Consider the following 72,089-nt stretch of genomic DNA (forward strand, 5'->3'; position numbering starts at 1 on the left):
CTCTCTACCTTTGTTGATGAAGATCTGCCTTCAGCTTCAAAATATATCTTCATTGGATTATGAATCATGTCCATCTTCAAAACATCATCGTATCTCGTTAGGTCCAAGGGTTAGTTCATTCTGATGTTTGGGAACCATGTCCTGTTGTTTCTAAAATTGGGCATCAGTATTTTATCACTTTTGTAGATGATTTTTCTCGAATGACTTGGATTTACATTATGAAGAGTCGCTCTGAAGTGTTTACCAGTGTTGTAAAAAGCGTGCGCTTCTCGCTTAAAGCGTTGAAGCGACGCGAGGCGAGGTTAGCTCGCTTTTCTGCCATAAAAGCGACTCACATGAAAAAAGTGCACGTTTTACCCTGTTAAGCGAGAAGCGCAGCGATCCAAAAAGTGCAAAAAAGCGCGCTTAAGCGAGGTTAAGCATCTGTTAGGGTTTTTTAAAAAGAAAACTTGGCAAAAACTTAACGCAAACAAATACTTCTTCTCCAAGCGACTGCTGCTCCAACGGCCGCTGCTTCAACGACTGCTTTAGTGCTTCTTCTCTGTATGTTTCTTCTTCTCTCTTCTTCTTCTCTCCTTCTCTCCTTCTTCTTCTTCTTCTTCTTCTTCTTCTTCTTCTTCTTCTTCTTCTTCTTCTTCTTCTTCTTCTTCTTCTCTTCCTCTGATTTTCTTCAGTTCCTGTTTGACTCCTTTTCTCCTCTTTTTTCTATTTTTTTCACTTTTTATTGCTCTGTTCTTGTGCGGTTGTGCCCTAATTTCTGCTTTGTTCTTTCTATGCTCTATTTTTTCTCTTCTTCTTTCTATTTTTTTCACTTTTTGTTTCTGTTTTTGTGCCCTAATCTATGCTCTATTTTTTTGGTTTGTATTTCTCTGTTTTTCTGTTCAGACTCTTCTGGTTCGAAAAAAAAGTTAACTGTTCTATTTTTTTTTTTTTTGAGGTTGTTAATTGTAGTAAATTCAATCTTATTCACTATCTAGTTTTAGTATCTATTATTTTCTTCTTGATTCAAGAATTGAAACATTTGCTTAATATGTTATTTTTAATGAGTTCTTAGCCATTTAACGAGGCCTCGTCGCTTTTTTGCGCTTAACGCTTTCCAAAACACTGGTGTTTACTCACTTTTTTGCCTTCTATGCTGAAGTCAAAATTCAATGCAATACTTCGGTGCGTATTCTAAGGAATGATAATGCTAAAGAATACATGTTAGAGTTATTTCAGTCCTACATGAGATAACATGATATACTACATTAGTCTTCATGTGTTGATACACCCTCTCAAAATGGAGTTGTTGAGAGAAAAAATATGCACGTACTTGAGACAGCTCGGACACTTTTGTTCCAAATGAAAGGTTCCTAAGCAGTTCTAGGCTGATGCGGTCTCTACGGCTTTATTTTTGATTAATCGCATGCTACCTATTGTGTTTGATGGTAATATTCCTTATAATGTTCTTTTTCCAAACAAGTCATTATTTTTCGTGGAAACTAAGGTGCTTGGCATTGAAGTGTGCTTTTCTAGGTTATTCTTTCCTACAAAAAGGTATCGGTGTTATTCTACTTAACATGGAAAACTCCTTGTGTCAACTGATGTAGTATTTTCAAAGACTATATCATTCTTCTATGCACATCCCATTTCTACAAGACATAGGGAGGAAGATGAGTATCTAGTGTATCAAGTTACCCATACTTTGACAGAACAACCAGATGATATTCCTCCACTTCATAGTTCTTCTATCGAGCACCAATCACCTATTGTACCTTTAGCACCTGCTCCAACTGTGTTAGCAAGACCACCAAATGTTCATGTTTACTCGCGGAGGCGAGAGACAAATGATACTTGTCCTGCACCAGTTCTTTCATCATCAGATCATGTTTCTCCAGATCTGTCACGACCCAAAATCCACTAAAGGTCATGATGGCGCCAGACACCATTGTCAAGCAAGCCAACAACAAATAACTAGTAACTTCTCGTATTAAATATTTCTGAAATCACTTCTTTTATACATTAAACAATACATAATAAATTCCACTGAATATATAATGAAACATTTAACAATTTTAAATTTCTGAATAAACCCATATAATCCCATAACCCAGTATCACAAGTGCATGAGCATTTACTAGGGAATGAAATAAAATACAGTAACTGTCCATTATACAAAGTGGACAGAAATGAAAATACAGTACAATACTCTGAAGGAGACTCTGCTGGCTGCGAGTCATCTCGATAAGTGCAGCTCACCTAAGTCTCCGTATCAACCATGCCGCTATGCCACTAAGCCACTAGTCACACATAAACCTGTGCAACAAAATGCACAGCAAGTGTAGTATGAGTACGAAAATAACGTGTACTCAGTAAGTATCCCGTCTAATCTCAAAGAATTAGAGACGAGAGGTCGACTTCGACACTTACTAGTGGTCCAATAATGTTATATCAATAATATATTAAATCGTAGATTTTTATAAACATGATTGTAATTCAATAGAATGAAGCAAGTAAACAATTCTTTCTTTTATAGGAAATTTCCAAATTCCTTTTCGTCCTTTATACATTTATTCTCAAGCCGGGAAGGAACAACATCACTTCAATAAATTCCAAGGCAAGCAATACAAGCATGCGCAAATCATGCTGAGGACTGACGACCCGATCCAACAATATTTAAACTGTGCACTTCCAGAGGGTCAAATGGCACGAACCATAGATGCATCTACTTAATCTACCGAGGCGTTCGGCCCGTTCCACAATAGATAAACACATTCAAACAATCAAATCATTAATTCATCAAGGACCAAATATTCAGGAAAAGGCAAGTTCCTCTTTTAAAAGTCAAGAAATGATATCTAGCCTTTTTTAGAAATTCATTTACACGCTCGATATGTTTTAAGCATTTTAAGTTTGTCAACGAGGTTGCAAGTATTACAAGAAAGCATGCTTTTGGGCCCTAAACTACTCGGACTAAAGCATAATAGTAGCTACACACGGACTCCCATCACCTCGAGCGTACGTAGCCCCCGCAAATAGGAGCACATAACCAATTAACTCACCTATGGGGACAATTCCCTCTTACAAGGTTAGAAAGGAGACTCACCTCGCTCCGAAATTTCCATAACCGGCTTCCAAGCCCTTCCAGCGACTCCAATTGATGCACAACGCCCCAAAACTTTTCAAACAACGGGAAAACCAATAAAAATTCACTCTAATACTTGTAACAATTCAAATTATATAAGTTCCCAACTCCGTTCGAAAAGTTGACCAAAATGCCCTCGGGCCCACGTGCCTGAATTCCGAAATTTTTCGAAGATAAATTCTACCCATAGCTTTACTAACTCAAATATACAATTTGCTCTAATTTTCATTCTCAAATTCAAGGTAAAAGTCCAAAATTCCAAATTCTAGGTCTTCCCCGAATATCCCAAATTTATACTAATTTTCTATGTCTAAGTCCATGTAAGATCACATATTTAACTCAAAAATAGGAAGAAATCACTTACCTAGTGTTGCTTGGTGAAAATCTCTCCTTGAGCTCTCCAGAATCGTCCAAGCCAAATGAAAGAAATGAAAGAAATGGGCCAAAACTCGTTTTTAAAACAATCTGCCCATGCTTCATCGAGTTGTACCTTGCGTTGTGCAGGTTGTACATCCTATTACAATTTTCCCTTGTTGTACACCTTCTGTTAAAACGCCCATAACTCCTTGTGAAAATATCCAAATGAGAAACGGTTTGAAGATTTAGAAACTAGACTCAAAGATATTATTTGATAGATTGCACACCATATAACTCTTTATATATTCCGAGATATGAGCTTCTAAAGTCGGCTCAATGCATTAGAAAATTCTATTAAAACTGCTCCACCAGCCATCTTCAGTCGATCATAACTTTCTGATAAAATGTCCAAATCATGAATCGTTTAACTTTCTAGAAACTAGAATGCAAGGGCAACAACTTATATGTTTTGCAAATTTTCAGATGCCTTATAGATTTAGAGATATAGGCTTCCAAATTTAGCTCCGTGATTGCATTAGTTGCTGTCAAAATAGCTTTCTGCAGACAATTTCAGCAACTCTTTGGTCCGAAATTCATTCCGTCAACCTTTCGAAATCCACCTGAGGCCCTCGGGACCTTAACCAATTATACCAACATGTCCCAAAACATGATACAAACTAGCTTCAGGCCTCAAATCACATCAAACAACGTCGAAATCATGAATCATACTCCAATCCAAACTTTATGAACTTTGAAATTTCAAACTTCTACATTCGATGCCGGAACCCGTCATATCACGTCCGATTGACCTCAAATTTTGAACACAAGTCATATTTGACATTACGAACCTGCTCCAACTTTTGGAACCGATATCAAGAAGTCAACCTCTCGGTCAAACTTCTCAAAAACCTTCAAATTTCTATCTTTAGCCAAATGACTTCAAAATGACCTACGGACCTCCGAATTCACTTCCGATCGCGCTCCCAACTCCAGAATCACCATACAGAGCTAATCCCAAACTCAGAATCCCAAATAGACATCGAAACACTGAAATACACTTCAACCCAAATTTATAAAATTTCTTCCAAAATGCTAACTTCCACAATAGGCGCCAAAACGCTCCCGGGTCATCCGAAACCGGATTCGGGCATACGCCCAAGTCCGAAATCATCATACAAACCTATTGGAACCTTCAGATCCCTATTCCGAGGTCGTTTACTATGATATCCAATCTTAATCAATTCTTTCAACTTAAAGCTTCGAAATGAGAATTCTGTTTCTAAATCAACTCCGAATTCCCCGGAATTCATTTCCGACCATGCGTACAAGTCATAATACCTGAAGTGAAGCTGCTCATGGCCCCAAACTGCTGAGCGACGCGCTAGAGCTCAAAACGACCGGTCGTGTCGTGACATGATCCTCCAGAAAAACCTTGACCTTCCCATCGCTCTACGCTAAGGTAGACCTACTTGAAAATTCACATATTTCATTGCTAATTTTGTTTTCCTAACACTTATCCCCTACATTTGATTGCATCTTTGGACTCCATTTCTATACCCAAAATGGTGAAAGAGGCTTTGAATCATCCTGGATGGTCTGAAGCAATGCTTGAGGAAATACATGCCTTAGAGAAAAATCATACTCTGGATTTAGTGAATTTACCTATTGGAAAGAAAGCAGTGGGATGCAAATGGGTCTTCATAGTCAAAGTTAATCTTGATGGCTCTATGGCGAGACTTAAGTCCAGACTTGTGTCCAAAGGGTATGCTCAAACTTATGGGTTGGATTATACATACACCTTCTCTTCGGTTGCCAAACTTACTCTGGATTTAGTGAATTTACCTATTGGAAAGAAAGCAGTGGAATGCAAATGGGTCTTCATAGTCAAAGTTAATCTTGATGGCTCTATGGAGAGACTTAAGTCCAGACTTGTGTCCTAAGGGTATGCTCAAACTTATGGGTTGGATTATACATACACCTGCTCGTTCATTTCTCTAGCAGCTTCTGAGAATTGGCATTTGCATTAGTTGGATATTAAGAATACATTTCTTCATGGTAATCCTCATGAAGAGGTGTATATGGAGCAACCATCTGATTTTATTGCTCAGAGGGAGTATTGGAAGGCATGTCATTTGAAAAAGTCGTTATATGGCTTGAAGTAGAGTCCCCCCGACTTGGTTTGGTAAATTTGATGAGTTAGTTCAAGAATTTGGGCTTAAAAAAGAGCAAATGTGATCATTTAGTCTTTCACAAATAGTCAACGGTAGGATCTATCTATATGAAATTATTATTACAAAAATTGATTATGCAGGAATTTCTTCTCTCGAGTTTTTCTTTCATACTAAGTTTCATACAATAAACTTGGGACAACTGAAATACTTCTTGGGAGTAGAAGTAACTAGAAACAAGAAAGGAACTTTTCTATTTCAGAGAAAGTATATTCTTGACCTACTAGCAAAAACTAGTAAGTTGGCAGCCAAGCCTTAGAATACTCGAAAGTTCCTAATGTGCATCTTATGAAAGATGATGGTTATCCATTTAATGATCAAGATAGATACAGGAAGTTAGTTGGGAGACTAAACTATCTCACTGTAACTCGTCCAAATATTGCTTTTACGGTAAGCATGGTTAGTCAGTTCATGTCCGCACCCATAATTAAAACATTGGGAGGCATCGGAGCATATCCTATATTACTTAAAATGAGTTCTTGGACTCAGCATATTACATATCAATCATGGTCACTCTCGCATTGATTATTTTGCAGATGTAGAATGCGCTGGATCCAAGATTGCTAGAAGATATACTATTGGTTATTGTGTCATTGTCTATGGAAACTAGGTGTCATGGAGAATTAAGAAACATAATGTTGTATCTTGGTCCAGGGAAGAATTTGAATATAAAGCTATGTGTAACGATCCAATCGGTCGTTTTGAGATTAAGGTTTCGTTTAGTGGTTTGAAGTCTTGGGTGGCATCATATTGTCTATTATGACTTGCGTGCATGGTCGTATTTGATTTTTGGATGTTTCGGGATGAATTTGGATGACTTTAGACCACCTCCAATTGCAGCAAATAAATTCGAGTTGAAGCAAGGTTTGAAGATTCAGAACAGCTGAATTTTCAGAGGGAAGATGAACGAAGATCCAAACACGCATCTGATAGACTTCGAGGAGATTATGAACATCTTTCAATACAATGGGGTGTCACAAGATGCAGTGTATTTAAGGGAATTCCCCTTTTCGCTTAACAATAATGCGAAGCAGTAGCTTCAAAGCTTGCCAAATGGATCAATTAGAACATGGGAGTAAATGACAAGAAAATTCCTTGATAAATACTTCGCCTCAACTAAGACGGGCAAGTTTAGAAGAGAAATCCATAACTTCTATCAGAAAGAGATTGAAACTGTTTATGAAGCATGGGAGAGGTTTAAGGAGATAGTTAGAAGGTGTCAACATAGCGGAATTAAACTCTGGATGAAACTCCAGGACTTTTAGGATGGATTGACACCGGCCTCGCATAGAACATTGAGCAATGCAGTTGGAGGTCCTTTTATGGAAAAGACTCCAGAGGAGATAGTTACAATTCTTGATGAGTTATCCGAAGATGCTAATCAGTGGCCCTCTGAGAGTGTGGAAAGAAGAAAATCAACTGGTGTCCACCAAGTTAATGCTACTACATATGTGCAAGTACAGCTTGATGCTATGGCCAAGGAAATATGAAAACTAACTGTAGCTTCGATGCAAAAGGTACCCCACGCAGCTTATGGTATATGTGGAAGAGGACACACTACTCATGAGTGTCAAGCCTCAACCGAGGAAGTGAATGATGTAGGAAACTATAATTTTAACGCAATGCGTCAGAAGCACCTCAGCTTTTCATGGAGTTTACTTGGGGGGTACTGCAAATGCATGGCAAAAAAACAACCCCAGATTCCAAGAACAAAGAGCTTCAGGTTTTTAAAATCAGCAGAGGCAGCACAATCAGTCTCCACAGTCGAAGCAATCTAGCATGGAAGATCTTATGAAGACCTTCATTATCAAGACAGATGAGAGGTTTGATGCCCATGATGCAGCTATCAAAGAATTGGGTACATCTTTTCAAAATCTGGAAAGACAGCTTGGGCACTTAGCTACTCTAATGTTTGAGAGGGTCCCAGGAACACTTCTGGCCGATACAGAAAGAAATACCAAATAAACAGTAAATGATGTAACTTTGAAAAGTGGGCAAGAGTTGAAACATCTCACCCAATCCAAAAAGATATGAGACATGATAAAGAAAGCTAGGAGAAGCTGAAAAGTGGTGTCGAAAAGAATGAAGAAGAAAAATCAAGAAGGGATGAAACTGAGGAGAGTAAGCATATGCCTGCGCTGCCTTTTCCCCAAAAGCTAAATAGAGAAAAGTTGGACAAGCAGTTCGAGAGATTTCTAGATGTGCTGAAACAGGTTCACATAAACCTATCACAGAAGTGCTCTCACAAACGCCGGCTTATGTCAAGTTCTTGAAGGAGATCCTGACAAGAAGAGGAAAATAGATTAGACCTCAGTGGTCAAGCTCAGAAACTATTGCAGTGCAATATTGCGATAGCGACCCGGCCGATCATTTCGAGAGTTGTAGCCCCATTCCCCTATTCTCTGCTCCTTTTGTACTCTACAGCTATTATATGACTTACCTGGTTGGTTGGTTTGGGTCCGGAGAAATTTTAGAGTGAATTGAAACACTTAGTCTCTTAATTGAAAGCTTAAGTTGGAAAAGTTGACCGGATGTTGACCTATGTGTAAACGACTTCGGATAAGAGTTTTGATAGTTCCGTTAGCTCCGTTAGGAGATTTGGACTAAGGAGCGTGTCCGAATTGTGATTTGGAGGTCCGTAGTGGAATTAGCCTTGAAATGGCGAAAGTTAAAATTTTGGATAGTTTGACCGGGATTGGACTTTTTTATATCGGGGTCGGAATGGATTTTCGGAAGATGTAGCCTCATGGTATCATTTATGACTTGTGTGAAAAATTTGAGGTCAATCGGACGCGATTTGATAGGTTTTGGCGTCGTTTGTAGAATTTGAAAATATCAAAGTTCATTAGGCTAGAATCTGTGTGCAATTCATGTTTTTGATGTTTTTTGAGATGATTTGATGATTTGACTAAGTTCGTATCATGATTTAGGATTCATTGGTAAGTTTGGTTGAGGTCCCGGGGGCCTCAGGTTGATTTCGGGTGGTTAATGGACTTGGATTGAATTAGAGGGCACCGCAGGTGCGAGCCCGCAGAAGCAGGAAGAAACCACAGAAGCGGGCAAGGACATGAGGAGCTAGGGTCGCAGGTGCGAAGGTTTTCCCGCACCTGCGAAGGCGCAGATGCGGTCCAAGGTGCGCAGAAGCAGAGGCAGCTAGTAATAGTGAACTTCGCAGAGGCGGATTTTCCTCGCAGAAGCAAGCCCACAGGAGCGGGATATTTGGCCGCGGGTGCGGAAGGCCTGAGCAGAACATATAAATACGAGGGTTCCGAGATTGTTCACCATTTTTATCATTTTGAGCTCGGATTTTGGAGGGTTTTCAGAGGGTTTTTGAAGAGATTCTTGAGGTAAGCTCCTTGTATTCATTTTTCTTCAATAATTATGTTTCCTATTGATTTTCCACCTAGTTGGTGTGTTTTTTAGGTGAAATTTGGGGGTTTGAAGCTAGGGATTTTGAGAGTTAATTTTGAGGATTTGAATGGCCATTTGGTGTCGGATTTTGATAAATTTGGTATGGTTAGACTCGTTAATGAATGGTCTTTTGGGTTTTGTGACTTTTGTCGGATTTCGAGACATGAGCCGGGGGGGCGGGTTTGAGTCGATTTGCGATTTTGAACTATAATTTCGTAATTTCTAATAGAATTGATTCCTTTAGCTTGTATTTGTTGTATTGTACTGCCTGTGGCTAGATTTGGGACATTTGGAGGCCGATTCACAAGGCAAAGGCATATTGGAGTAGAGTTTTGCTCGGATTGAGGTAAGTAACAGTTTTAAATCTGGTCCTGAGGATATGGAACCATGGATTATGTGTTATGTTATTGGTTTGTAGGTAACGCACATGCTAGGTGACGGGCGTGTGGGCGTGCACCGTAGGAATTGGGACTTGGTCCATTCCGTGGAACTGTAAAGTTGAATAATTTGTTGTTAGCTATATGCCCTCCCTATGTTGTAAAAATTCGATTGCAAATCATGTTAGAAATCATGCTTAGGCTATGTGATGACATTGTTGGGACCCGGAGGTCGTGTACTTGTCAAATTATTTGCTAATTGTTGTCTTGTACTCAGTCACGGTTTTACTTGCACATCATATCTTAGTCTCTTCTTGTTTCTTGTTGATACATTATATTATCTTTGTTTAGACTGATTTTTATGATTTCTGAGAGCCCGAAAGACCGGAGAGGTTGATGACTGAGTTAGGTCCTGAGTGCCGAGCTGTGAGCTATATGTATGTATGTATGTATGTATATGTCACACCTCCTCTTTCCTACTACACGCCCGAAAGGGGTATAAGAAAGGGAGTTTTTCCACTTAAAGGACAATCGGAACGGGATTTATTATTAAGATTTCAGAGTTGCCACTTGGGAGATTAATGGTGTTCCAAGTCACCGGTTGAATCCCGAACCGAGGAAATTATGACTCTGTTAACAGTCCGCGAACCAAAAATCCGGGTAAGGAATTTTGTTTACCCGGGAGAAGGTGTTAGGCATTCCCGGGTTCCGTGGTTCTAGCACGGTCGCTCAACTGTCATATTCGGCTTATTTATTTGATTTTAGTACATTATGAACCTATGTGCAAATTTTAACTTTTAGCCGCTTTTATCATTATTTTTAAAGAGAATTGCAACGTCGTTAAAACATGTCTCGAACCACGTCACATAAATGCACCCGTGGTTTTTGACACATTTTAACTTCGTTGGGATTTAGATTTGGGTCACATAGATGTGCACCCGAGTTTAGGGAAGTAATATTATTAAACACGCGCCTAAAGAAACTACGCGTTTGCACTTTGCGAGGGCCATGGAATTTGCTAAATGGCACGCCTCGAGTTCTAAATATTTTTAAAGACATAATTAAAGAGGGTCATGCATTTGTGATTTTATTTGGCATGGCGCTCCTCGATTCTATTTTAAAGGATATTTAAACTAAAAGCTCGGAGGGCCATAAACTATTTTGTTGTCTATCATGGCTCACCTCCAAATTACTTTAACTAGAGTCTCAAGAACTGTTAAGAAGTTAACTAACCATCAGTTAATGCTAGCTAAAACTGAAATTTTGAGTAGGAAATCGAAATCAAAGGAAGCCAATTAATTCGTGTCTTTTAGAATCCGCCTTAGCCTAATGAATTTAAAGGGCAAATTATGACCAGGCCTACGTAAAAGAACCAATCAAATAAAAAAAAAACCACATTGGCCAACATCGTTAGGGGGCCTGGCAAGTGAGACGCTGGGCTCCAGGTAAGCCCAATCTCAAAGTCTCCAAACTATCGCGAACCATCCCCCATTTCGAACCTTTGTAACGCAGGTAAAGACATAAAAATCAGGCAGAATATTAATCATGACCAACAGAGATGAAACCATTTTAGATCATTATTTAAAGGACCAATGGACGATTACTACTGCAGGTAACCTTGATTTCCAGAACTTAAAATTAAACATGAAATAAAGATGAAACAATTTAAAACCCCATGAAGTCAGTCGCAGAACATTTGACAACAATAGTTATTTTTTTAAAAACTGGCCTGTACATTACTATGAACACATCTTGTGGATAATTCCTTGAGCTGTAGACAAACCATGAAGTCTCACACAGCATTCTAACAATAACATATGCAGATCCTAAATTCAACCGAAGATATAAACAGTCTCAAATCTAATTACAAATTCAGATTCATTTGCAACTTTAACTAACAGGCATACATGTCAATAACCTGAAATCGAAGTATTGCACCTCAAGCTATACGTGAATAAGCTTGGATGTTGGATACATGAAAGGACTAGATCTAACACACATAGGATGAATTAACCAAACGTATAACTCTCAGATGCACTCAACCAAACAAACTCACAGCTAATATTTATATAATGAAGTAATACAAACTATGGTTTAAACATGACTAAACATCATAAATTCCAAACAAACTTCCCACTTCTTCATTTCATTTCCACTTGAACATCAGATTACTGGGTTTAAGGCATATGTACCTGGAGAAATGGAAAGAGAACAAGGTGATTGATCAACAATTAAACAACAGAACCAGCAGCAACAGAAATAAACCCAGAATACCAAAGAAAACCAGTTTATAATCAATCAAAACCAACAGGAGGATCAAATGATGCCCAATAACCAAATGCAGCCAAAAACTTGAACCCAAACACTTGAAACCAACCAGTTTAAGGCATTTCAAACCTCCGATTACCTAAAGATTGTTTCAGAAATCAAAAATCTTCAAGAGTTTCAGAAAATTTTAATGGAACAGTGTTTTACTGGATATTTTCAGCTGATTTTGTTATTTTTGGGTTTTTTAGCTACCAAAATCTGAAATGAACTTCTCTTAGCTATCCCTTTATAGGCAGCTACTAGGGCAGCTGAAAATAGGTTAAGTTTTTCACTTTTAGACCTTTTCTAATTTTCAAATTTGCTACTTAGTCCCTCAATCCCTGACTTGCTAGCCAAGCTAAACTACTTAAAAGCCTGAAATTGGCTAGTAATCCCTGCTAGAAGCTTCCTCTTTCAGTTATGAAAAGATTCCCCCACTTAAACTACCAAAATTATCCCCAACACCCCTGAAAATTACCCTTGAAACAAAGCGGGTCATGGGTCAATTTTGACCCAACTGTTCAGACCCAAATAAGTCAGAATGGACCCAAACCCAACCCACAGGATCAACTTGTCTCCTTCATTCCATTTTCATTTTTTCAAAACTAATTCTTTTCTTTTCTTTTCTTTTCTTTTCCAGAATTAACACTAAAATCCTAAATTAAGTTATAAAACCAAATTAACTTATCAAAAATACTAAATAATCCCAAATAATGACCACGATTATTAAAATTAAAGAAAAACTAACTCAAAATACAAAAAATTAAAAAGGTAGACAAAATAAACTAATTTTAGTTGTATTTTCCTTTTTTAATTAAAATAAATAATTACTAATTAATTACTAAAAATAGACAAATTTAAATACCTAAATANNNTTATTTTTATTGTATGTAAAATAATATAAACTTAGTCATAGACAAATAGACAAACAAATTAAACGGGTAAAAGTTAGTACCAACACAAAATTCCACCAAATTGCAAACACTGAAAGAAATTATTTTATTTTGAATTTATGGGAGTAATTCATATAGGGCAAAAATCACGTGCTCACTATATATATATATATATATATATATATATATATATATATATATATATATATATATATATATATATATATATATATATATATATATGGATCGGGTTGCATGCCGCAACGAGCCTGAGGTCTGTATGTTTATGGGATCGGGTTGCCACCACAGCGATATAGCGCTTGAGCTAAAGTGTTACACCCAGGTTTTCGTGCGTGAAAGTACGCCACAAGTAATGTGATGAATGTCCAAAAATGAGATATTATATTTCGCAATTTTGTACGTTAAAGCGTCATCGTACTTTATAATTTCGTTTTCAGTTAACCGACGTAGACGCGGGGATGAGATCATCTTGACGTTAATGTACTTACGCTGTTCATAACAAGCGATAATAAGTATTATGAAGGATAAAGGGTACACGGATTTAAGAAAATGAGTTTCGTTGAAAATGGACAATTGGAATAAAATACGGGTCGAGCGATAATACCCGATAATTATAAACTAGTACCATGCAAGGTACCACTCAGTAGTGTAATATATAAAGTATATATAAAGTATTTTGAAAATAAATAAATTTGTAGTAACTTTTAAATTATGCGGGTAATTAATTAATTACCGGGTAACAGTACATAACTCAGTTAACTAATAAGTGGATAAAAAAAAATTAACAAAACTTACTCCAAAAACGTGGCAGTAGACTACCACTTAAGCATATGACTCATGGTCATATATGCTTCATACTAAAGTAACGTGTAAATCACATAACTCATAAGAATGAGTCATCTTCTAAAAGCTTGCTCAACATTTAAGTACTTGGTCTCTTTTGGGCAAGAAATGAGTAGTACGTCCAAGACTTGGTTACAAGTCTTAAGCTTCTGCCTTTAATACACAAAGACAAGCAAACTTTCAAAGTTCAACAACTGAGATTAAATCCAGTACACAAAAACGCTAGGAGCAGAAGCTTTCCATTTTCAACCAACAATTTGCAAATCCGACTTTGAACCAAAATGTGAGAACCAAAAGAATTCAAAAGGTCTCTTTCCAAGACATCAAAAATCAGAAACGTTTCCTTCTTTATATTTCAAATCAAGAAACATTGGAGCAAGTTTTATATTTAAATCCATTCATCAGTTCAAAAACGTTCAAAGCAGATTCGTTCAAATAATTCCGGGAACAGGTATGTTAAGACCCTCCCTTCTTTCTTTTGGCATGGTCCAAATTATACTGAAAAAACGAGCAAATACTCAGTTTTCTATAAGTTACTCTATTCATAGAAATAGTAGGGGTATATATATTCTTGATTCCCCATGAGACTTATTATTATCTTCTGCTCATGGGTCTCAGAATAATACGCAGTTGAAAAAGTTTATCCGAAAGGAATATCGAGATTATTGTGTATTTTTCATGCATTTCACTCATTTATACATGTGCATTGACCCATGGCCAGATGGCGTTATATACGCGTATATATGTAAATATATGTATATGGGATATGGAAAAAGGTTACGGCGTTTATACGCACCACCACCTGATCAGCTGGTATATGATGATGATGTTGCCCACAGTGGCTGAAATGTGATTCAAACGGCGTTATATACGCGTATATATGTAAATATGATTCAAACGGCGTTATATACGCGTATCTATGTACGTATATATATGTATATGGGATATGGAAAAGGTTATGGCATTATATACGCACCACCACCTGATCAGCTGGTATACGATGATGATTTTGCCCACAGTGGCCGATATGATATAATGGGATGCCCTCAGAGGCTGATGATATTATGAAACATGTACCTATGCACGACATGACATTCATACGCATATGCATGACACTAAAAGTAATTCATAATTTACAGACTTATCCAGACATACAGGTTGAGTCAATTACTCTATATTTTTTACATGTCTGTTATGTACTTATTTTTGTGCCTTACATACTCAGTACATTATTCGTACTGATGTCCCTTTTGCTTGGGGACGCTGCGTTTCATGCCCACAGGTCCTGATAGACGGGTCGAGAGCCCTCCAAGTAGGCTATCAGCTCAGCGGAAGATGTTGGTGCGCTCCATTTGCTTCGGAGTTGCGTGTTTGGTTAGTATGATTTAGACGTGCATTGTTTGGTATGGCGGGACTCTATCCCGAGTTTTATGACATTTATGTACTCTTAGAGGCTTGTAGACATATGTCTCGTACGTGAAAGATTGTACGGCCTTGTCGGCCTATGTTTTGAGTTTAAAAAGGATCATGTTGGCTTATTAGGCCCGTATGTCACGTGTATATGATGATGTAATAAGAAAGATAACGTTGGTACTCGGTTGAGTAAGGTACCGAGTGCCCGTCGCGGCCCATCAGTTTGGGTCGTGGCAAAAGTGGTATCAGAGCAGTTCTGTCATAGGGAGTCTACAAGCCGTGTATAGTAGAGTCTTGTTTATGGGTGTGTCGTGCACCACACTTATAAGCAGGAGGCTACAGGGCATTTAGGATTGTCACTCTTTCTTCTTACTCTAGATCGTGTGGTAGAGCTCACTTATAAGAATTCAAATTCCGAAATTTTATTTTTTTATTCGTAATAAGATGATATCTACATCCGAAATGAAGGTTGGGAAGAGAGATAGTTGGGACGAGCTGAGTCTGAGGAATTGGATTTTTGTATGATGCCTACGATAGGTAAATATGAGGTCATTAGCAGATCATGGGTATACTGAATAGTGTAAGCCTCTTTATAAGAAGCGTTAAGGCAAGAATGCCTATCCACCTTTATGGTGAAAGAAAATGAGAGATTAAGAAGATAAATACAAGTTTCAACAAGCAAAAGAAGCAAGATAAAGAATGGTACGAGCCGCCCAGTTAACACAGGTTAACAGTGTTTATAATTCAAGCAGAGGCACATAAGCTTTTTGAGAAAGGTATATACAATTTGTCGCACCCATTCCAGATATGCCCTATGGGGGTTAATAGAAGTAGTATAAGAAGATAGGATGGATGAATTGTTTGTGTCAGTTGACTTTTCCGAAGGATATTGCAAATGTGCTAATAAATCTCTTTATGAGACACCTAGATGGTGCACTCTAAAATAGTGCAGCCAGATATGAGTACTACAATGACATGCACTATATTCCTTGAAGGGATAAATATTACCTTAGTGTGACTCACGTCCCTAGTAAAGCGAGAACGTTAAGCAATTTGAAGAGCCATTTGATGGAGCAAAGGGAAGCTAAAAGCAAAAGAATATCTTGTTCAAGTTTTCAGAATAAAGTGATAGGCATAAATGTTAGCGGAAAATAAGAAAAGAGTTAATGAAGCATTATGAGTAAGATATGAAAACATGGATGACAACGGTAGATCAAAAAGATGACAATATTATAAGATCTATAGTCAAGTGAAGAAAGAGACGAGAGGTGACAGGCCTTAGGACAACAAAAGAGTATAGGCCATACAGTCATGCCCTCATTTCGAGAAATAATTTCGCAACTCTAGTGCGATTACCAAGAGGAAAAGTTAGACCCCAGAATAATAGAACCAGTATGGATTGGTGAACTAGATAAACCAAATAGGAATAAGGAACCGAGTGATTTGATGATAGTCAGCATCATGAGAATTGCAGATTGCATTCCGGCAATAATAGAATGGATAACAGAAGAAGATCCATGATAAATTCAGAAAATGTTCATTCAGGGAGACGCTTCCCTAAAGCAAGCAATGTGGGCAAAGTTAAGCTTAAGAGACTGTATGTGCTAGTTACACTAAGTGTCACCATTGCGAGCGAGGGATTTTGTTATCCTCGGTACAAAAGGATTACCGCAAGGTGAGTAAGGGTTATTGATAATGTGAGAGGACGCCGAAGATGAAGAGGAAAAATATCTATAGGCAGGTCGTCATAGCTCCAAGTCTTAGTACTCCCCTAAAAGGGGGAATATGGAGTAATAAGCGATGAATGCGGTAAACACGAAAAAGGAATGAGATTACACTTATTTAGCCCCTAAGTATATGCTACAATTCTAGAACATTATGCAAATACGACGTCAATGAGAGGAAGTAAGGGTCCCTGCCCGAGATGTTATTGATAAAAAAGGAGCCAGTGCGTGACGTAAGTTAAGACAAAGGAAATAACCCAAGAAAGATTACGAGGAATATTGATATGAAAATGGGCCAACGAGTAGTTAGTAATTGGTTAGGAAGATCCCAGTTATGGCTAAACAAGAAGTTTTAGACAAATCAGCAGATCATGCAAGATAAATATAGTAAACCCCAACATGGAGAATTTAGCCCCGCAGTTACGACATTGTAATACTTGAGAATATGCATATAGGAGTTGGGGAAGTTAAAAAGGTACTGTATGAGTGTTACGGAAATAAAAGAGAGTGCCACTAGGAAGATGGTCAAAATATCAGTCTAGAAGCAACCCCACAAGCACAAGGGTACGGAGATAAGTAACTACGGATAAGTATAGGCAAGGAAGGATAGCAGAAGGTCCGTCAAGTATACGCGCATCTTTACAAGAGTCGGAGGATCCTCCCTATGTACTACAGTGAACGACTAGCTGAGGCAATGAGGAAGAAGGCTTCAACCTAAGCATGGTGACCTAATGAAGAAATGGTCATGTAAAAGCAGTCTCACAACAAAAAAAAATTATATGACCTCCAAAATAAAGCGGCACCTACCGTGGATAATGAACGGGGAGAAAGATCGAAGGTAATATTCGAGACTATATGAGTTGCACAAAAAAAATTTTGGCATGTGTAGGAACTAAGATAAGCTAAGTATGGACGCAACAAGGGGCATAAAGACTAGGAAAAGTAATTGCACACGTTTAAAGAAAGCTGAGATGGAACAAAAGGAATTATTTGATCAATGATCCAGAGTTAATACGTTATGGATACACACAAGATTTTGGAGCATTATATTTGTTGACAATCATATACCCATAGAAGAATCCGGTATAAGTTAAAAAGAAGAATTGAGCCCAGGGCATAGACAAAGGATTTAATTGTTAGAAGATAGTATCATAGATATTCCATAACGCCCATGAAAGGCTAAGGTAATAACTGATACCATGAGCCACAAATCAGAAGATAGCTTAAGCCTACATAAAGGTTGATCGGAAGGAAGAGGAAGCTAAAGAGTTACATCACCCAAGTAAATCAAGAGTCTGATTATTGGACCTAGAAAAATTATAGAAGTTGTGCTTGAGAACATGACAGAAATGGTCTTAATATCAGAGTTTCAAGAGAAATAACATAGCAACCATAATCTATAATGGCTCTACAAGAAAGTCAGTTAGAAGAAGTACCAGTCTCATAAGAAGTCAGTACGAAGCTCACATCAGATTGTGTATGTAGCAGAGGTGCGAGTATTATAATAGAGCTTCAAGTTATGGACGTGAATTACACCTAGGTGGAAAGGAGGCAAGGAAAGAGATAGAAGATACGATGCAAAATTTTAAGCTAAGTAAGGTAAAGGTGAACGACGTATGAAATACTCAAATGTAGAAGGTTGTGAATAGTCCATACTGCGGATATAAGGCCAGAAGCGCGGGAATTTAGTATACAGGAATGATAGCAACGTCATCAGTGGTATATCTTCCAGCCTATGATTTCTAGGTACTGAGAGGTCTAGTAAAGAGAGTAACGAAGAGTTAGAGGTGGTGTGATGTCTCGGATGATGTTCCAGAATAAGACAAGGGAACCTATGATACAAGCAAGTTGAAGGAAGGTTGCGAGTAATGCAAATAGATATGTGTAAGTCGCAAGCTAAAGTATTGTAAAGCAACAAGGTTTTAGAAAGACAAGAGTGAGATAAGAAAGGGAAAGTGAGAAGGTGACGAGAATGGATAAGTCCTCAGGATTAAGCCCATGAAAACAAGAAGAGTTGATGGTTTCTCTAAGTTATACAAAGCTCAATATAGCCTAGAGGAACTCAAATGAGTTTAATGGCATTTAGAAGAGATGGAATGCTACTCTGATAATAGAATGAAGGTGTAATTGGGATAGAGGAAGGACGAAGTTTGGGCCTTCAATTGAGTAACAATTTCATGAATTGGACAGGATTAAAATACCCATTTAAGATAAAATCACACTGGGATGCTATGAACTACGATTATGGAAGTATAGTATCGTATCGCCCCCAGGTGGATCAAGACAATCACTTCAAATGTTCGACGATGAGACGTGAGCCCTAGAGGCAGTGTTACATAAGAGATCAAGTTATCACTGATAGATGATACATCTACATTAAGGCGAATCGACAATGGATGGACAGAAGTCACAAAGTATGAGATGGGATTAGGCCGTCACTCTTAAGATGCACAGTGGTGAGGAAACATTAAAGGACTTAGATTTATACTTATAGGATAATCAACGAAAGTAACCTGGAGTTTGGTAGTATGACCTATCTAGATGCAGTAAAGTCATACAGATAGATAACTGTGTCTATGAAACAAGATATAACAATATTCGTAAGTTCAACAAAGTACCGAGCAAAGAACTTCAGTACAGCTATAGATACCCAAAGGGATATCTTGTCAAGTTCTGTATATTTTCCCAAAGTAAGGAAAGGAGATTAGCTAAAGCTAAAGGAAGGAATCCCACAGGCGCACATAGTAGGAAGAAGTCGTACAGGCTGCATGACAAAAGATAGTAACAGTTACAAGATTGGATGAATTCCGAACACAAGCCATGGTGTGTGAAAACAGGCCTAAAGCGGGAATGCCCTAGCATTTGGATTTACTCACAAAACAGTTGCCATGATGGAAAGAAGAGTACAAAGTATTCAGAAGACATAAGTTACGAAAATGATAAGCGCACCAGTCAACATTCGAGGACGAATGTTCCAAAGGGGAGAATGATGTTACACCCCAGGTTTTCGTGCGTGAAAGTACGCCATAAGTAATGTGATGAATGTCCGAAAATGAGATATTATATTTCGCAATTTTGTACGTTAAAGCGTCATCGTACGTTATAATTTTGTTTTCAGTTAACCGACGTAGACGCGGGGATGAGATCATCTTGACATTAACATACTTGTTGTTCATAACAAGCGATAAATAAGTATTATGAAGGATAAAAGGTACACGGATTAAAGAAAACGAGTTTCGTTGAAAATGGACAATTGGAATAAAATACGGGTCGAGCAATAATACCCGATAATTATAAACTAGTACCATGCAAGGTACCATATGACCTCAGTAGTGTAATATATAAAGTATATATGAAGTATTTTGAAAATAAATAGAATTTTAAGTAATTTATGATAATTTTTAAATTATGCAATTAATTAATTACCGGGTAACAGTACATTACCCAGTTAACTAATAAATGGATAAAAAAAAATAACAAAACTTACTCCAAAAACGTGGCAGTAGACTACCACTTAAGCATATGACTCATGGTCATATATGCTTCATACTAAAGTAACGTGTAAATCACATAACTCATAAGAATGAGTCATCTTCTAAAAGCTTGCTCAACATTTAAGTACTTGGTCTCTTTTGGGCAAGAAATGAGTAGTACGTCCAAGACTTGGTTACAAGTCTTAAGCTTCTGCCTTTAATACACAAAGACAAGCAAACTTTCAAAGTTCAACAACTGAGATTAAATCCAGTACACAAAAACGCTAGGAGCAGAAGCTTTCCATTTTCAACCAACAATTTGCAAATCCGACTTTGAACCAAAACGTGAGAACCAAAAGAATTCAAAAGGTCTCTTTCCAAGACATCAAAAATCAGAAACGTTTCCTTCTTTATATTTCAAACCAAGAAACATTGGAGCAAGTTTTATATTTAAATCCATTCATCAGTTCAAAAACGTTCAAAGTAGATTCGTTCAAATAATTCCGGGAACAGGTATGTTAAGATCCTCCTTCCTTTCTCTTGGCATGGTCCAAATTTTACTGAAGAAACGAGCAAATACTCAGTTTTCTATAAGTTACTCTATTCATAGAAATAGTAGGGGTATCTATATTCTTGATTCCCCATGAGACTTATTATTATCTTCTGTTCATGGGTCTCAGAATAATACGCAGTTGAAAAAGTTTATCCGGAATGAATATCGAGATTATTGTGTATTTTTCATGCATTTCACTCATTATACATGTGCATTGACCCATGACCAGATGGCGTTATATACGCGTATATATGTAAATATATGTATATGGGATATGGGAAAAGGTTACGGCGTTATATACGCACCGCCACCTGATCAGCTGGTATATGATGATGATGTTGCCCACAGTGGCTGAAATGTGATTCAAACGGCGTTATATACGCGTATATATGTAAATATGATTCAAACGGCGTTATATACGCGTATATATGTATGTATATATATATGTATATGGGATATGGAAAAGGTTATGGCGTTATATACGCACCACCACCTGATCAACTGGTATACGATGATGATTTTGCCCACAGTGGCCGATATGATATAATAGGATGCCCTCAGAGGCTGATGATGATATGAAACATGTACCTATGCACGACATGACAATCATACGCATATGCATGACGCTAAAAGTAATTATAATTTACAGAGTTATCCAGACATACAGTTTGAGTCAATTACTCTATATTTCTTCCATGTCTGTTATGTACTTATTTTTGTGCCTTACATACTCAGTATATTATTCGTACTGACGTCCCTTTTGCCTAGGGACGCTGCGTTTCATGCCCGCAGGTCCAGATAGACGGGTCGAGAGCCCTCCAAGTAGGCTATCAGCTCAGCGGAAGATGTTGGTGCGCTCCATTTGCTTCGGAGTTGCGTGTTTGGTTAGTATGATTTAGACGTGCATTGTTTGGTATGGCGGGACTCTATCCCGACTTTTATGATATTTATGTACTCTTAGAGGCTTGTAGACATATGTCTCGTACGTGAAAGATTGTACGGCCTTGTCGGCCTATGTTTTGAGTTTATAAAGGATCATGTTGGCTTATTAGGCCTGTATGTCACGTGTATATAATGATGTAATAAGAAAGATACGTTACGTTGGTACTCGGTTGAGTAAGGTACCGAGTACCCGTCGCGGCCCATCGGTTTGGGTCGTGACATGAAGGAGCCCTTCCAGAGTCTGTACACCCCCTGTGAGTGCAGGTACCTATTGAGTGTGAGTGTTGAGGGCTGAGAGCAGAGTGATGAGCTATTGAGAAAGACTGAGTGACTGTTGCCCTGAGAGGCTGTATTTCCTTTCATTGTTGTTGCACATAGCTGTTATATGTCACTGTTCTAAAACTTTTGGGAGATATTATATCCGGTTTTTACTTGAACTTGGCATGTATAAACTGATTTGACATAAATTGCCGGATCTGAAAGCATGTCTACTTTCTTGTTGAGGTTACTGAAAATGAACTATAATTGTGTAGCTCGCCACTATCTTTCAGTTCCTTATTTATTATTGTTTCTTACTAAGTTGGTTGTACTGATGCTACACCATGCACTTCGTGTGTAGATCCAGGTGTTTTCGGACACGACAGGCGTTGATATCATGCATGGTTGATCTTCGGAGATTTATGAGGTAGCTGCCCGGCGTTCGCAGTCCTTGTTTCTCCTTCCTTATCTTTTCTTTATTTGTATTTTGATACAAACTCTTGTGGACAATTCTTTTCTAGACTGATGTTGTATAAATGCTCATGAGCTCAGTGACGCCCTAATTTGGGAGTTATTATCCGCTTTTGTGTTTGGGTATTTACCCCATTTTTATGGAACTTTGTTTATTTAAAATTTTCTAATTCATTTTCTGTTAAATGTTGGAATTTTTTGAAAATGTCGGCTTGCCTAGTACCATGATAGCCGCCATCACGACGGCTTAGGTTTGGATCGTGACAAGTTGGTATCAGAGCGTAGGTTACATAGGTCTCACGAGTCATGAGCAGGTATAGTAGAGTCTTGCGGATCGGTACGGAGACGTCTGTACTTATCTTCGAGAGGTTGCCGAACCCTTAGGAAACTTCACATTCTTGAATTCTTGTCGTGCAAATCTTTTGATTCTAGTAACTAAACTTCTGTTATTCTCCCACAGATGGTGAGGACACGTACTACTGGACAGGAAGGGCAGCCACCAGTACCACCAGTCAGGGCCACGAGAGGCTGAGGTCGCGGTAGGGGAAGAGGTGTAGCTCATACAGCAGCTAGGGCAGCACCTGCAGATCCTTTAGTTGCCCCACTTCAGGAGAATTCCCAGTTGTGGAGGAGCCTGTGGGGCTAGCTCAAACACCACTCATGCCCAATGTGATTCCAGGCCTTCAGGAGGCCTTAGCTCAGATTTTGATCATGTGCACCAGTCTTGCTCAGGTGGTCTCTGTTCTGGCCGCAGCAGCCACTTCTCAGGTCGGGGGAGGTACTCAGACTCCCATCGCCGGCACACCAGAGCATGTGATACATGGACTCCAAACATCGGGGGCACTACCAGCCCAGCCAGTTGCAGCTGCTCGGCCTATGTGGTTCTTGTTATGTCTGATGATGAGCAACGGAGATTGGAGAGATTTAGGAGACTCCAGCCTCCATCTTTCAGTGGTATAGAGGCGGAGGATCGCAGGGTTTCTTGGACAAGTGTCAAAGGATTCTCCGTACAACAGGTATTCTGGAGACCAGTGAAGTCTCGTTCATCACTTTTCAGTTTTCTGAGGCTGCCTTATGAGAGGCATAGGCCGGTCGGTGTAGCACCACTTACATGGTAGGAGTTCTCCGTTCTCTTCTTAGAGAAGTTTGTGTTGTAGTCTCGTAAAGAGGAGCTGTGTAGACAGTTTGAGCAGTTACGTCAGGATGATATATCTGTGATGTAGTACAAGATGAGGTTTTTTGAGTTGGCCCGTGATGCAGTTTGGTTTGTTCCCACTGATAGGGAGAGGATCAGGAGGTTCATTGATGTCCTCACATTTAAGTTGTGGTAACTTATGACTAAAGAGAGGGTATCTGGTGCCACTTTCGATGAGGTTGTTGACATTGCTCGACACATAGAGATGGTCCGTAGCCAGGAGCGGGTTAAGATGAGGCCTAGAGGTCTCGTGGATCAGGTGGTTTTAGTGGTGTTCCTTATGGAGGTCAGTTCCACCACGGCAAGGGTCGTCCCTAAAAGCATGCTCAGGCGACTCGTCCGGTTTGCCATGGTGCATCATCTCGCCATGGGTCGCACAGTTCTCATCAGGGCCAGTCATCTTCATCTCTCGGTGCTCTACCAGCTTAGAGTTCATCACGTGCTCCAGTGGTTCAGGGCTCATCTATGCCAGGTCCTTCTACCAGTTATCCTGGTGCTCGGGGCTCCCTTCCGTCCCCATCACCAGCACCAGGGAGTTGCTACGAGTGTGGAAAGTTTGGTCATATCAGGAGGCAGTGTCCCCGCCTAGTGGGAGGTCCAGCTCAGTAGAGGGGCCAGCCTACGACTTCAGCACCAGCTACTTCACCACCCGCCCAGCCATCTCGAGTGGAGCTTAGTCAGCTAGTGGTCGCCCAAGAGGGGGAGGCCGATCAGGTGGTAGCCAGGCCCGTTTTTATGACCTCCTCGCCAGACCAGATGTTATTGCTTCAAACACAATTATCACAGGTATTGTCTCAGTATGTCATCGAGATGCTTCTGTATTATTTGACCCTGGTTCCACATATTCATATGTATCATCGTATTTTTCTCATTGTCTGGATATGCCCCGTGAGTCTTTAGCTTCATCTGTTCATGTATCTACACTAGTGGGCGATACTATTATTGTGGATCGTGTGTACCGGTCGTGTGTAGTGACTATTGAGGGATTGGAGACTAGAGTTGATCTCTTGCTACTAAATATGGTCGATTTTGACGTCATCTTGGGTATAGGTTGGTTGTCTCCATGTCATGCTATGTTGGATTGTCACGCTAAGACTGTAACGTTGGCGATGCCGAGGTTGCTATATATATATATATATATATATATATATATATATATATATATATATATATATATATATATATATATATATATATATATATATCAGGTTACATGCCGCAACGAGCCTGAGGTCTGTATGTATATGGATTGGGTTGCACGTCGCAACGAGCCTTATGGATATTTATATATTATGGGATCGGGCTGCACGTCACATCGATATAGCGCTTGGGCTGAAGGATCCCCTCCGAAGCTTGTACACCCCTAGTGAGCGCATGTACCTATTGAGTGTGAGTGTAGATGGCTGAGAGCCGAGTGATGACCTATTGAGAAAGACTGAGTGACTGTTGCTGTGAGAGGCTGTACTTCCTTTCATTGTTGTTGCACATAGCTGCTATATGTGACTGTATTGAAACTTCTGGGAGATATTATATCCGGTTTTTACTTGAACTTGGTATGTATAAACTGATTTGACTTAAATTGCCGAATATGAATGCATGTCTACTTTCTTGTAGAGATTACTGAAAATGAACTATAACTATGTAGCTCGTCACTATCTTTCAGTTCCTTATTTGTTATTATTACTTACTGAGTTGGTTGTACTCACGCTACACCCTGCATTTCGTGTGCAGATCCAGGTGTTTCCGGACACGGTGGGCATCGATATCGTGCACGGTTGATCTTCAAAGATTTACGAGGCAGCTTCCCGGCATTTGCAGTCTTTGTTTCTCCTTCCTTATCTTTTCTTTATTTGTATTTTGATGCATACTCTCATAACATTTCTTTTCTAGACTGGTGTTGTATAGATTCTCATGAGTTCAGTGACACCCTGATTTGGGAGTTATTTTCCGCACTTATGTTTGGGTTTTTACCCCATTTTTATGAAAACTCCATTTATTTAAAATTTCTTAATTCATTTTCTGTTAAATGTTGGAAGTATTTTGGAAATGTCGTCTTGCCTACCACAATAGGCGCCATCACGATGGGTTAGGTTTGGGTCGTGACAATTGCATAACAAACTCCCACAAAAGTGGGAAGATCCAAGGAGTTTTACCATACTTTGCTCTTTAGGAACTATTAATTTTGATAAATCTCTATGTGATTCTGGTGCCTCAATTAATCTAATGCCTCTATCCATTTACAGGAAATTGGAGAAGGAGATCGGAGAGATAAGGTATGCACCAACATATTTGCAGCTAGTTGACCAAACGACTATAGTACCCGAGGGAATAGTTGAAGATGTTTTAGTTCAGGTGGATAAGTTTGTATTTCCTGTAGATTTTATAGTGGTAAAGATGGAGGAGAACAAGGAGGTCCCCCTCATCCTTGAAAGACCATTCCTAGAAACGGGTAGAGCAATATTAGATATACATGAGAGAAAACTCATGCTTAGAGTGGGTGAGGAGACTGTGACTTTTGAGATGAATGTGGAAATGGGGGTGAAAAAGGAGAAGCCGGCTGCTAGTGTTGTATGGAAAGTGAAGGGCATGAAAGAGAAGGATGCAGTGAGTGAGAAACATAAGTGTGGGGTTTACCCCAAGAAGGCTGAGAAGAAGCTATCTGCATGGATGTGTGTACTAGTTCGAGCGCGAGGGATGGAGCCCAACTTCGACTCAAATCCCGACTAGATATTTAGGGAAATTTTCTTTAACTCTTGCTTTTTATTTGTATGTCATAGAGACATGCCACAATTTAAAATGTGGTGTGGGGATGTATATATTTATAGAATGTATAGATGTATATGTGTGTTTTTTAATTCATTTGATTGGAAATTTTGACAATTTTAACTTTTCCCGACGATGGATTTCCTCGTTTGTCTTCTTCAGGGATTAAAGTTGAAGAAACCCCCCTGGTTTTTCTTTGTGCCGCGGTTCTTTTCCAAGGGTTTTTCTTGAATCGGGTGTAGTTAGTCTTTACATTTCTTTTTTAGGAGTAGGAAACCTTGTGTTGTGATTTGAAATGAAAGAAATATCTCTTGATTGTATTATGCCTTGAGAATAGTATGTACTTTAGTTGTGACGCTTAGGCTCCGTTTTTGACTCTTGTATAAGTACCTTAAATTGTATGATCTTAACTTTGCTTAACTGCTTTGACTAGAGTGTCTCGATGAGTCCGATCCTGAGTGAGTTATGTGCCATGTGTGTGTGAGGTTTTGAGTATTCTGTGCATTGCATTTTATGTCTAGAACTTGCCCCGTGTATTTGCAAAGCGAAATAGTAGTTTCATTCAGTCTTGGAAGTAATATAGGCGTTTCTTTGTTGAGCCAGTTATATGTTGTACCCACCTAATTGTCATGTATCTTAGTTAACACCTTTGATCATGTAATCATGTTTCTTTGGAAACCACATTACAAGCCTTACCCATTTGTTTGAATTGACCATCCAATTGAACTTTTTTACCTCTCGCGAGCACTTGAATTTGTTGTGAGCTTGGTAAAAGTTAAAGTGTGGGGTGTTGGTTTGACTTTTGAGTGGAACTATTAAAATAAGGAGAAAGGTGCACTATTTTGAAAAAAAGTAAGAGCCACTTGAATTGAAAAAAAAAAGTAGTTGTATTGTTGTGAAAAAAAATATTCATTGATAGTGGTATCTCTTGATGTATTTATGCTTAAAGAAGTTGGGAGTTGACATATACTGATGTGAAGGTGGATTTATGGCTTGACATAAGTATGGAGTTTTAAATGGTTAAATTGTATGTATTAAAGTGCTTAGGGAGGTGTAGTGACGCTTATATCCAAATATATCCTACTCATCCCACGGCTTACATTACAACTAAATAATGTCCTACTTGATGCTTGACTGAATGAGCTCAATTAGTAGAGTAGTACATTACGGGCAAGCGTATGGTACGTCTTTTGTGTCACAGGAATGTCACTTCTAAGAGTGAGTGAATTCTTGCAATCTTGAGTTCCTAATTGTTCTTAAACTTTATTATATGTGTAACTATTCTCTATTGTTATGTGATGGCACTTGATTCACGAAGGAAAGGTAATGCGTTGACCACTGTGTTAGAGTAAGTGAGCGGGTTGTGAAAATGCGTGGTACTTTTGAGTCAAATCTTGTGGTGAGAATGTTACAGTATTGTGCTTAGTTTGTTTTGATTATTCTTGGTGTGATGAGTTAGGAGAGTTGTTTAAAAAGGTCGTGTCTATATGAAGTATAGTTTGATTGCTCGAGAAATCTCGCATAACTTTGAAGTCTGAGCAGAAACCCAAGGAATTAAGTAGGGATCGCGTTTAGGGGTCGAGGACCAAGTCCTGATGTCAAAAATTGAAGAACTGAACTCACTCTAAGAATAATGCACAGCCGCGGTGCATGCGGCGCCGCGGCAGTGCAAAATGTGGCTAGATTTTGTTTTGCAAAGTGTTCTGGAATTTTCCACAAGCGCGCCGCATGGTGCGGCGCGGGGCGCGACACAGTAGCAAAAAAATGTTAGAGTGACTTCCCATTTCCGCTAAAAGGGGTAATTTCATCCGGGGTTTATTGGGGGTTGGCTTAAATACATGGGAAAATACCATTTTCGGGACTTTTGACACATTTTCGACCTAAGGAGACTAAGGAGGCCAAGGAGGAGTGGGAAGAACACAAGCACAAGGATTTCATCATTCCTTCCTCACTCAAGATCCGGATTTGGATTGAATTTATGTTTTCCTATACTCTAGTTATATTTGTAAAGAACTTCTCCATGTCTACGGAGTAGTTCCTTTTGAGTTTTGATGGATTTGGTGTATTGATGATTGTTTGTAGATTATAACTCTACTTTTATGTATTTGAATCGTTTTGGAGGATTTAATTGTTGCATCTATATTCACTAGTTCTTGTAATCAAAAGAGGCATAATTTGTGATATCTTTACATTATATTGTTGGTTGAGTTCATAGATACTTCTAAGTAACCAAAAGAGGCTAGTTGAATCGTTGATTAAACCTAGTTAGGAGAATAAACGATAGAGGTTTTCCTAAAGATCGATCCACTACGCATTCTTGCATATCTTCACAGTGCTTAAATTGGTTCATCTTGTGAGGTTAAGACTTAATCAAGAGAGGAGTTCTTGCTGAACGTTTGAACTAATAATAGAATGAATTCGAGAGACTCACTTGAGCATTGGAAGTGAATTACCTAGGGTTAGATCCCGAACAATTATGTTACACCTATCCTGTCAAGACCCTATCTTCTCCCATTGATAATCTTAGTTGCTTATTCCTTGTTTCGATAGTCATTAGTCAATATTTTTAGTATCTTAGTTAATTTTAATTAGTAATCATATAACTCTCAACTGTTGATCCTCCTGGATAGCAATCAAGCTATAAACTACAAAAATATTGTTTAAATCCAATCCCTATGGATACGATATCATACTCTACTATATTTGACTAGTGAGCACAAATTAAGTGTGTGTTTTGCGCTCGTCATCGTGTTATTGTTGTTCTTGTTGCACTTGGTGTTGTTGAGTCGTAGGCTATGTGTGGTTGCGGTAAGTGGAATTATTGTAATGGAAACGCTATGGTATATGAGTGCCTGTGGTGCGAGTTGTTATATTGAGTTGCTATGTTTTTGGCACATGAAGGGTTTTTGACAGGATTGTCGGGATGTTTGCACGTGAGTTAAGCATGCTATTGTTATTATTGATATTTGCACATGCGGCGTGACAAGGCGGGCTATATATGTTGTATTTGCGCATGTGGCGAGACAAGATGGGATAACTATTATGCACGTGTGGCGAGACAAGGCGGGCATTACTTTATTTTTGCGCACTCGGCGAGAGAAGGGGGGCTATGTCGGGGATGATTTATGATGGCCTTGGAGCATTGTCATTGATGATATTTGTGTGGTGGTGACTATCTTGTGTTATGCATGCATATTACGGGTGTTGTTGTGTTGTTTCCAATGTGCCATTCGGTGTCTCTGATCTTACTTGTTGACTCGAGTTGTGATAGTACACTCGCACAAGCATACACCGTAATTTGTCACTTATATTAGTCCAAGAGTATGAACCTTGATGTTCGTTGATCATTTACATGTATTCTTGTATACCTGCCTTATGTGCGTGAGTTGTACTATTGGCACGTGAGTTGTCTGTGCAGATATGAGATATTGTTACTGTTAGCCACGTTGTCCGTGCAGATATGAGGTGTTAATGGTATTGGCATGTGAGTCGTTCGTGCAGCATGTGAGTTGTCTGTGCGGTTGTGATCGGTAATGTGGGAACAAGGTGCCAAGTGACTAGGGTTCGTTATTTGGGACCCGTAATTTGTGATTATGAGGTGTGGTACCTCGGGGTAATTCTTATATAAACCTTGCGCGAGAGCTGTTTATTATTGTGTTGTTACTTATTTTCCTTACTCGGTTTCACTGGACTTTAACTGTATTCTGCTTACTTTACGGTGTTATAACATGTTTTCTCCTTGTTGTTAATTGTTGTTTCTAGTTTTCATTTGCAAGTATTGTATTTTTATTCTGACCATGTTTAGCTTTATAGTGATATTGTTCCATGTTAGTTTTATATTCGTACTTGTATAGGTTGTATGTCTAGTAGGTGTCTTGACTATTCCTCGTCACTACTCCACCGAGGTTAGTCTTGATACTTACTAGGTACCGTTGTGGTGTATTCATATTACGCTTGCTACATATTTTTGTGCAAATCCAGGTATCTCGGAGTGTATTAGTCATTAGATAGTTGATCAAGTATCGTGGTAGAGACTTCAAGGTATACCTGTCGTCGCGTTCGCATGCCTCAAAGTCACCATCTGAAGTTTTACTTTATACTGTTATTTCAATTCCAAACAGTGATGTATTTGATAACCTTCGTTACTCTAGAAAGGCTACTTGTACTACCGGTTTTGGGATATTGTTTATATCTGCTTTGGTTGTTGGCTTGGTATAGAAATTTTTGGTTCATGTTTAATAATTAACTGGTTTAAATATGTTAATAACGCAGTATATATTAGGCTTACCTAGTCCCATAGATTAGGTGCCATCACGATTCCTAAAGAGGGATTTTGGGTCGTGACACTATGGCACAATCAACATGTGAGATAACGTGGATATACCATAACTTTTAATTGAAATAGGGTTGAAGAATCCTACTCTATCAAAGCTCTAGTGTGATAATCAAGTTGCGCTCCATATTGCCTTAAATCCAGTGTATCATGGAAAGAACCAAATATATTGAAGTTGACTGTCATTTTATTCATGAGAAAATTCAGGAGAACTTGATTTTGACTGGCTATGCGAAGATCGCAGAGCAACTAGCTGATGTTTTTACTAAAACATTGAATGGCACTCAAGTTGATTACCTTGTTAACAAGCTGGGCATGATCAATATATATACTCCAGCTTGAGGGAAAGTATTATAAAATGTGTGTAGAATCTTTCTTAGTAATGTATTGTTATAGAATGAATATAGACTCTTTCTTAGTAGTGTACATAAACCATATATAGATAGCAGCTTTGTAGGAATCTCTATTATTTGTTTTCTTAGTTAGCACCTGATGTACATGTATTTATATTGTTTACCTCTTGAAATGATAATACAAGTTATTCTCTCCATTCCGTACACATTTTTGTTTCCAAATGTATATTCAAGAGCAAGTACGGTATTTTTCTTATCAGTTTCAAATCTGTACTAAGGAAAATCAAAACTCTCATTGTCAAAATCAGTATGCTAACTTAAAGTGTCCGAAGAATTCACAGAATCAGAATCCCCTCTTCATTTGACAGTTTCTTTTGAACCTCGGCACTAATAATCTCTCTACCACCTTCAACAAGTTGCCTTCCAATAACTCGATTATCAAGCATTGGTTTGAAATCTGATATTTCATTTTCGGAATCCTCAAACTCATCACAACTAAACGAGTTTGATGTTTCAGCCATTTTCTCAGTAATTCTAACAGTTTGTTGCATATTTGAATGTTGATTGGTTGACCTTCATTCTCATGTTCTATCTCTGTCATTTCAAATTAATAGTCTGGATACTCAAATTATATCTCAACTATATTATCTTTGGGAATCGATTTGGCAATTATGCTAGCTTCAACGTCAGTTGATACCAGTATCAGTATGTTACAAAACTTACCACAATTGTGCCAGAATATCACTGAATCATTGAAGTAACTAAAAATCTCGACCATCTTCCTCAATTCTGTCATATTAAGAACTGTTGGTTTCACATAGTCAAAGTAGTCAACCACACTTCCAACATAGTGTTTAGTTGGTTGATGCTTCATCAACCCCCCCCCCCAACCCCCAACCCCACCCCACACGATATACCTTAATGCTGAAATATGACGCCGCAATTACAGAGTATGTCAACAATAAAAATATATTTTTAATAGGAGTTTCAAACCAAAATAATTTGAAGTAAGCATAACTGAATACAAAAGCAACTCAAATCTAACAAACAAAGAAGTTCTAATTAAACTTGTGTAAAGGCAAGCTGAAAAAAATTTAAAAAAAAAAAAAAGAAGCAACTTGTAATCTAACAAGATTTAGTTCTCCTATGTAGAAATAAGATTTAAAAGAAGAAATCAAGTACCCAAATTCAGCCTACTTTGATACGAATTAACAAACAAAAACAAGAATCATGGTAAAATCTTATAAAGCAAAGATCCTGCAAACTAGTTGGTAAAATAAATTTTCACCACAAGATGAGCTTGCTTTATTGCACCATTCCTTTTGATATACAAGGCTGGTGATGGTGAATAAAGATCGACATTGGCGAAGCTATGATTTTAGAAGAATAATTTTAGCGCTAAAGCAAAGAGAGGTAATTGGAAGAACGATGTTGGCGCCAAAGCAAAAGAGAAGGAATTAGGATTTTCCCTTTTCCTGCATATATGTTTTTAGTTTTTTTTTCACGTTTAGTTTAACAACATTTAGTTTAACAGATCAAACTTTTACCGTTAGTTGTGTAAACCCTATTAAGGTTTAGGCCATAGTTGTCCACTTTTACAGAGATAAGGGATATTTTTTATTTAATGATATAGATAAGGGACAAAAATATTTCTATAGGCATACTTTAGGACTATCTAAGTCTTTTCCTCCAAAAGTTTTAAACCCTTCATGATAGAATTATGAGTTCAAATTTACCATCTTGAGGGCATTTAACAAAGGGGTATTATATATCCTGTGGGAAAAAAGTATCTGGTACTTCAGTTTTTTTGAGAGTGTACCTTATAAATTTTATTCTTCAACGGGTATACTGATTAAAAGATAGGTTGGAGGAGAAGGAATAGAATTTTATGCCTAAATTGATTATTTGTGGTGGCAGCGCTTACCCAAGTTGATAAATAGGGAGAAATTCAAAAATAGCCAGATTTACGAGTGATCGTTCAAAAATAGCCCAGTTTTAAAAGTAATCGAAATCTAGCCACTTTTCATGTAAAGATAAATCTGAGCGAAAACACTGTTCAAAACCCGGAAAATACGCCAGTATATTATGCTGGAGTTCCAGATTAAGTATACTTGAACTCCAGCATATTATACTGGAGTTCCAGGATAAGTATGCTGGAACTCCAGCATAGTATGATGGAGTTCCAGCATAAGTACACTAGAACTCCAGCATAATATACTGGAGTTCCAGCAAAGTATACCGGTCCAGTATAATATGTTGGAAGTTCATACACAAGTGCTCGAATCTCCAGTATATTATGCTGAAACTTTCCGTGTGTTGGAGTTCCAGCATAATATGCTGGAAGTTCATACGCAGGTGCACCGAACTCCAGTATATTATGTTGGACCGGTCTCTGTTGCAGCAAAATAGTGGCTATTTTTCATTGACTTGGTAAACGTTGGTTATTTTTGAATGACCAGTCCGAAAACTGGCTAGACCGTGCTATTTTTACTGATAAATATGGTGCTCTTCTGCTTTCTGATATAGCTCATATTAGTGGCCTTATTGCTTAGTTAAATTTGTATGTCCTCTGCTCGATAAAAATTATTTCTGTAAGTAACATGACGGATTGTTTTCGTTGCCAAAGAATTGGTTTGGTGGTTGATGGTGGTGGAAGGTGGAGGATTTGAAGGGAGAGAGAGAGGAAGAAGAAGGATTATTGTCTTTTTAAAATAAAGAAGCTTTCAGGCGATCATAAGTAGTGTAATTCACACAATTTGCCATATAAGCAATGTGTGTCTAATAGATACATTTGGACTTAAGTTTAAGTGTTTAATAGAAATAAGGCATAGTTTAAGTGTCTAAATGAAAAATGAGACAAGTTCAAGGGGATGCATATGTATTTGGCCGTAGGCCAAATGTAATTATTTCAAAAATTAAAAATGGAGGAATATCACAAATGTTTAAGGGGTATTATCATTTCTAGCTCGCGCCAGAAACTATTTACATCTGGTAGTCAGAAAAGTGTATAATTTTTTGTATATAACATACAGAATGTACATATATACAAAAAAGATATACAAATTTTATATATTTTTTCGACTATTATTTTTACAGCAGCTATACAGCGTCATTTCCCAACGTTTAAAGTGTGCAGTCTTTCTTATCCAAAAGCAAGCAAGAATACCGCTTCCTCTTACACGCTAAAATACAAGAACGATCATGATTTATTTTTATTGGAAAGAAAAGTTAAAGAGTTTTACAGCAAGCAAATGGGTGTTCAATCGTCGGGCTCCAATGCGGGTACCGACATCGGGTGGGAAACCAAAATAGGAACGTAATGGCTTGTAATCAAAAACACCTTTGTGGGAGTGTTTTGTTCTAAAAGAAACATGTGTTTGTTTGAAGAGCAAAATAATTGTATTTCTTTTGAAGGGGCAAGGGAAGGGTAGGGGAAAGAAGAATTAGCTTACAATGAGAATTCAACTCCTATCTACTTCAGGATAAAGCAGTCACTGGGCCAAAGTTCCCACAATTAAACAAAGGCTACAGATTTAATAGCCTTGATTGAGCTGGAGTAGATATACAATCAGCCAAACATAATTTAACATAGCAGAACTAATAGTTAATTTCAAGTGGTATGGAAAAACAACAAATTTTCATCTTCTTTCAGAAGTAGGAGTGTGTAAGTCATGCTATACTGCAATCAAGGGCTTAAGCAAATAAACTTGAAATTTCAAGAGAGAAAATTAAAAGAAGCAATTGGAAATTTTTTTACATGAAATTACATAGGAGAGTATCTTATATATGGCATTTTCTGATATGGAGGAACCTCATTCCAAGTCTACTATCCCAAAATTTGAGAGAAGGATCTTAACTTGATCGACAAAGTCAGAACCAGTTGCATATTCTGTTAACATCCCGACAGCAAAACCAAACATCGCCCATCTGTTCAACCAACATATATCAGTACAAGTTACCCCTTAATTATGTCAACTGAAAAAGAATCCAAGGTCATATCAAAGTAAAAATATATATAAAGTTAGTCAAATTACTATCAGATAAGAAACTCTGTTCAAAGCTATATGCATTTATCAGTTCATAATGCTCATCCATTTATTCGTCTTACCTCTAACCAATTGATAATAAACAGCGGCAAAAGGAAGTTCTACCACAAAACTGTTTTAGAAAGTCAGCTACATACTCCCGAATCGTTCATTAGTATTATTTGGATGACAATCTTTATTCCTCGCCATTAGATAAGGAGGAGAGAGAATACTGATGCTTGATGCAGCATAAACCAACATTTGCTGTCCAACTTCCACGAGAGATGAAGTCTTTCTTCATATCCTATTTATATTTTGCTCTTCTGGTGTCTCTTTAAGAAGTAACTAAGTCTAATGTTAAGGACACGAGAGTTATTGTCAATCGATCGTCATGCACCTCAAAGTCCTTCCGGTGTTCTGGTATTAGAGCCGCTATTTCCTAATGGGTACTGCATTTGAGTTTGTCACAGGAAGACAAAAGTCTTCAAGTTATAAACCTCTCACTCCAATCAGCTTTGCTATTGAGAAAATATCACTTTTATCCTTACTTCAGTATGTCCATCATCTAAATTAGCTAAGAAAAAGAACCCGCCTTAAAGAAAATCAAATCCCAAAGAGCCGGGGAATGCACGTCTTAGAAAGCACATCAACTATACACATGTAATGATGATCTTACTGAGCCAGCCAAGAATGTGTTGTACAGATTATGTCAAGGTTTCAAACTTGTCCATAACCAACAATCCTATGCAGCAGCAAGCGGGCAACTAAAGTTGCTCGAGGAAATGGTGAAAGTCCTAGAAGCGCTTCTTTTTTGACAGGAGCATTCAAGAAGATTCAGTTGCATGTGTTTCTACGAGGGGTACGCAAGTATATTCTATGACCAAATGTCTCTTCAACGGATTAAATGATAATCAAGTCTAAGTATCTCAAGGACAAAACCTTAACTAATCCAACTTAAACCAAAACACCAAGTCCTGCTTGTTAATGCCAGTTCTTGAACAACATAGACCAATGACAAAATATGTCATATGTGCTTGATCCTACATATACTATCATGTATACTTCTAAACATTACTAAAACATGAATTATTGATATACGTTATGAAAAGGTGATGCAGCTAACTTAGAAGTGATTCCAATTGAATCTAGTTCTAGCCAGATTCTGTTTTGTTGCTCTTTAGTCCAAGTAGATAAGGCAATCTATTTTTTGAGAATCAATTAAGACCAAATTATCAGAAGAATAAAACTCTTCTCACTGCAACTTGGTTTCAGACGTCAAATGAACCAATTTCAAGATTTTGGGCAAAACCAACACTACACCTAGTATATTGTTCTACGAACTCCTAACTTTATATTTTCACATATCAAAAAGGTTATTCAAATTTAGATAAGCAAGTCCTACGAGTGAACGTTTATTTCCAAATTGGTTCTCTTTTGTCCTCTCAAACGGAATAATTCAAACAATTAAGAAATGACTCAATTCAACAAATCCAAATTATCTTGAATTGTAAATTACCTGCCGTTAGAAATTTCATTTTTGCCAATAAAACCAAAGAAGGGTCCTTGGTTAGCTTCCTCAAGCTTCTTCTGCTTGAAGTACTCTTGAAGCTCCTTAGCCTTTTGCCTCTGAAACTCCATGGTAATTACATTCTTGCCATCCACGGCGGCCACTGTCACCTGCTTGGGAGGAGCGCTAGGCGGCGAAGATTGTGATGGTGGGACAGGTTTAACAGGGGTAGGTGGCTGCGCCATAGGTCTTCTCAAAGGTCCTTCAGCTCCAGAGCTCCTTATTGTGAGTGCTCTGAAATGACAAGAAGAAGAAGAAGGAGATGGGGAAGATGGGTTTTGAATTTTGATGCATGAGAAGGAAGATGATGATGCTACTGACATTTTCCCCTGTGGAAGTTTTTGTGTGGATTCTTCAAGAAGAGGAGGGAAAATTAGTGTATGGTTTTAACTGTTTATCAGAAAGTGGAGATTGTATGTGGATAGTGAAAGGTCTTTTGTGGATAGCATGTGGCCAAGTTTCTCATTACAGCTTTACAAGAGATGGTCTATTACCACTAGTACTACGTGTAACAGTCCAAAGTCATCACCAAAGAGACATACAAAGGCGGATCCAACATTTCAAATATGGTGGATGCATCATTAGATCTCGAATTTATATTTGGCGGGTTTAATTTTAGTCTCTTATCATAAATTTGTTATTACACTGTATTTGTAAAATAAATTCTGGAAATATAAATGAATATAAACAGTAATGAATATAAACAGAAATGACATAAACCAATTCGAGCCCACTGAATTAACAGTGTTTCCTTAAGGAATTTAATCCCCTCCTAGTACCCAAGGTTATGGATTATTTCCTCCCAGGATAGAACGAATTACACAATGGTGTAGTGGTACTTCAAACCCCAGTGTTTCAGCGAACACAAAGTTCGGTAGCAAATCACACTTACTTTTTGCTTTGTTTTGATGCTAAAAGTATGCAGAAGAAGGAGAGGAAACTCAGAAAATTGTAGTTAAAATTCTGAGCAGAATAGTGTTGTATTTATAGCCAAAGTTGGGTCTCTTCAGAATGGCTGCTTATGCAAAACGCCCACAACATAAATGCCATTACATAAATGGCCATTTACTCAAAAATAAAGAGGGAAAATTGAAGAGGGTAGTTACTTTTCTGTTACCAAAACAGAAAAACGGATTGGATTTAATATTAATATTTAATATTAATATTTTGTTATTAAAACAAATATTTAATAACATTTCTGTTAATATTTTACTATTAACAAATAAATTTGGTCCAAAAAGTTAATCAATCAATCGATCATTTGACCAAATCCGAATCCGAATCCGAATCCGAATCCGAATCCGAATCCGAAGCCGAAGCCGAAGCCGAAGCCGAAGCCGAGCCGAGCGAGCGACGACGACGACGGCGCGAGGCTTGCCTTCTTCTCAACTCTTTAAGAGCTAGAAGAAGAGCAATTGCTTATATACCCATAAAAAACCTCTTCCTCTTCCAATATGGGACAATGCCCATTTGCCAAGGGAGGGGGAACTTAAAATTTCACTCAAAAATTTCATTTCCCTCCATTTCCCATTCACCCTCTTTTAAGTATTTAATATATTAATTAAATACCTTAAAAACCCAACAATCCCCCACATGAATGGGGAATGGCTATATCACGGAAGTATGCATGAAAAACTGTATGATTCACAAGTAAGGATTAATTGCATCTGGATAAGTAGGTTTCCCTTTGAACTTTCCGTAGTGAACTTATGTCGGATATACTCGATCAATCGGTAGATTTGATATCTTTGAACCGTCGAACTTTAGTGTATACCTAGACAACCACAAGTCACACAACCAACCCTTAACCGTCTTTGGTTCTCATTGTTGTGTTCGTTTCAGCCATGAACACCGCCTGATTTCATAAGTGCGTAGAGAACTGGCCTTGCTGTGTTCTCCTTGAAGCGGCTAACACTTCACACNTCCATGCCTCAATTACGAGAAAGCGTTCAGTTTCTGGAGTTTCATCGGACAGCACAGGAACATCTTCCTTGATGAACTTCTGGAGACTTAGAGTAGTCAGATAGAAGAACATCTTTTGCTGCCAGCGCTTGAAATCAATCCCGGAAAATTTTCCGGGTTTCTCCGCCGGTGCCAATGCTGCCGGTGTCGTTGAGTACAAAACCACAAAGGTTTTACTCTTCCAGAAACAGTAAGTACAAATACAGAAAATAAATTATTAAATTCCTTAAGCTTGTTATTACACTGTATTTGTAAAATAAATTCTGGAAATATAAATGAATATAAACAGTAATGAATATAAACAGAAATGACATAAACCAATTCGAGCCCACTGAATTCACAGTGTTTCCTTAAGGAATTTAATCCCCTCCTAGTACCCAAGGTTATGGATTATTTCCTCCCAGGATAGAACGAATTACACACTGGTGTAGTGGTACTTCAAACCCCAGTGTTTCAGCGAACACAAAGTTCGGTAGCAAATCACACTTACTTTTTGCTTTGTTTTGATGCTAAAAGTATGCAGAAGAAGGAGAGGAAACTCAGAAAATTGTAGTTAAAATTCTGAGCAGAATAGTGTTGTATTTATAGCCAAAGTTGGGTCTCTTCAGAATGGCTGTTTATGCAAAACGCCCACAACATAAATGCCATTACATAAATGGTCATTTACTCAATAATAAAGAGGGAAAATAAAGAGGGAAAATTGAAGAGGGTAGTTACTTTTCTGTTACCAAAACGGAAAAACGGATTGGATTTAATATTAATATTTAATTTTAATATTTTGTTATTAAAACAAATATTTAATAACATTTCTGTTAATATTTTACTATTAACAAATAAATTTGGTCCAAAAAGTTAATCAATCAATCGATCATTTGACCAAATCCAAATCCAAATCCAAATCCAAATCCGAATCCGAATCCGAATCCGAATCCGAATCCGAATCCGAAGCCGAGCCGAGCGAGCGACGACGACGACGGCGCGAGGCTTGCCTTCTTCTCAACTCTTTAAGAGCTAGAAGAAGAGCAATTGCTTATATACCCATAAAAAACCTCTTCCTCTTCCAATATGGGACAATGCCCATTTGCCAAGGGAGGGGGAACTTAAAATTTCACTCAAAAATTTCATTTCCCTCCATTTCCCATTCACCCTCTTTTAAGTATTTAATATATTAATTAAATACCTTAAAAACCCAACAAAATTCACTATACTTTTAAAATTATAGGTTCAAAATTATATTCTTTTTTGAAATTTTAGTAATTTTCGCGTGTATATATATACCGTCCGAAGTGAGATTTAAATCCCCAATTGTATAGGGTAAAATATGATATGACACGTGGTCATCTAAAGAAAGGACACGTGGAACCCAAGACGGGGATGACCAAAGTCCGAACGCAGCTACTCCGCTTGTCACCGGAGGGGATAACGTTCATAAAGGTGTGTTAAATGCCCTGCGCCCGAGTAACGTTTAATAAGGAATATTCTGCGACATTAAGAGCGACGGTCCGTTACAGGAAATTTGGCATTTATGTTCACCGTTACATCTTCATCCATGACCCGCATAATTGACATTAAAGAAGGGCACGATCCTAGGACCTCGTTCCCTAGACACAACTATAAATAGTGAGCTTAGTTATCATTGTAAGGGAGACGAATTTTCTGGCAAACTTACACTACATTCTATACAAAGCTTAGTACAATTTTACTTTCTCGCTTTTTGATTTCATCATTACTATGCCCGGAAATCCTATTCCTGAAATTGTCATCTCTATTGTTTCATCTACATTTTAAAGCTAAGTATTGCATAATGCATTACTTATTTAATCATTTTTAGGATCAAATTAGTTCACTTGCCTTGAAACTACGTACAAATTCAACTGTACCATTTTACGAATAAACAATTTGGCGCCCACCTTGGGGCCTAGACAGTCGTGCAATTAAATTGATCATTGCCTTTTTACTAACATGCTTTGATTATTTGTCTTAGAAAAGATCATAAGAAATGGTAGATAACACTGTTAACAACACGCACTACCCCGAAGTTCGAGGAGATTATCCTCACTTCGAGGACTCAATCAGTGACACCCATAATGAGGGGAATGGCGCCACACCGGTGCATGACAGGTAGTATCCTCAACATGTTTGGGAAACAACTCCCGATGATGCTGATGAGGAGCATGTCGTTGACGCGGTAAGGGTCTTGCAAGAGCAACAGGCGATCATTCTTGGCCATCTCACGCGACATGATAAGGTTATGACGGAGTTGAAACAAACACTGTCGGGGGCTTCGAATAATGCAAACAGACGAGATCCAATTCCTCCCAGGGTTCCCACAAACCAAACAACTCAGAGGATCGACAACTATACTCCCAGGAATGAAGTTGGCTCCGACGGGGCTGGGGGAGCAGATCCGGTCTCAATACGAGAATGATCCTTTCAAGATTGAACTTTTACTGTTTATGAGGGAAGTAAACGCCCGCATGGACCAAATCCTGGGCGCGCCACCAGTACTGAAGGGCCCGGACTCAAAGAAGTATACTCAATTGTCGCACAACCGAGTGTGGCACCAGAATTAATCCCGAAGCAGTTTAAAATGCCTGAAGTGCCAAAGTATGATGGAACTTCAGACCCTCAGGAGCATATTACCACCTACGCAATAGTGGTAAAAGGAAATGATTTAGCTCCTCACGAAATTGAATCTGTATTGTCAAAGAAATTTGGAGTGACTCTCACGAGGGGAGCTTTGACGTGGTATCCGCTGTTACCCGAGCATTCTATAGATTCCTTTGAAATGCTCGTTGACTCTTTCATCAAGGCCCATGCCAAGGCCAGAAAACTACAAGCCCGGAAGGCTGATATATTCAGGATTGCGCAGGGAGAGTCCGAGTTACTACGAGAATTTGTTACCCGATTCCAGAAGGAAAGAATGTTGCTCCCAGCTGTCCCGGGCGAATGGGCAGCTGAAGCATTCACCAAGGGATTGAATCCGAGAAGTTCAGATGCTTTCCGGAAGATGAAGGAAAGCCTGCTTGAGTTTCAAGCAACGACTTAGGCGGATGTCCACAACCGGTACGAGTCAAAAATAGGATCGAAGATGATTAGGTTGGCTTTTCATCGACCAAAGGACGGGAGAAGAATAGAGAAAAATTATAAGATGATTACAACACAGACAGACGGACTTCGATGGGCCAATTTTCGCCATACGAGCGGACCGAAGGCCGTGGCAGAGGCTTTCGGACAGCAGACAAGTTCACCGTCGACAAAAGGACTAATCGTGGTCGGAACATCAGATCACTACAGGATTAAAAAACTTCAGGGTCACGAGATCTTTCTTACCCTAAGTTATCGGAATACAACTTCAACGTCAGTGTAGTAGAGTTAGTATCAGCCATGAGAAATATCAAAGAAGCATGGTTCCCGAGGCCAATGAGATCTAATCCCAGCCAGAGGGATCCCAACTTATGGTGTGAATACCATGGGACGAAAGGCCAATGGACAATGGACTGGCGACACCTTCGGGAAGAAGTAACAACACTATTGAAGAATGGTCACCTCAGAGAGTTCTTAAGTGACTGAGCTAAAACAATTATAGTCGTAACAGAAACAATGCAGAACCCCCGAAAGTAGGAAGGGAACTCCTACGCAAAACGATCAATATGATCTTCGGAGGGAATGAGATAAACGGGGTCACCTTTTCGGCAGCAAAGAAGACGAAAGTATCAATAACTGATAGCAAAAGGCTCCAGGAAGACGATATCACTTTTACGGATAAGGACGCAGGCGGACTGCTGCTGCCGCACAATGATGCACTGGTAATTTCTTTAAATGTGTTAGATTTTAAGATTAAACGTATTCTAGTGGATCCAAGAAGTTTGGCTAATATCATACAATGGAGAGTATTGGAGCAAGCTAAACTCACCGAAAACATTATTCTGGCCACAAAGCTCCTAGCCAAATTCAACTTCGCGAGCGTGACGACCCAAGGAGAAATTTTATTGCTCACAACGTTGAAGGGGTAATAAAAACACCTTTTTCGAAGTAGTAGATGGTGATATGGGATATAATATCATCCTGGGAAGGCCATGGTTACACGAGATGAAAGTTGTGCCCTCAACATACCACAAATTATTGAAGTTTCCAATGCCCGAAAGAATCAAGCAGATAAAGGGTGATCAACTGGCAGCAAGAGAAATGAATGCAATTTCAGTCTCCAGTAGCAAAGGGGAGGAACACGCGGCATAGCAATTACAGGAACCGGCACCTACCCCCGAACCAGAAGAAGTTAGATAGAGGCGTCGGAACAGTATCAAGAGCCGAGATATTTCCAAGTTCCAGAAGAGACGGATGCAATGAAGTCCACATCGGAAGAACTGGAGCAAGCGAAGAATTCTTAGAAAGAAAATTCCACTTTGGGACAGGACTACACCCGGAGCTCAGGTCTAATTTTATTGAATCTCTTAAAATTAATGCCGATTATTTTGCATGGTCGCACGAGGATATTACAGGTATCCCAATAGAGGTAGCCGTGCACAAGTTAAGCTTGGATCCCAACATACCTCCGGTAAGACAAAAGAAGCGCCCTATTGCGCGTTCGGGCTCGAATTAATGAGTTTCCTTGATGCTTATTTCGGGCACAACCCAATCAAGATGAACCCGGAAGATCAGGAAAAAACTTCATTTATAACAAATATCGGTATTGTTACAATGTGATGCCATTCGGGTTAAAAAACACCGGAGCCACTTATCAACAGCTTGTGAACAGGATGTTTGGAAAGCAAATAGGAAAAACCATGGAAGTTTATATAGACGATATGCTCGTTAAGTCTTTGAATGTAGGTGACCACCTCAAACATCTGCAAGAAACTTTTGACATCCTTAGGAAGCATAATATGAAGCTCAACCCCGAGAAATGCGGTTTCGGGTTTAGTTTTTATAAGTTTCTGGGATTTCTGGTCTTCCAAAGGGGAATTGAGGTAAACCCCGATAAAATCAAGCCCATAAAAGACATCCCGGACCAACTGTCAATCATAAAAGAAGCCCAAAGGCTTATGGGAAGGTTGGCAGCTTTGAGCAGGTTCATTTCCTGATCATCAGAAAAATATCATCGCTTCTTCGCACTACTCAAAGAGAAAAATAATTTCGAATGGACACCGGAGTGCCAGCATGATTTGAGGGATTTGAAGAAGTACTTATCAAGCCCTCCATTGCTTTCAAAACCAAAAGAAGGTGAAACGTTGCTAGTTTACCTTGCAGTCTTGGAAGTTGCGGTAAGTGCGGTTTTGGTCTGAAAGGACGAAGGTACGCAATCTCCCGTTTATTATGTTAGTAAAATTTTAACGGGAGCAGAACCTCGCTACCCACATTTGGAGAACCTGGCCTAGCTCTGATAGTTGTCGCTCGGAAGTTGAGGCTAGCTGATACCCGTGGTGACTACTTTCCCTTTGCGGAACAATCTCCATAAACCCGAGATCTCGGGAAGATTGGCCAAATGGGCCATCGAAATGAGCAAATTCAACATAGAATATAAACCAAGGACTGCAATTAAGTCACAAGTCTTGGCCGACTTTGTGGCTGATTTCAGTCGGGGATTATTGCCTCTGGTAACCAAAGAGGCAATAATGGTGTCTGAATCGACATTGGGGGTTTGGACCTTATACACGGACGTAGCTTCCAACGTAAATGGGTCTGGGCTCGGAATAGTCTTAGTCACACCGTCGGGGGAAACCCTAAGGCAAGCCATCAGAACAGTTTCTTTAACTAACAATGAAGCAGAGTATGAAACTTTGATTGCAGGGCTCGAATTGGCCCGAGGACTTGACTCCAAGGTCATCGAAATTAAATATGACTCGCAGTTGGTGGTAAATCAGGTCTACGGGATCTTTGACACCAAAAAAGAACGCATGCAACAATACGTGATAAAGGTCCAGGCTCTGTTGGCGTGATTCCGGGATTGGTCAATTACTCATATCCCAAGGGAGGATAACGCAGAAGCATATGCATTTGGCGAACTTAGGAGTATCGACATAAATGAAGGGATCAGAGTTCAGGATGGTAGTACAACTGATGAACTCAGTCCTAGATGCGGATGGTTATTATGAGGTAAATTTGACTAACTTGGTATGGGACTGGAGAAATGAAATCATCGATTATCTCGAGCACGGGAAGTTGCCCGAAGATCCCAAAGCATCTCGGGCATTGTGCACCAAAGCAGTGCGATATAGATTCAAAAAAGGACAATTATATAGAAAATCTTTCCAAGGCTCGTTGGCCCGATGCTTAAGGGCATCCGAAGCTAACTACGTCATTAGAGAGGTCCATGAAGGGATATGCGGTAATAACATGGGCGCAGATTCCTTGGTACTGAAGTTGGTACGGGCAGGATACTACTGGCCTCGCATGGAACAAGACGCCAAAGATTTCGTATGAAAATGTGATAAGTGCCAACGCCACGCACCACTAGTGCATCAACTGGCAGAACCTTTACATTCCGTTATGTCCCCATGGTCATTCATGAAATGGGGAATGGACATCATCAGACCACAGCCACCGGCTCCAGGAAAGGTAAGATTTCCTTTAATTTGACTGACTATTTTTTTTAAGTGGGTGGAAGCAGATCCTTATCAGAAGATTGGGGAACGCGAGTTGGTCGATTTCTTGTGGGAGAATATAATTTGCAGGTTCGGAATACCAAAGTATATTACATGTGACAATGGACCACAGTTTATCGGTGCAAAAGTTACAAAGTTCCTCGAAGATTTGAAAATAAAGAGAATCACATCTTCTCCCTATCATCCGAGCGCAAACGGTCAAGCGGAGTCAACGAACAAAGTGATTATTCAAACCTCAAGAAAAGGTTGGAAGCGGCAAAAGGCAATTGGCCCGAAGAATTACCAGGAGTTCTATGGGCCTACCGAACAACGGCCAAGTCAATCATAGGAGAAACCCCTTTTACCCTTATGTACGGTGTAGAAGCTCTAATCCCGGTGGAAGTAGGGGAACCCACTTTGAGATATTTCCAGGCAGATGATGAATCGAACAACGAAGCAATTTTAATCAACTTGGAGCTGCTCGAGGAATGCAAGGACTTGGCGCATGTAAGAATGGCAGGTCAAAAGCAGAGAATGGAGCGATATTATAATCGAAGAGCCAACATTCGTTATTTCAAAGTAGGGGATTTGATTATGAGGAAAGTAACTCAAAATACCCGAGAGCTCAACGCGGGGAAGCTGGATCCAACGTGGGAAGGTCCCTACCGGATTTCAGCTATCACCGGGAAGGTTCATACAAGTTGGAAAACCAGAATGGAGACAAGTTGCCCAGCAATTGGAATGTGGCGCACCTCAAAAGATATTATTTCTTATGAACATTATCCAATCAGAAAGTATGTGTTGTACTCTTTTTCCCTCGTTCAGTTTTTGTCCCAATTGGTTTTTTCTGGCAAGGTTTTTAACGAGGCAGCGACAGAAAGCATACTACGGAGACAATAGCAATAAGACATTTAATAGCAAGGCAAACAAGCAAGTTTCCACTCGGGGATGGTTAGATAATCTTTGGCTCAATAGCAAATTCCCACTGGGAAGTTAAGTTTGCTACCGAGCAAGGGTTACCCGACCGTTCACGAGCATAAACCACTATAGGGTTGTTAGATAGTCTTTTGCTCTATAGTATAGATTCCTAAGGGGAATCTTTGAATGTACAAGACTTCCAGTATTCCAATTCGCATTCTCGCACTCGAACACCGGGAGGGGAATGATATGAAGATACGACAACAATGACTGCCACGTCAACCAGGAAACAAAAATCCAAAAACATAATTCCGTCATCGGGATCAGGGACTGCGCGACCAGCCCCGTAGAAACAAGTTGTACAAGATAGCCACAAGTAATGGCAATTTCTTTTTAGCATAGCAAATGTTTGCGTACTTTTGAAAATAGAAGAAATTAAATGAAATGACATCATTTTGTTTTTATCTTGTTTCTTGACTGAACTAACTTTGTCATTTGAAAGTTAAACAAGTACTTCAAATGCTAGTGCCATAATAAACAGGGGACGTCCTCTTCAAGAGAACCATAAACATAAGAGGGCCCTCTCTTATGAAAACCCTCATGTTAAAGGGTTGGTTTCGAAAGAATTTATGCCCGAAATCAAAATTCCTTCGGGGAAAAATGCACCCTAAGACGTACACGAAAGGACGCAAATAGCAAACTTGCGCAAAAACTTATAGAAACCCTCACATAAAAGGGTTAATGCTCGGAACCAAAGTGCTTCAAGGAAAGTGCATCTGAGACTCCACATAATAAAGTGCGAAAAGAAAAACGTGCGCAGAATACTTAAGCAAATGCATAGGTTAAAGACTTGCATGGATATTCAAACAAAAGTAAGACTCAAACAGTACTTGAGCAAACGATATGTTTTTATTTACAAAAACATGCCAAAACGGCAAAGGTACAAGAATGGGAAAAGGAAAAGAAAAGCTAAACTGCAGCATCTCCAGAACCAGGAGGAAGAGAAGTGTTTGAGTCCCCGGGATAAGTAGATGGATCCACCGATGGCTCGACATTTCCCCGGTTTAGTCTTCAGCATCATCGTCCTCCGGTTCCTCTCAGTTCCCGAGAACCCGGAATCGAAACCAGAAGGACCAGGAGCATCAGACTGCACTGGGAGCCTATTTTTAGCAGCTAACTCAAGCTCACGGGTCTTAGCAATTTCGGTATCAAAATCAATGATACCTGCTTTGGCCTCTTCCAAGGTTTTTTCCTCATGCCGTACATGGCGTAAATTTTCTCTACAACGAGGGAAACCGCTCGGCGCTTAAGTTCTTCTATGAGTTGGGATACCTCGGCATAAAAGCTTTCCCGGGTGGACCTAACATATCTGAGGCTAACATCAAGGTCACAGATAGTTGAACTAAAGAGCCTATTATGCTCGATAGTTTTCCTGTACTTCTCTTCCAACTGTGCATCTTTCGCCCCCGCAGCAGCAAGCTCTTCGATTTTGGAGTTCAAGGGTGCCTCTAAGTCAGTCACTTTTTCAACAGTGGCAGCCTCGCACTCGGTTGCCGCAAGAACGCCGTCATGGACTTTGATAAATGGGGATATTGACTACTTATTAGCAGCTTTTAGCTTTCATTTTAGTCCAAAAGCATTTAATTTGTGTTCCCGAAAACTGATGAAATATGTTTAATTGCAGGAGTATTGGAAAATGAGCCACTAAGATGAAATCCAACTCAAGAAGGAGTGATATGAACACAAGGATAAAAACAAGCACAGAAGCTCAAAGTGCGGATCGCAGATTTCCATCTGCAGCCGTAGATTGTGAAGGCAAGCTTATCAGAGACAAGTGCAAAGTGCGGTCGCAGAAGCTAAGCAAGAGCAAAATTTTAGAGAGTTTGCATATCGAGTTCGAAGGAAGTGCGGATCACACAATTATTGTGCGGCCGCAAATGTCAGCTACATGGCTGTACTCAGAAATGTGTAGTCCGTAGAAGAGCCTTGTGTGCCGCACCCGAAAATGTGCGGACCGTAGAAAATGAGAGATGCGGCCACGGTTCAGAATTGTTCCAAGTCTTGTTAAGATGAAGCAAAGTGCGGACCACACATGGAATTGTGTGGCCGCAGAACCTCCGAAAGGGCATTTTTGTCCAAAAATTCCAAAGTTTTATAAATAGAAGAGTTTCACCTTTTTAGGTGAAGTTTTGAATATTTAAAGTGTTGTAGCCGTTTCTCTTTGCTTCTTTAGGCAACTTTAGCTTATTTTGGTGATTTAACATTGGATTTCTCTAGTTTAATCTTTCAATATGAGTTTTATTATCTTTTTTTCTTTGTTTTCTTCTATACCCACTATGAGTGGCTAGATTTTTACTAGGGTTGTGACACAACCCTAGTGTGTAAACCTTATGGGTTATTAATTTTGTGCTTGTTTATGAATAGGTGTTCGTTATTTAGCTAGGTTTATGCTTCAATTGTGAAATTAATGGTTGCAAACATTGATCTATGCCTATTTGACTTAGTCTCTTCTTGAGAAAGAGAGACCTAGTCTAGGTTAACTTAGCTAATAAGGAATAGGGTTAATTGAGAGATTGATAACCTAATTAAAGGGTTCAACTTAGAGATAGTAACAACCCGACTTGAGCTCTTATCAACCATTTTGGTAGATACTCATTTGGTCATGAGAAAGCCAAATTAGGCAAAACCACTCTCTGGCCGAGAGGTATTGAGTGGGCAACGTAGTATTGTGAGCTATAATACACCCCAGTCAATAAAACAACATAAAAGTCTTTATCCCATTAGGCAAACACCTAGGTCATGGTCACAGCCCTAGGCCTTTTTATATCTTTGGAAAATATTCAAAAACAATTATCTCTAGTTTTATATCTTTAGATTTGCAATCCTTAGTTAATTTTAGAAGTAAAAACAAAACCTTGTTTGTGGAAGTGCAATCTAGATACTTCACGTACTCACTCCGAATATATACTACTAACTCCCATCTTAGCTCCCTGTGGATTCGATCCCGACTCCTTGTTGGATTTCATTATTGCAAACGACTGTGTCATACCTCGTTAGAGGCGTGCATTTGGACGTGATCAGACTTTAGCCCATTTGGCCTTCTCTTCGTCAAATCTAACCCTCAACGGGCCAATTTCTTGGCTAAGGGTTACTACCTTTTGCTCGCTTTGCTACAAACGAGCTTCCAATGCAACGGCCTTAGTGGTCCGAGAGGCGAGCAACACTTTGCTCCCGCTCTACCAAAAGCTGATCCTGAGTAGAAGTAAGCTCTTCCTTATCACGAATCAACCTCTGAATGCCCTCAGAAGAAAGAAAGTTGGCCTACCAAGCAAGAAGGGTAAAAATCAAGATACGTTCATACCAAGAATAGAAGAAATAATGAAGGAAGAAAGGAATGTACCGCTGCAGCGTTATGCATGGAGTTATTCTACAAACACTCTCCCGAGAGTGCCCGAACCTTTTCCTAATCTTTTTCTGAAGCCAAAGGCTTCAGATAATTAGCAAGCTCCACCGGCTGAAAAAGCAGGTTGCACCCGATGGAGACCGAAAAGGTAATATTCCTCCTCTTTTGTGGATCTTCAGAAAGGGCAGCATAAGTTTTCCCTAAATTCCTGTGAACTAGGGACTAGGGAAGAGGAACACCCTCTTCGTAGGCAGGTGCGGCCAGCGGAGATGATGTAGCAGTTGCTGGTGGAAGAGTGGATGAAGATGGAAGTGATGTAGCAGTTGCTGGTGTTGGTGAAGTTGATGAAGTTGATGGAGTCCAAGGGTGAGAAGCAGCTGCATCAAATGCAGTGCTGGTTGTTGGATGCTCACCAACCAAAGATGCTAGGGACTCGGTACTCAGCCTCGTAGTACCGGGAACAACAGTTGGGGCCCAAAAACGGGAATTGGCATTTTCCACTAAATCAAACTCCGCCCAAAGCGCCGAGGTGTCGTCCTCGGTTGGTGTAACTAACTCAACAGATTGAGCATTCTGTTGAGTTGATGATGAACGTTAACTTTTGCGTAGAGAAGCCCCATTATGACTAGCTTCTCCATCATCGTCGATCATCGCGGTGTCTATGACTGGCCCGGGAGAAGGGCTAGTGATCATAACTTCCGAAGACGACTCGGGGACATCAGTCTTTGCCCTCTTATCATCTATGCCGTTTCATCTACATTTTAAAGCTAAGTATTGCATAATTCTTTACTTAATTTATCGTTTTCAGGATCAAATTAGTTCACTTTCTAGAAACCACGTATAAATTCAACTGAACCGTTTTACAGGTAAGCACCAATTGCACCATATGAGTCTTTAAGAATGGGCGCACACACATATCTTTAAATAATTTTAATGAAATATAGCACTATTAGAGATAATACATAAATTACCCATCAAACTTGTCCGGAAAAATCATTTACACACTTTAACTTTACTGGCGACCTATGTCCCCCCTATTCTTGTTTGGGGTGAATTTAAGACCACCCTAAATGGTGACGTGCCAAAGAGAGTAGTTTCACTCTCCCAATCTCGCGTGTAAGAGGGAAAAATTTTTACTGTGTGGGTCCCTTTTTCGTTTACTTCTTTTTTTCTTATTTTTTTCTCTTTTTGTTTTCTCTCTCCACCTTTTCTTCTTCCTCTCACAATTGCAAAAATTATTTTTTTTAACAAAATATTTTTTTGTAAAAACTTATTTGTAAAAACTGATTTTTTTTTTGTAAAAACAGAATTTTTTTTTCAGTTTTTAATAAAATATTTTTATTTTTTAAAAACTGAAAAAAATATTTTCAACAAATTATTTTCGCTTTTGAAAAAAGTTTTTTTTCTTCATTTTTTCAGTTTTTTAAGGATTTCTTTTTTGCAAAAAATGGAAAAACAAACTTGTAAAAACTATTTTTTTTTTTGTAAAAACAGAAAAAAAATCGTTTTTAACAAAATATCTTTGTTTTTTAAAAACTGAAAAAATTATTTTCAACAAAATATTTTCGTTTTTGAAAAATATTATTTTTATTTTTTCAGTTTTTTAAAAGAATTTTATTTTGTAAAAACTGGAAAAATAAATTTGTAAAAACTGTTTTTTTTGAAAAAACTGAAAAAAATCATTTTTAACAAAATATCTTTGTTTTTTAAAAACTGAAAAAATTATTTTCAACAAAATATTTTCGTTTTTGAAAAATATTATTTTTATTTTTTCAGTTTTTTAAAAGAATTTTATTTTGTAAAAACTGAAAAAACAAATTTTTAAAAACTATTTTTTTTTGTAAAAACATAAAAAAATCATTTTTGAGCAGATATTGACACGTTGCGCGCATGTACTACACACCCCACCACAAGACTGACTAAGTGTTACCAATGGAGTATTAAATTCACCCCAAACAAGAATAGGGGGGACATAGGTCGCCCGTAAAGTTAAGGTATGTAAATGATTTTTCCGGACAAGTTTGATGGGTAATTTATGTATTATCTCGGAGAGGAGCATGGGTTCCACGTGAACCCATACCCCTTAACCTAGATACGCCTTTGCGAATTTTTTTTGGAATTATCTAATTGATTGGCAAAGCTATTAGAGTTTATATAGTATTTGTAGTATTAGAAAATAATGGATATCCGATGAAATAATTGAGATACATACAAGATGGTTCGAACACCATCGTCATCAAAAATAAAAATGCAAGTCACGAGTCAATAGTTACAGCATTGGTAACCTCTTCTTAACAATTCCTCTAGTTTAAACTTCTCTATTTAAATTCCTTTTGAAAAGTGGTGTTATATATTAACTCTAGGATTTGGAAATTAGGGAAATGAAAGGAAAGTTAAGGAGGGAAAAAGTTGGCTTTCCTTCCAAATTTCCAAAGCAAATCATAAAGAAATCACTAGTCAGTTGGAATTGCATTCTACTAATGATTTTCATTCCATTTATTTAACTTATTTTTCAAGTTACTACTCCCTCCGTCTCATATTAATAGTCATAATTACTAAAAATAGTTGTCTCAAATTATTTTTCAACTTTTTTTTCTTTTAACATACTGCTATGAAAGACTAGGTCGTAACAAGATAGCTGTACTGGAAGATGCGGCTGGATCACCTCGTCCAGCCAAATATTCCTTTTCTAGAAAAATAAATACATAGCTTATTTCGATGGAAAATTCACAAACAGAATAGTTTTTAGAAATATGACAAATCTCTGAAGTTCCTTAAAAGATTTATCAAACATGTACCTATCTGAAGACCCTAAGGGAGTGATTAACACACGAGAAACCACCATCAACCATCAGATTATGCCCACTTATATACCTTGCTTCCTCACTGGCTAAAAACAGCACAGCATTAGCAACATCCTGAGTCTTCAATTCCACACCCTGCAAGTTAGCATTCTTCTCAGCAAAAGCACGAAAACCTGCCAGTGCATCATTCGTCCTTTCATCCTCAGGCAAGTGAGCCAGAGCTAGTCCGGTTGCAACAGCGTAAGGAGAAACACAATTCACTCGTATACCATGTTTTCCCATCTCAGCTGCAACATTTTGTGTAAGGCCCAAAACAGCATGCTTGGAAGCTATATAAGCATGAGGCCCAACGCCAGCAATGGCACTTCCGACACTGCACAAGGATACTATTGATCCTTTCTTTTGTGGAATCATTATGCGAGCTGCATGCTTTATTCCAAGAAAAGTACCTTTCAAGTTCACGTCAAGCACACTCTCAAACACAGAAAGTTCATAATCACGGATATCTGGAATAGGGGGGCCAGACAACCCAGCATTATTAACCATTATATCAAGTGTCCCAAATTTTTGAATGGTAAGATCAACTGCATTACTAATATCAGCTTCTGCAGTAACATCACAGTGGACAAAACATGCACTCTGGTCATTACCAAGGGTACCACAAATATTTTGTCCAAGTTCATCTTGAATGTCTGCAATGCATACTTTTGCACCGTGTTTATGAAATAGACGTACTATGCTCTCTCCTATGCCACTTGCCCCTCCTGTGACTAAAGCGACCTTTCCCAATAACCTGATATATCAGATGAAATTAATATGTGCCGCTAGTAACGGTCAAGTAAATTCCAAAAGAAAAAGAAAAAAGTTGACTACAGGCTGGTAGCTTCATAGAAAGAGAGTTCTCTTATCATGAAAAAGGAAAAGCATTTCCCTGTCAATTCAACCTCTAACCATCCCTAACAAGAGATACAGGAGGAAGAGCACGAACTCTCATATTGCAGTCAGCATCTTAACCGCTGAGCAAGAAACAATTTATAACATAGACACATTACTCGTATTTGGGAGAGAGGAGAGAGGAAGGATCGGAAACAGAGTAATAGAGATAGAAAAAGTGTGGAGAGAGGGAAAAGGAAGACCCCAATTATTTCAAGTTTTAATTGCTACAATTTTATTATTACTATCTTCGACGCTCAGCGATGTTTTCTCTACACCCATAGAACGCGACTCACCCAGTGGCGATAAAAGAAAATGCAAAAGAAAAAATACCAAAAGGACAAAAAAATGAGAGACAAAAGTTGTGCTTGAGCTAATAGTACAACTTGGCAAGTAGTTCATGCGATATAAAAGCATTTTAATAAAGTTTCATTAGAGGAGATGAACCAAGCAAATAAATTCAATACAAAGCATAAAGAAAGAACTTTAATAGAAAGTCAAAAAGAGGATAAATCTCCCTTATTATATCAACTCTGTCAAGTATATCGACTTATTTTACGTTTTTATTCATCGTGCCTAGGTTAGAAACTAAGAGAATCAAGAAGATAATGAGAGGCTTCTCATTGGATGGCAAAGGGGGAAGGAGATATCATCTGGTGGAAGGGGATAAGGTAACAACTCTAGCTGAGGGGAGGGGAGAAGCCTGGACATTCGCACTTCTCTCATCTGCAATAAGTTCATCTTGGGGAAATGGCTTTGGAGGTGTAGTTGCAAAGAGAATTCTCTGCGGAAGAGGGAGATCCTCACATGATACGTATATCAGCAATAGGAATGATTCTACAAGTAGGTCATGACCTTGTACAGGACGAACTTTACAGAAAGGAATCATGAATTGATGGAGTGAGTTCAAAAGAAATGTTGGTCCTACGATTGCTGGCAACCGTACACATCTGTGGTTGGATATGCGATGTAGGAACTTAATTGTGAAATATTAGTTTCCTTGATCGCTGCAGATTACAACGATAAGGAAGCCCAAGTAGTTGAACTTCTTTGATAATATGATGCCAAGCATCTTAGGATATCGTCCAGGTGATCTATCTTAGACTCATAGGCGGAGTCAGGATTTCAACCTTATGGGTTCTGGATTTTAGGATCACGACTTCAAGTGTTAATGACTGGGTTCTAAATTTAATATTTATACATATTTCATGAATTAAAAACAGCAAATATACTGTTTGAGCAAAACCACTGGGTTCAGCCGAACCCATAGGTCGGCTTGTTCCTCCGCCCCTGCTTAGACTAGAAATGGCACGATATAGATGAATTTTGCAAATATACTTCTAACTGGTTTTGAAACAGTGTGTTCTGGAGAGGTTCATCCATGAAGAGGTTATTGGCGAAGCCACAGTATTACTGTTTGTGGGATTACACTGGGTTTTTTGTTGTTGTTGTCCTCATGAGGTATGCATCTTGTAGTGTTATGCTAATGGCACACAACTTTAGAAAGAGAAGACAATATGATCCACAATTGGTTAGGACGTGGATCATGCAGAGCTTTGCAGTTCTGCTTCTCTGTGCAGTTTTACTGAGGTAAAAAGTCCGGTAGGGAAAATTAGTAGCCCTATTTTGTTTCATTTGTATCTTTCACGTAAATCTCATATTCTGTAGACAATTGGTTGAACTTTTCTGAAAGTTTGATGTCCACAATGTGCAGTGATACAGTCATGGTGTATTATCAATCAAATTATCTCAACTAATCAACAAAGAATCTACCAAAAAACCAGATAAGATAGAGTTATCAAGTAAATCTTACATAAAGGAATTGAGTGATTTAACAAATTTCAGAAAAATGAAAGATTAAAGGGGTATCCTATACTCCATAGACAATGAGTTGGATTATCTTTTAAGTTTTGATGTAAATCCACAATGTGCAGTGGCATCAACTTGGTAATCAAACTAAGAATCAATCAAAGCAGGTAAAAACACAGTTATCAAATTAAATCTTAAAAAAGAGTGAACTGATTAAGAAATTAAACTCTTAGAATAGAAGGGAGAAAAAAAGGAAGAAGCTTTACACTGTTTAGTTACAGAATTCCTTTTCTCAGTGGATCAGTTTCTAGGTTGGGCAATTTTTCAAAGTTCATCCTCGAATATAAATCTTATTTAAGAAAAACCAATGGAAAAAAATTGCTCAAATTAATTCATTTGATAAAGCCAATTTAACATCAAACATCAATCACCATATAACAAATGAACCAAAATAAATAGCTCAGAAATGACAAGGACAAGAAATCTATCGTACCCACAACTAACAATATTCTATCTAGGAAAACCCGATTGGCAAAATTGCCTTATAAATAGTTGGAGCAATAAGAATTTTCAAGCAGTACCTTTGGTTAGGAAGAGAAGCATCGGAGCTTCCTTGAACATCCATGGCGGTAAAAATATGACCCAGAATAAACAAGTAGTACTACTTATATATGAAATAAATTATAAAGCTATATTATGCATAATTTCAGAGACTACTTCAATAGTAAGACACCATTAGAGGCGATGTCAGCAAAGGAACTGAGAAGCCCAATTATTTATTACTCCTACTACACATAGTGACAAGAAGAAACCATTTAAACAGGGAAATAATCACATGGCTATTTATTGAAAAAAATAAAAAATAAGCACATGGGTATTGGTTATGGGATGGACCACCACGGAGTGGGCCGATATATTCCCAAATGGAAGGCGTTTGAAAGTTATAGCCTCTTTGCCAAGTTTTTTTTGGGTACGAAACTGTTTTTTTTGTCAAAAGTACTTTTGGCTAAAAATTGAGGTATTTGGCTAAGCTTTTGGAAGGAAAAAAAAAATATTTTTGAGGAGAAGCAGAAGCAGTTTTGGAGAAGCAGAAATAAGTTGCTTCTCTCGAAAAGTACTTTTGAGAAAAATACACTTAGAAGCAGTTTTCAAAAGCTTGGCCAAACACTAATTACTGCTCAGAAGTGCTTTTCTAATTAATTAGCCAAACACAAACTACTTCTCACCAAAAGCACTCTTTTTAAAAGTACTTTTGAAAAAAACACTTCTCAAAATAAACTGATTTTAGAAGCTTGACCAAACATGCTATTAGTGTTAATCAGGATTTCTTTTTCTTCAAAAACAACTTAGTTCTATTAAAACGTTAAAGCAAACAGGTGTTCAACTGTGTTAATCAAGATTTTATTGGTTTCTAGTTTGGAAAATTAGTGGATCTACATTACGATTTAATAGCTTTCATGTTAGTATATTTGCGGTTAGATTCCCAATTGGACAACGTTTAAAATTGATTACACTCACTATAAATAGAACATCGAACATGAACCAAGGTTAGTTGACGATACAAGTTGTCCCATTTAAAAAGCTTCTTATCACATAGGGGATCAGAAAAGGAGGAAGAAAAATAGTGAAAATTAAACTCATACTTATAGTTACATACGCCTTTTTAAAAAAGGGACGATTTTCTTGTAATAGTAATTGCAAATGAGCAAAAACGTGATATGGTTGACCGCAATTTCAAGAATAAGTTGATTTATCATTTCTGTTATAGAAAGTGAAAGTGGTGATAGGTGTTCACAAGCAGCATTTGCATAATGGAGAGGGTTGAGACTTGGCAATTCCAAAACTTTAGAACACTTCACTTTAAGATCAACATTAGATTTCATCTAATTTTATATTTCATTTACTTTGAGATTTTTTTTAATTAAACATTATATTCTATTGATATCAAAAAAAAATGTACAATAGAGTCCGAGGAGTAGCTTTGCCAGGCTACTCCAGATATACATCACACTCTTCTTCTATCAATTAGTATGTCTATCTATCCTATAAATATTTTTAGACAGACATAATTTGCATATCAATTATTACAGCAAGGATTCCCTTGTGTATCAGCTAACTATCTGTGAGCACGTGATTTTTGCCCTATATGAATTACTCTCATAAATTCAAAACAAAATAATTTCTTTCAGTGTTTGCAATTTTGTAGATTTTCGTGGCATTTTCTGTTAATTGTTTGCATTTTTGTTTGTGCATTTTAATTAGTGAACAAAATACAAAAAATGTTTGCATGTGCATTTAGGAGTTAATTTTGCATTTTAAGAATTATTTAGTAATTAAGTTGTTTTATAAAAAGGAAAATCACAAAAATAGTCATTTTGCACCCTTTAATTTTAATTTTTGATTTTCGAGTAGTTTTTCTTTAATTTATTAATGGTGTTAATTATTTAGGATTAGTTAGTATTTTTAATGAGGTAGTTTGGTTTTTAATTTAATTTAGTTTTAATTTTCAAAAAATTAAAAAAAAAAAGAAAAGAGAAAAGAAAGGGAACTAAAAAGAATTATTGGGAAATGAAGAAAGAGGATTTGGGCCACATTAATTAAGTCATCTCCAAGCCCAAACGGATCTACCCCAAAGCGAACAAAATCCGCCCAAGTGTAGCCTCTGACCCGGTCCAAGTCCCTAGCTTTGAGACTCTGAAACGACGTAGTAGGGGGATAATACTACGTCGTTTTGAGTTGTCTAATTTCAAGTCAATCCTGGCCCTTTATCGTATCCCATCTGATGGCTTCAATTGATTCTCCCATTTGGCATAAGACTGTCCAAACGACCAAAAACCTAAGACCAAAATCCCCTGTCTCCCATCTTCATCAACGAACCTTGACGCCGCCTTGCACCACTTCGCCATCTCCACCCGGCGGCGGCGTGCCCAATCAACCCCAAGATAACCCCCACACCCCCTTATCTCATATCCCATCTCAATTTCTTTCAAAACATCTTAGAATCCCCTAAGTGTTAGATCCAAATTAAGCCGGGAATGTCAAGTCTTGTTCCTTCGTTTTTCTGTGTTAGATTTGAGTCAGAACTAGCATTAGTTAATGGCTTCTGATAGAAGCTATTGATTAATGCAAGTTATGATTCATTTTGGATTTCCCGGATGCCGGCCAGTGTTCTTATGGGCGGTTCTGTTCGTTGAGTTCGAGAGGCACAAAACGGGTATTCACTTCCTTCGTTTTTTTTTTGTGTTTTTTGTTGTCCATTCCTTGTTCTCATCCTGATACTGTCTATCCTTTTCTCCATATCTTTTTAAGTCTATGGAACAAATGTTCTTGATTGCATGATTAATTTTTTATCAAATCGATGTTATTGGTTTTAGGTCTTTTGTTTATTATCAAGGGTCAGATTTTCTCTTTGTTGTGTAATTATGGGTCAAGAATTTCTGTTCTTTTACTTGGGTTAGGCTTGTGGAGGTCTTGTAGTTTGGGTTGAGTTTCTGTTAATTTGGAAGCCCAGAGAAAAGGAAAATTAGCCGGTTTGGGGCTCAACCTTGGGTCAACTTGACCCATGTAGTATACTGCGGTAGTTTAGGGACATTTGGGGGGTAGTTTGGGAAGTTTAGGCTGGGGGAATCTTTTAATAACTGCTAAGGAAGCTTCTTAGAAGCTGAAAATGGATTTACTTGGCCAATAAGTTAGAAAATCAGGGACTAAGCAGCAAAAAGGGAAATTAAGAAAGGGGTAAAGTGCAAAGTCTAGCTTACATTTGCTGCCTTAGTAACTTGCCTATAAAGGCATTGTTACTTGCGGCTTAAGGAGAGATTTTTGGAGCTGAGAAATCCTGAAAAATTCTAGACGGCTAAAAACTTCAGAAAAACACTGTTTTATTGAGTTCTTCTAGTAGTTTCTGAAATTTTCCTGGTGCTGAAACAAGTTCTGATTAGCTGACATTCGAAAAATGAATTAAAATCAAGCTTGGTTGAGGTTTCCTGGTCCATCGTTTGGGTCTAAACTGTATTCTGGGTCGTTTTACCTCACTTTCTAGGTTTGAAATTTGGTTTTAAATTGCTGATTGGTTCTGCTGTCTTGTTATTGCTGCTGGACCCTTGATTACCTTGCTGTTGTTTTCTTCACATTTTCAGGTATTTCCTCATACCATTTGTTAACAAATGAGGTGCTACAAGTTAGAACCAGACTGAATCTGTATACAGAGTTGGAACTTTGAGTTGGAATTTGAATAGAAGCTTTGTTTAAATGTTGAATTTCTATTAGCTTTTGCTGTTTTATGCCTTTAATTTCCCTGTTATGAAACAATTCATTATTCTTCTTTCAAATGTTTTAAGTTGTTTATCCATGCTCAATGGCCTGAGTTTGTTTTAGCCATTTAGAAGGAACGTTTGGATTGTTGGCTATGTAATAGTAAATAAAAGCTCATGTGTGAATGGAATGTTAAACATGCTGTAGTATGCTTGAGTATGTCAGCTGGTCTTGTAGCTCGAAATTAGAGGTTGTTATGATAAAATATTGTTCATTCTGTGATTTGGATGTGCATCGTTATACTTAGTTAGAAACTAGCTGTTAAATGGTCTAAATGGATTCAAATTTCCAAGGTCTATTTGTGAGGTTAGTTCAGAAGTTAAGTGCATGCATGTTCTGTAATTTACACATGCTCTTGAATATTTTTAATTGACTAATGATTAGGTTGGAAATTTTAGTATGGTTTCTGGGAACTCAAGTAAAAATTGGAATTGAGATTATTGGTTTAGCGCCTATCAATGTTTGAGAAAATTCATAGAGTCTAATTGTAGAAAGAATGTGTTGGTTGGTTGCTACTGTTGGCTTGTTAATTGAGCAGATTTGATAAGTTAATTTCGATGGTTTTGTCATTTGCAAAGATAATGATGCCGAGAATTTTTAATTACCATTTTTTTGTTGTCATGTCTCAAACCAGTTGATTTCTGCTGCTACATGGGTTCGGTGTGGAACCTAGGAGCCTCTAGCTCGTGCCTCGTATTGCTTGATCCAGGTTTATTGGGCCTAAACACAATTTAGCCGGCCCAAAATTAGGATAAGGTGTTAAACCTTGATCCTGTGTTCCTCATTTGTTGCCCGGCGTGTTCAAATTGGGCCTGCTATTGAGGTTGGCCCAAATTACTTAAAGGCATAGGTTCTGTAGCCCAATACATCATGGGGTTCAGCTTTAAAGGGAAACCGACCATTTTTACTTATCTCATTTCTAGTTTTCAGTTTCAGCATAAAATGTCTGCTGAGTTCTTTGGGCTTTCTCTTTATTTAAGTTAGACCATTTCAAATGGTATTGAGGTGCGCCATAAATAACTAAGATCACATAGTGTATGGCCCTCATAGTATAGCTCAGAAACCTCTTGTTAGAATAATTCGAGGCGCGCCCTGCCAAACAAAAATGACAACTGCACGGCCCTCATTTTAATTAATTTTGTTTTATCCTTAGAATTCGGGGTGTGCCATTTAGCGAAATTTCCATGGCCCTCGCAAAGTCAACAATGCGTAGTTGCTTTAGGCGCGCATTTTAATAATATTACTTTCCTAAAATCGGGTGTGCATTTCATGTGACCCAAATCAAATCTTAAAACGTTGAATAAAATATGTTTAGGATTGCGGGTGCATTTCATGTGGCGCGATCCAAAGACATGTTTTAAATGACGTTCAATCTTCTAAGAAATGAATAAAAGCGGTTAAAGTTAAAATTTGCACATAGGTTCAAAATGTTCTAAAATCAGATAATTAAGCTGAATATAACAGTTGAGCGACCATGCTAGAACCACGGAACTCGGGAATGCCTAACACCTTCTCCCGGGTTAACAGAATTCCTTACCCGGATTTCTGGTTCGCAGACTGTTAAACAGAGTCATTCTTTTCCTCAATTCGGGATTTTAAACCGGTGACTTGGGACACCATAAATCTCCCAAGTGGCGACTCTGAATCTTTTAATAAAAATAATCCCGATTCGATTGTCCTTTAATTGGAAAAGCTCCCTTTATTATACCCTTCCGGGATGTAGTGAAAAAAGGAGGTGTGACACTATCTATGGAAACCAATTCAATTGCTGCAATGCTTCCTTCCATTTGGCTATGTCCTTTCCTCTAATGTGCAGGTGTAGTACTATCTCCCTGCAGATTTTAGAAGCATCAAATGTAGCTTGTTCAAATCTGATCTTGTTTCTCCCTCTCTCCAATCACTGCAGCAGTCATGGCAAAAACACAACAGGTAATTGCATTTGCTCCTGCTCTGCTCTTGGCTTTCTTGCATGCCCATTCCAATGCTGTGTTTCAATCACCAATTCTCCTATTATATCCTAACCATGAACATAGTTTGGACCACAATTGCTTTGTGATGGTACAATCAAAGAACAAGTGGCTAAATGATTCCAAGTTATGTCCACAGAATGTACAAGATGTGGGGATGCCAATCTTCAACAATATTTCCACTGTAGCTAGTCTTTGTTGTGTTGCAAGCCATAAAGTAAATTTATATCTGGGGTGTATGTTGGTATGCAACATCAAACTTTTTCATTCAGCTTTGGGACATGTTGGTATCAGCTTCAAGTACATCTGCTTTATCTAGAATTTTGTATCAGTTCACATGGACTTTAATCTGCAATGGATGTCTCCTTGAAGTTGTTGGTGCTCCGCCATCTAGTATCTTCCTCACCACCCAAGATGCAGTCTTAGGTGTAGACATAGTTTCCAGGTTCTTGTTATTTATATAGAAGCTATACACCCACATTATCCATAAGCAATCCTTTGCTATATCCCACAAATATTTTATGACTGTTGCTTTATTTCACAGTTTGATGTCCAGTATATTGATACCTCCAACAGTTGTTGGCCTGCATACTTTCTCCCATGCCACTAGAGCTCTCTTAGAAATAGTAGCAGCACCAGTCCATAGAAAAGTTCTACATATTGCATCAATTAACTTCATAATCTTCTTTGGGAGAACAAATATTTGTGCCCAGTAGGTTTGAATGCCAAAAATGACAGCATTTATTAGTTGACATCTGTCAGCATAAGATAAGTGCTTGGCTAACCAGCAGGTGACCCTTGTGTTGATACCCAATTTTTCCATATATAATATTTTATATACAAAATACTTTCAAAATAGCATATATATGCATATATAAGCATACCTAAGTGTTTTGGTATTTTTCCTAATTTTTTAAGATTTTTAAAATTAATCTATTGTCCATTTTAGCAATACAAAATTAGTAATTATTCCCAAAACTATCAATATTGGTGAATTACCTATTTTATTCTCATATTTATACCAAAATGTATTTAAGGTGATTTTATATATTTTTTACAAATTTATTTGGCATTTTCTAAGCTAAATTACATACAATTGCAATTTTAGCCTATTGTAGCATTAATAGCATTTTATAATTATAAATTGGGTCCAGTATTTTTAAATTAATATTTATACATTATTAATTGTTTCAGTATTTTTAATTAGCTTTAAAAATCATTTTTTTTACTATTTTTTATAAATAAAAGGGTAAAACTGGCTATTTAATATTTAGCCCCATCTCTATTTCAATTACAGCCCTATTTTATTTCAATTTTAGCCCCTAATCGACCCAATTCTGCCCAATTAAACCAGCCTAGTTTCGATTTGGACCCAACCCACGACCCAATTCCAAACGACCCAACCCATTCCCCACCTACCCACTTAAATCTGGACCGTTGATCACTCAAGATCAACGGTCAGAACTCACCCTTCCTTAATTAACCTAACAACCTACCCTAATCCCCCTCATTCTCACTGTACCCGCCGCCCTGAAACCCCAAAACACTCTCAAATCCTCTCAACAACTCTCCGAAACCCTAGCCTCCTCCCACCTTCTTTCACCGAATTTTCACCGGAATCCATGGCTTCCCAGGCCATGGATGGTCTCTACCCACCCTCTCCACCATTAGACCTTGGGTTTTCAAGGTCTGGAAAGATGACTTCAATGGTTCTCACTCCGATCTTCTCCGATTTTTGATTCCATGGCTTCTCCGGCCATGCTCCGGCACATTCGAGACTCGTGAGCCTGATTCTTGACCTATCCGACTCAAGATCGTACTTGTCTCCAAGCCTTTCTCATTTTTAGGGCCATTCGAGGTTCTTTCACCGTTATTTTTTTAGATCTGTACTATGTCTATGCTTTTCTTGCCATCTAGAATGTTTTCCCAAAAGTTTTTGTCAAAAATAGTTTCTCTCCGATTTTTTAAGGTTTCTGCAAGGATTTTTGAAAAATCTTTCTGATTCTTTCTCTTCTTTGCTTTATGTGTGTTTGTTTATGCCTTGTTCGTATGATTTCTTTTATTTTATGCATTTATTATCTTTTACCTCTTCTTTTCTACTCCTGTTAATCTCTGCTATGTTTTCACTACTCTTCTGCTATATGTGCCTACCGTTAAAGTTATTTGACTTTGTTTATGTTCTTACATGCTTCACCTACTTGTGTTCAAGTTGTATTATTTCCTTCTTCTGAACTCATTTAGGTTCTGAGTTTCCTCAAGTATGTTCTTCATAATTTTTCTTCCTTTGCCATTCAAGAATGCTCTCATATCTGTTGTGTTGAGACTCTGAAACAAATGGCTTGTTTTCTCACCTCCATGTCTGAGTCAATCGTGAAACCCTTGGAGTTGGGGGTTTCCTTTTGACGATTTATGTTTTGTGTTCGAGTCAGGGTTTCACATTGGGACCCTGGACTCTCAGACTCACTATGAGTCTGCAGGTCGAACCTGTATCTTTTGCCCATGTTTCTGAACTTCTCTTTGATTAAAATTCTCTTTAAATAACTTGACAGTCTCTTCTTGATTTACATATTTGTGTGTTTATATATGAGAACTGTTCTTTCAAAAAGGCTTTGCCAACTACTAATTGATTCCGGATTCCTTTAATTGTGTTCACTTGATTGTTACTGGTTTTCCCTAATTGAACCTTTCTTTACCCCTTTTCTTGACTTGATTCATTCGAGTAAAGGTCTGAATTTTTAATTTTACTGTTTGATTTCCTTTCCTTTTTTTACAAACCGTGTACTGTTAGTTGGTTGCCTTAAATAGCTTCTATGTACTTACCCTTTATTATACTTCTAGGAAAATATTTTTTAAAATCCCTTTCCATAATTGTTTTGCCCGTTTGAAATCAGAATCCCTTAACTAAAGGAAGCTGATCACAATGATATTTCCTTACCTTTTCTTGCTTATTTGCTACACTATAAAAAGGGCTCGACCCTTCTGCATTGAAACAAGCTTTAAGTTTTAAGCTTTGAAAAACTTTGCAACTATAGAACTTTGAATTTCCAATCACAATACCTTTTCAAACTCTCTACTCTCTGCTGAGACTTTTGTACTGCTTTGCAATTTGGCTTTTCAAAACCGTTGTTTTACTTACCTGTTTTCCCTAAAACTGGTATGTCCCAATTTAATTTCAGCTCCTTCCCTATGTGTTTACTTTACAGTTGCCATGTTCTGGTTTACTTTGTTGTTTATACTCTGCATTAAGCATGTTCTTTCTTTTATGTTTACTGCTTGCTATAAAATCCCCATACCCACATTCCCCTATGTGTGCTGAGTTAAAGTTCATGGCCTGGCAGCATCCAAATTGCTGCCCAGGTCTGAACCTGACCTTCAATAGGTCCTAACTCCCAATTTAAGCTGACAGGCTGGTCAGGGGTGTGCCAGCATCCCAATTGCTGGGCATGACCACTAGTTTGTCATGGCTTTCCCTAATTCCCCCTCTACTGCACTTACACTTACTCTTAGGCTCTAGGTTCCTCCCCCCTCCTATGAGCCATGCCTTGGGGACCTTGAGTTCCCTCTGAACTTGGAGATTGAAGGGCCGGCCATTCCACACTGCACCATAATCTGACCCTGCAAATGTAATTGGGTGTAAGCATTGCCTGGAGTTCATGAAGCTCCTTGGAACTTTGACACACCGAAAGGATGAGAAAGGCTTTGGAAATCTGATCTTTGGAAGTTGGTTTATTTCATGTTTCAGACTAGGAGTCTGAATTAGGCTCTCCTTGGTTGGAATTTTAATCTCTGATGTAATTTTATTTACTTTTGTGCATTCATTCAAGTTGTAATAATTTTGTAATACTTATGGGGTGTATAGTAAACAATGGGGAAGGGTCTCTTATGTTATGCATATGGGGTAGAAATCATGTTTTAGGTCTTTTTTTCCGCAACCACAACACTTCCGTTGATGTTTCTGCATATAGAGATCCTGCCTATAGATTTTTCATAGAGATATCCTGCCTATAGTTTGTCACAATACTGCATATAGAAATCTTGCCTATAGTTTGTTTCAATGTTGCATCCTGCCTATAGTTTATTTCATTTCAGCATATAGAAGTCATGCCTATAAGATTCTGCATTTCAACATATAGAAGCCATACCTATAAGTTTCTGCATTTTCTGCACATGCATATGACATTAGGCAAACAATCCATAGGTTAAGGAATAATCAATTGCATCCTAGATACCATGCTTATAGGATCCATGTACTTACATAACCGTTTAAAATCAGTAACGCTTAGAATTCATGTCTATAGGAGCGATCGTTTAAATCTGATTCATCTGTGAGTCTAAAATCAGTAATGATATTGTTAACATCTGCAGAATTGGTTCATCTATAAAATCAGTAATCCTTCCTTAAAGTCAGTATGTATCACCTTGTTAGACATCATGCCTATAGGTCTCACCTAGGCAAACTATTAGGTAATCAATTAATTATACCAGTCTTTAATAATTACAACCAGCAGGCAGGCCTAATTCGGACTTCTTATCTGAAAATATGTGATAAATCAGCCACCCCCTTTCGTTTAAGTTTAATTCAAGACCTAACCAGTACTTGCAAGTCATGCTAAATAATTTCTGCTTTAAATGAGGAGGCTTATTTGAGCCTTAACTGCTATGTGTCTTCCCTTTTAACTGTACTTATATGTTTTGTTTGTCGCACTAGATTTTGTCCTTTTAAAACTTCAGAAGCCAATATCCCTTCCCTTTAGGAATAGTAGTCCTAACTGCCTCCGGGACTGATAGGATTGGGACGGGTAGTAGCATGCAATAAGTAACGAGACTATTCCGCATTCTAGTACCTTAACGGGGTGGGAAAGGGTAGACATGGATATGATGATCATGCGATAACACCACGCGTATAATTGGTTACCGGGTGTTGCGTGGATGATCCAGTTATTTATAAGCCTAGGACACCCTCCCTCTTTATGTACTTACTTTTTTCAGAATTTTCTTTAAACTATCAATCTTTCAATTCTTTAAACCTTGTATTTCGCTTTAAATCATTTAAAACCTCTTTGAATTTCCAGCACTGTTTTCTCTTCCAAATTTTCGCCCTTTTCATCTCTTTGTCTGATTATTTGCACCCGTTATTTGATCCTCATTTTTCTGCACTTATATATTCTTTAAACAACTATGAAATCGCCTAAATCCCAAGCTTTAGCTTGTTACTTAACCTTTATAAATTCCCCTACTTGTAATCGTTGTGTGTGAAAATTGTCTTGTATGTTTACTTGTTTTAAAGTCACAATTGTAGCATGACCGGGAACCACACTAGTGGATCTTGGGGGGTGCCTAACACCTTCCCCCTGAGATAATTTCAAGCCCTTACCCATTCTCTGGTTCTTCTTCTCTTTTAATTTCTTAGTGTCCTAATGCACTTAATCATTAGGTGGCGACTCTTCTAAATCTCAAGCCCAAATTCCCAAAAGGAATAGCTTGTCCGCCCAAATATCGTAAATCCGATTTCGCTTTTAGAAAAAGGGGGCATCGACACCTTGCAGTTATTTTCTCAATAAGTGGTAGATATTGGTGAACAACTAGCTTTTTAGAGTCTAGGGGAATAATACTTCAAAAGGAAGCTTTCCTTCAGTAAAGCCTAGAGTTGCAAGGATGATGAAATTCCAACCATGTATATAGCACTTTTATCCACATTTGCCTGCAATCCAGATACAATTGAGAATATGTGGAAAGCAGCATTTAGGATTCTTATAGATTCAATATCAGCTCTGCAATACATCAGGAGATCATCAGCAAAACAAATATGTGTACGATTTAACTTCCTGCATCTAGGATAAAAGTTAAAATCCCCATTCTTATGTAGTTGGCCAAGTTCTCTTCCAAATACTCCATTGCAATGACAAATAAGTATGGATGTATTGGATCTCCTTGTCAAATCCCCCTTCTACCTTTAAAGGGTGTGGTAAGTCCTCCATTAAGCATCAAAGAATATGGCACTATAGTAACACATGCCATTATCCACTGCACAAACTTGAAGGGAAAGCCAAGATCAATAAGCATTCTTTTGAGAAATCCTCATTCCAGAGTATCATAGGCTTTCCTCAAATCTACCTTTAGCACACATCTACGTGAGATACCCTTTTTGGAGTATCCTTTAAACAACTCATGACTGAGTAGTATGTTATCAATAATACATCTTGATAATAAGTGAATTGAACTATGATTAAGCCCCAAAAGAACCACTTTCTTGTAGAGTTTTTATTGTAAAAGTGATAGCAAAATGCTCTTATTAGTGCTTTTAATATTTTTCAGGTTACATACATTAGAAGAAGGCTATGGAGTGGTTTTGTATCATTTATGGAAGAAAAAGAAGTTAATCGCATCAAAGTCGCCGAGTGAACCATTTGAAATACACAAACGAGGCCTGGAGGTGAACTGCCGCGGTCCCAACGTGGGCGCGGTAGGACCGCGATGAGCTGTCAGAGGAGATTCAGAGAGGCCATTTGGCTGCGGTCCCAGCGTGGGCGCGGTAGGACCGCGGCAGCGACGAGAAATTGAAGGACTGAAGTGCAAATTCCGGAATTCTTAGCCCAAAACCCTATTTAAACAATAGAACTCGCCCAAGGGAGGCATGTAACATTATTAGAGAGTACTTTGGCAAGAAAAACAAGTGTGAGAGATCACCCAAAACATCATTATTTCTATTCTTCTTTATTTTCTTGCAATTTATGATTATGAATCTTTTAGTATTTGATTTTCCCATTGTCATGAGTAGCTAAAAACCTTAATCTAAGGTTTTGGTGGAACCCGTTGGGAATAACTTGGTTGTTTTATCAATATAATTAGATTTGGTTGTTAATCTCTATTTGTTCATCTATATTTTGATGTGGATTAGTTGAAAGGGCCCTCAATTATCCGTTCCTATTTATTATGTATCTTCTTGAGAGAGAGTGCATATTTAGGTGATTGTATGAACAACATCACTCCCGGAGTATAGACGAGAGTCATAACCGAGGGTTTAGGGGTTGGATTAGAGATAACAAAACCCCGGGTGCAATCTAAGTGAACCGTATTGTGCAAGTAGCTAGCATAGCTTGAGAAAGTGCGTCTAGTAGATTATTATAATTACTTGAGAAAGAATTATGATAGATGGAGAGTTCATGATTGTCAAAGATAGCTAAATCATAGTTATAGGACATATACAACCAAGGAAAGTACCAACGGGGGAAACCATTGCCTTAGACTTTATTTCTACTGTTTACACATCAAGTTTAGTTAATTTTCAGCTGTTAATTACTTTCAATCTTAGTTGTTAGAAAATCAACCATTGTGAATCGAAAAGTTTGGGAAAACAGATTGTGTGAATTTAGTAAATCTGACAGTAGTGATTGATAGGTTAGTTCCATGTGGTTCGACTCTGGGCAATAATACTCAGATTATATTTGCAACGCCCGCATAGTCTTTTGTGAGACTTAGTTGAGCGTGATCATGAATCAACAGGCAAAAGTAAACGATTCCCACAAAAATCAACACGAAGATTGAATCAAGGCAAAAATAAACAGAGCATAACCCAATAGTGAAGTGAATCAACAGGCAAAAATAAACGATTCCCTCAAAAATCAACGCGAAGATTGAATCAACTGAAGATGAAGATGAAGACAAGTAGGCAACCGAAGATGAAGATGAAGCAACTAAAAACTTACACGAAGAATGAAGATGAAGCTGAAGAATGCGGCTGAAGAGCGAAGTGAAGAGGGTGAAGTTTGAACTCTGAAGAATGCGGCTAACGGGCTGAGGCTGAGAAAGAACAGGGAAAGAATGAAGCCCTACTATGTATATACTTAAGGGTAAAGTAGTAAATTCATTAATCCTAATTGGGTTATCGGTTAACCCAATAACAGAATTGCCAGATCGAGCCCGAACGGATAACCTAATAATGAAAAAATTCTAAATCGTTAGCGAACCGTTAACCCAATAACCCAATACCGATAACCCAATAATTAATTACGGTTCAGGTTATCGGTTTTACCTGATATATGCCCACCCCTAAGTATAATTCATGCCTTTCTTGAGGTCTTACAAATAGGTTACTTGGTACAATTACAATTCATGCCTTGCTTGAGGTCTTACAGATAGGTTACTTGGTACAAGTATAATTCGTGCCTTGCTTGAGGTCTTACAGATAGGCTACTTGGTACAAGTATCATTCATGCCTTGCTTGAAGTCTTACAGATTTGGTATTGCCTTACGGAGGTCTTATGAGCTCGAGGTTGCCTTATGGAGGTCTTACACTGTTGATAATGCCTTATGGAGGTCTTACATTTTCTAGCATTGCCACATGGAGGGCTTTCGGACTCGAGGCTGCCCGCTTAGGGTCTTACGGCCTCGAGTTTTGATAGCTCTATGGGGTGACAGTGGGTGACGGTCCCCGAGACATCGAAACTTTTTGGCTATGGAGACATTTTTTGAAAACTTGATGTTGCCTCATTGAGGGCTTATGAGCTCGAAGTTTTCGACCCGGAGGTCTTACGGCTTTGAGTTTTTTATGTCGGTTCCCGAGTGTTCGAGAAATTTCTGGCCGTGAGGCCATTTCTTGTAAAAATAGCAAACCTCTCTGAAGCGTGAAGCGTTTTGATGGTAAAAGATACTCCTTTGATTACTTGGTACAAGTATACAAATTTTCATCGTCGAGGGTTCAATTATTCTATGCGGACACGGTTCATTTGACCGTTTGGCCCGATACATCATTTTTCAATCGAGACCCTCTTTGGCTCATCTTGATTTCTCCGGCGAGGTGATCTCCCGGGGGGGTGTCCCCCAGTATTCGAGGTCGATTGAAGAGAAGCCTTGAATACTTGTCAAGTTCTCCTTAGGTAGCATATAGATATTGCCTCGTTAAAAACCTTGCCGGTAAAACCCTTCTTGGGATAAAATCTAACCGAAGGAAAAGAGTGCAACCCATGCTTTAAAACCTAAGGTCTTCAAGCTGGAAGGTGCTCCAATTTTTCTAACCGGACACCTGCACATAGGTTAGTGTAAGACGTAAATAAAAAGGGAGACAGTTATACCTTAGTAGTGATGGCGCTTCGAGCCTCGATATGCTTCGACTGCTCGCTCCGGGGACGCGGTAATGTCCTTTTCCAGGAGCCTGCTAGGATATATTAAGCCCGAAGAGGCTCCTAGTTGGTCGTCCTCGACCCTAATCTCTGATTGATACCGTTTGTGGACATCCACCCCAAGTCACGGCGGGATATTCGACCAAGTTCTGCTTTAGCTGCTTCGAAGCTATCGAGCTTCGTCCGTTCAAACCTTGGGTGAAGGCCTGCACTGCCCAGTCATCGGAGACTCGTGGTAATTCCATTCTCTCCATTTGAAAGGGAGATACAAACTCCTGTAGCATCTCGTTTTCTCTCTGTTTGATTTTGAAGATGTCCGATTTCCGTGTAGCAACCTTGATCGCACCGGCATGTGCCTTTATAAAAGAATCTGCCAGCATGGCAAATGAGTCTATCGAATTCAGGGATAGGTTGTAATACCGCATCATGGCCTCTTTTGAAAGTGTTTCTCCGAATTTTTTCAACAGGACGGACTCAATCTCGTCGTCCTTCAGGTCATTTCCCTTTACAGCACAAGTGTAAGCAGTGATGTGCTCGTTGGGGTCCGAGGTTCCGTTGTACTTCGGGAGATCGGGCATTCTGAATTTCTTCGGGATGGGCTTTGGAGCAGCACTCGATGGGAATGGCCTTTGTATGAATTTCTTTGAATCTACACCCTTTAGAATCGGGGGTGCGCCCGAGATCTGATCGACCCTTGAATTGTAGGTCTCCACCTTTTTGTCATTAGCTTCTATCTTCTTTTCGCCCGATTCAATCCTCTTTGTGAGGTCCTCGAGCATCTTCATAATAGCGGGGTCGGCTGCTGACCCGTTGTTGCTCGATCTTTTCGGTACCTGTTCGGCTCGAGGAGCCGTTTCCGGTGCTGTTGTGCTTGGAATTCTTTTGTGGCTTTACAGTTGAGCAATCGCCAACTGTTGTGCCTGCAACATCTCAAAAATGACGTGAAGGCTAACCTCTCGTTCCTCCCAAGCTGGGGTTCTCTGAGCTTCTTGTTGGGTTTCTTGGCGTATACTCCCGTTAGTGTGGGAGCTTATATCGACGTGTTGGACATTGCGTGAGCCCACATCCACGGGGATTGGTTCTGGTGCGTCCTCAGGGTTTTGCAGCGGTACACCGGCGCTTGGAACAGCTACACCATTCTCTCCATGGTCCTCAGGACTGTTGTTTTCATTTGCATTCACTGAGTTAGACATTTTGACCTGAAATCAAAGATTCTTGGATGAGAAAAAGTGTGAAGAATAACTTGTGTTTTCAATAAACCAGCACAAAAACAATGACTATTATTTTTAGCCCCACGGTGGGTGCCAAATTGTTTACCTTGAAAACGGTAATTACAATTAGATTTGATTTTATGGTTCTAAAAATACGTGATTTATTTTTATGCTAGTTGTTAAGCAATAGATGCTAAGCGTGAGACTAGGAAATAAGGTAAGAGCTTGAAGAAAGCATGTTGTGCGAACTGAGTGGCCGAGAATCGGGGTTTTGAGCTATCCTATGCTGGGCCTCGAGGTCAAGCTGATGAACTCGACTGGAGATGGCCGAATAAGGACTAATAGTTCTGAAACCTTTGATGAGGGCTCTTTATGATCAACGATGAGTAATAAATGAAGAGCAATCAATGATACGCAATAAATGTGAGCAATGTAAT

The 72,089-nt window shown here is 38.5% G+C and overlaps 2 protein-coding genes across 2 annotated transcripts; both read right to left on the minus strand.

The window, feature by feature from the left end:
* Positions 1-34,607: 34,607 nt before the first annotated feature.
* Positions 34,608-37,103, minus strand: LOC109207454 (light-harvesting complex-like protein OHP2, chloroplastic). Its single transcript, XM_019370380.1, has 2 exons — positions 36,581-37,103; positions 34,608-34,966 (listed from the first exon to the last, which is right to left on the minus strand). The coding sequence occupies exons 1-2, from the start codon at positions 36,952-36,954 to the stop codon at positions 34,852-34,854; spliced, it is 489 nt and encodes a 162-aa protein (XP_019225925.1). The 5' UTR covers positions 36,955-37,103; the 3' UTR covers positions 34,608-34,851.
* A 15,034-nt stretch (positions 37,104-52,137) lies between these two features.
* LOC109207455 (xanthoxin dehydrogenase) lies at positions 52,138-55,865 on the minus strand. The gene is made up of 2 exons (XM_019370381.1): positions 55,626-55,865; positions 52,138-53,095 (listed from the first exon to the last, which is right to left on the minus strand). The coding sequence occupies exons 1-2, from the start codon at positions 55,667-55,669 to the stop codon at positions 52,297-52,299; spliced, it is 843 nt and encodes a 280-aa protein (XP_019225926.1). The 5' UTR covers positions 55,670-55,865; the 3' UTR covers positions 52,138-52,296.
* Between the last annotated feature and the right edge of the window lie 16,224 nt (positions 55,866-72,089).

The sequence above is a fragment of the Nicotiana attenuata genome, unplaced genomic scaffold (genome assembly GCF_001879085.1).
Source record: "Nicotiana attenuata strain UT unplaced genomic scaffold, NIATTr2, whole genome shotgun sequence".
Classification (NCBI taxonomy): domain Eukaryota; kingdom Viridiplantae; phylum Streptophyta; class Magnoliopsida; order Solanales; family Solanaceae; genus Nicotiana; species Nicotiana attenuata.

Excerpts from the sequence above, each read along its gene's own strand:
- LOC109207454 (XM_019370380.1), bottom strand. The coding sequence starts at position 36,954 with ATGTCAGTAGCATCATCATCTTCCTTCTCATGCATCAAAATTCAAAAC. Across the intron at positions 34,967-36,580 it reads AATGAAATTTCTAACGGCAG|ATGGGCGATGTTTGGTTTTG; the intron begins GTAATTTACAAT and ends TTGGTTGAACAG.
- LOC109207455 (XM_019370381.1), bottom strand. The coding sequence starts at position 55,669 with ATGGATGTTCAAGGAAGCTCCGATGCTTCTCTTCCTAACCAAAG. Across the intron at positions 53,096-55,625 it reads GCTTCTCTTCCTAACCAAAG|GTTATTGGGAAAGGTCGCTT; the intron begins GTACTGCTTGAA and ends CTGATATATCAG.